The 72,089-nt window shown below is 38.6% G+C and overlaps 1 pseudogene; it reads right to left on the bottom strand.

Annotated features, from left to right (window-relative positions):
* Window positions 1-52,394: 52,394 nt before the first annotated feature.
* Window positions 52,395-52,494, bottom strand: LOC122112313 (annotated as a pseudogene).
* Window positions 52,495-72,089: the final 19,595 nt, after the last annotated feature.

The raw sequence follows: 72,089 nt of genomic DNA, 5'->3' as shown, positions 1-72,089 counted from the left end.
AGACCAAAATAGGACATCCCACCATTACACTAAAATCCACATAGGATAAACTGAGACCAAGGAAAAGATCCCTAAAGCTGTCTAGGAGAAAAGATTCCTATAAAGGGAAATCAATTAAAATCACCTCAGATTTTTCAGCAGAAACAATCAAAGGAAGAAGAGCCTGGAATGATGAATGCCATTCCCTAAAAACAAACAACTATCAACCAAGAATACTGTACCCAGCTAAACTCTCCTTCATAACTGAAGACCAAATAAAAAACTTCCATAGCAAAGAAAAATTGAAACAATACATCTCCACCAAACCAGCCCTGCAAAATATTCTTAAAGATGTCCTACACATAGAAAACCAAGAAGACAACAATAAAGGCCAAGAAACTGCACCCAAACTGATAATCCAAAACCATAGGAAGAACGCTGTTTTTGCAGCCCCCAAGAAGGTGGATAACATGGCAGGAACTCCCAAATACCTCTCAGTCCTTTCTCTTAGCGTTAACAGAGAGAAATCTCCAATTAAGAGACATAGACTGTCTAGTTGGATTAAAAAACAAGACCCTTCTGTCTGCTGCCTTCAGGAGTCACATCTTGCCCGTAAAAACAAACACATTTTCAATGTTAAAGGCTGGAACAAAATCTACCAAGCAAACGGCCCCCATAAACAGGTGGGAGTTGCAAACCTAATATCAGATAAAATAGACTTAAAATTCGTGAAAAGAGATAAAGAAGGTCACTACAGGCTAATTAAGGGATCTCTCTTTCAGGAGGATATTACAATTCTAAATATCTACTTTCCAAACAATGGAGCACCCACATTTATCCAAGAAACACTACTTTCCCTCAAATCACATATAAATCCAAAGACATTAATTGTTGGGGATTTTAACACACCACTCTCCCCACTAGATAGATCAACTAGGCAAAAACTCAACAGAGAAAGCGCAGATATAAACAGCTGCATAGATCAACTAGATTTAACAGATATCTACCGAATATTTCACCCAGCAGCATCAGAATACACGTTTTTCTCAGCAGCACATGGAACATTTTCTAAAATAGACTACATTTTAGGCCACAAAGCAAACTTTTCCAAATTCAGAAACTATGAATTTATACCTTGCATTCTCTCTGACCACAAGGGAATAAAATTAGAACTCAACACCAAAAGCTACCAAAGAAAGTCCGGTATCACATGGAGGCTGAACAACACAGTGCTGAATCACTAGTGCGTCATGGAAGAGATTAGAAAGGAAATTCAAATGTTCATGCTTTTCAACAAAAATGAACACACAAATTACCAGCTGCTCTGGGACACAGCAAAAGCAGTACTCAGAGGCAAGTTTATAGCTTTGAGCTCCTACATCAACAAATGGAACAGGTCTGAAACCAACAATTTAATGACACATCTAAACCTCCTTGAAAAAGAGCAGCAAGATAAACCCCAGTCCAGGAGAGGGAAAGAAATAATTAAAATTAAATCAGAATTAAATGAATTAGAATCCAAAAAAAACTATAAAAAGAATCAACAAAACAAAGAGTTGGTTCTTCAAAAAATTAAAATTGACAGATCCTTAGCAAATCTTATCAGAAAAAGAAGAGAACACACCCAAATAAATAAACTCAGAGATGAGAATGGAAACATCACCAGAGAAACAACCAAGATCCAGAACATTTTAAGGGAATACTTCTCAAAACTTTATGCTAATAAGTTTGAGAACTTAGTAGATATTGACCTTTTCCTAGGAAATATTGACATGACAAAAGTAAACCAAGATGAGTTAAACCAGCTTAATGGCCCATATCAAGCATTGAAATAGACACAGGCCTCTTATTAGAGGCCTTCCAGCTAAGAAAAGTCCAGGACCAGATGGTTTTACAGCGGAATTCTAAAAGGCCTTCAAAGCAGAGCTCACACCAATACTCTTCCAACTCTTCAATGAAATTGAAAGAGAAAGTTCACTACTGAACACATTCTATGAAGCCATCATAACCCTCTTCCCAAAAGCATGCAGGGACTTGTCAAAGAAAGAGAACTATAGACCCATTTCTTTGATGAACATTGAAGCAAAACTTCTCAACAAAATTGTGGCCAACCAACTTCAACAATTCATCCAAAAAATCATACACCATGATCAAACAGGATTCATTTCAGGGATGCAAAGCTGGTTCAATATACGCAAATCAATTAATATTATTCATCAAATCAACAGGAGCAAGAATAAGAACCACATGGTTATCTCAACAGATGCAGAAAAATCATTCGACAAGATCCAACACCCTTTATGATGAAGGTTTTGGAAAAATTAGGAATCCATGGAACATTCCTCAATACAATAAATGCTGTATATGACAAACTTACAGCCAGCATTATACTTAATGGGGCAAAAAGTAAAGCCATTTCCTCTTAACTCAGGAACAAGACAAGGATGTCCACTCTCTCCACTCCTCTTCAATCTAGTATTAGAATACCTAGCTACGGCAATAAGACAAGATGCAGTAATAAAGGGGATCCAAATGGGGAAAGATGAAATAAAACTCTCTCTCTTTGCAGATGGCATGATCTTGTATTTAAAGAATCCCATAGACTCCACTCCCAAATTACTCAAGCTGATTCAAAACTTTGGCAAAGTATCAGGGTATAAAATTAATCCTCAAAATCAATGGCTTTTCTGTATGCCAGAAATGAGAAAAGTGTGGCTGAAATTAGGAAAGCAACTCCATTTGTAATAGCCCCACAAAAAATAGAATACCTAGGAATTAACTTAACCAAAGAAGTGAAGGACCTGTATGATGAAAATTTTAAAATCTTGAAAAAGGAAATCAACATAGAACTTAAAATATGGCAAAACCTCCCATGCTCCTGGATTGGAAAGATTAATATTGTGAAAATGGCAATACTTCCGAAGGCTATCTACAACACAATACCTATCAAAATTCCAACCTCATTCTTCAAGGAAATAGAAGAGGCAATCCAAAAATTCATATGGAACAACAAAAGACCCTGAATAGCATAAACGCACCTAAACGGAAAGAACACTGCTGGAGGAATATCAACACCAAATTTCAAACTCTACTATAAAGCCATAATAATCAAAACAGCTTGGTATTGGCATAAGAACAGACCTCAGGACCAATTTAATAGAATTGAAATCCCAGAAATGAACCTACACACCTACAGCCATCTAATCTTCGATAAGGGAGCTAAAACAATAGAATGGAAGAAAGACAGCCTATTCAGTAAATGCTGCAGGCAAAATTGGTTAACTACTTGTAGAAAAGTAAAGCTAGATCCTTATATATCACCCTGCCCAAGAATCAACTCCAAATAGATCAAAGACCTCGAAGTCAAAGCAGACACTCTGATAATACTGCAGGATGGAATAGGAGAAACCCTAGGTCTCCTTGGCTCAGGCCGAAATTTTCTGAATAGAGACCCAGAAACACAATAAATCAAAGAAAGGTTGGACAAATGGGATTGCATAAAGTTGAAGAGCTTCTGCATGGCAAAGGACATAGCTAGCAAGATCAATAGAAAGCCCACGGATTGGGAGAAGATCTTTACTAGCCATACAACGGACAAGGGTCTCATATCTAAAATATACTTGGAACTCAAAAAATTAAATCCCCCAACAACAAATCCTCAAAGAAACAACTGCCCAATAAATAAGTGGGCAAAAGACTTAAAGAGAAACTTCTCTGAATAAGAAAGAAGGATGGCCAATAGACACATGAAGAAATGCTCAACATCCGTAGCCATAAAAGAAATGCAAATCAAAACAACATTGGGATACCACCTCACTCCAGTTAGAATGGCAAAAATCAAGAATTCTAACAACAACAGATGCTGGAAGGGATGTGGACAGAAGGGAACCTTACTTCATTGTTGGTGGGAATGTAAACTTCTTCAACCACTTTGGAAAGCAGTATGGATGTTCCTCAAAAGAGTTCACATAGAGCTCCCGTATGACCCATCAGTCCCACTTTTGGGCATTTACCCAAATGTTTACAAACAAGACCACACTAAAGCTACCAGCACAACTATGTTTATTGCAGCATTATTTACCATAGCTAAGATCTGCAACCAACCCAGATGCCCCTCAGTTGATGAATGGATCAAGAAAATGTGGTATATGTACACATTGGAATTGTATGCCTCCATCAGAAAGAATGACATTGCCCCATTTGTTAGGAAATGGAAAAACTTGGGAAAAATTACATTAAGTCAAGTAAGCCAGGCCCAAAGAAACATAGGTCCCATGATTTCCCTTATTTGCAATATCTAGTATATGTATGAGTCAAGCAGAAAAGGTCAGATAACGTGTTGTTCGGAAAATGAACCCTTAGATATGTATTTTAATGTTTTTTTCATGCATGTGTTTCTAACGCATTTATAAGATTATCTCTTTGTTGCTTTGTATGTCCCTCCCCACAATATAACCCCTGCTTCACTATATTTGATTTCAGTGTAACTTGTGGAGGAGATGGGGAAAAACAAGTCATTTAAGGATACAGGTGGACCTGTTGCAACAATGAGAAGTACAAGTTGTCATGTCCAAAACGAGCTTTACAACATCGGTGCGGGGGGGGGGGGGCGGGTTGGAGGAGAAGGATTTGGATTGGGGTGTAGGAAGGAGGCTGGGAAGGGATGTGAAGGGTAAACAAAGGAGGAGGCTGAAATGCTTGGTAAGAAATATACGCATTATCCTGCCCATGTAATTGTAACCCCTCTGTACAGTATGTTCACAAATAAAATTAAATTAAATTAAAAAAAAACAAAAGAGAGAACTTATGAATGCAACAAATGTGGCATGTCTTTCTGGCTAAAGTCATACCTCACTTTGCATCAGATAATACATACAGGAGAAAAACTTTATGAATGTAACAAATGTAGATAATCTTTCACCAGAAGGCACTACTTACTGTCCATCAGAGAAGACACACAGGGGAGAAATCCTATGATTTTAACAGGTGTGGAGAGTCCTTTACCAAGAAGGCAGTCCTTACCGATCATCAGAGAAGACGCACAGGAGAAAGACCTTATGATTATATCAGGTATGTAAAGTCTTTCATCCAAAAGACAGACCTTCACATCCATCAGAGAATCCACACTGTAGAGACACCTTATGAATGTATCGAGTATGTAACGTCCTTCACCTGGAAGGAAGCTGTTACTAATCATCAGAAAAAAAACACAGGAGAGACATCTTATATATGTATCAAGGTTGCAACTTTTTTCACCTGGAAGGCAACTTTTACTGATCATCAGAAAAGACACACGTAAGAAAAACCTTATGAATGTTTCTCACCCAGAAGGCACACATTACACTCTATCAGAGAACACACAGGAGAAAAAGTTTATGAATATTAAAAATATGTAACGTCTGTCACCCAGATGGCACCACTTACTGTCCATCAGAGATGACACACTGGACAGAAAACTTATGATTGTATTGTGTGGAAATTCTTTCACTAAAAGGTACACCATAACAAACATCAGAGAACACATACAGGATAGAAACCATATGAACGTGTCCAGTGTGGAAAATCTTTCACCCATAAGGCAAACCTTACTTAACAAAAACAGAAGACACACAGGAGAGAAACCTTATGAATGTGTCCTGTGTGGAAAATCTTTTACTGTGAAGGCAGACCTTAACATCCATCAAAAACACACACACAGGAAAGAAAGCTTCTGAATGTATTAAGTGTGGAAAGTGTTTACCCGGAAGCAGAACTTACTGATCATCAGAGAAGACACACAGGAGAGAAATTTTGAATGTAACAGGTGTGAAATATCCTTCAACCAGAGTCCAGACCTCAGTAAGCATAAAGGAATTCACACAGGTGAGAAATTTTAGGAGTGTAATAAATGTGGAAAGTCTTTCACCTGGAAGAAAACTCAGTTTGCATCAGAGCAGCAACACAGGAGAGAAGTCTCATGAATGCAGCAACTTTACAGCCTTTTACTCAGAAGGCTCAGCTGAGCGTTCTTCACTGAACATTCAAATGAGGGAAATTCTATGAATGCAACAAATGTGTTTTTTTAAAAAAAATTCATCCCTCTGTTTGCATCAGAAATACACAGGAGAAAACACCTTCACATTAATTTATAGAACACAGACAGGAGAGAAACCTGATGAACTTTACCAGTTTGTAGAGACTTTCATCTGGGAGGCATACCTCATTGTTGATCAGAGAACTGACATATAGGAGAAACGAAATATAATGAATGGAACAAATGTTCAACGACATTTAATCTGAAGTCAGTCCTTAGTGAAATTGAGAAAATCCACGACAGAAACTGTAAATAGAACAAATATAGAAACACATCAGCAAAATTTATATCTCAACAGGTATCAAAGACTTGGACACACGACAGAATCTCCGTAAAAGTAAGCATTAGAGGAAGTCTATCAACTGGATGTCAACCTTCAGCAAGCATTGGAACATTAACACAGAAAAGAAACCCAATGTGGGAAAATTGTTGTCACAGATCTCCGTAATTTATAAAGAGAAATCCTTCATTGCAGAGGTAACCTAGGTGTAATGGGAAATCTTTCTTTACTCTTAAGCATTCACTGAACCAAGAATTCTTATCCTTTCATTGTTTTGAGTAGGATATATATACTTGAATATTATTCAAAGGATTTGGACACAACTGATGAGCATTAATACTTTCAGGCATGCAGAGTGATTAAAAGCATAAAGTTGTTGACTTGTGTCTCTATAATAAGCAATGACTTCTCATGTTAATTTTATAAACTCTTCTCAGAAATAAGAGTTCCAGCCCTTTGAGACTGGAGTCAGATGATCACCAAGTGCTTTGGGGAACAATAGATGTTAAAAGACTGTCCTGAGTTAAGCCCAGGACATGAGAGCAAAGATTTCTCCACTGCTCCCCTAAAGTCTCCACATTATGTGTGGTCCATTCCTTATAACACAGATGACACTTCTTCCAGTTCAGTTTTTGAATGGAAGATCTTGTTTATTACAAAATGTGCACGAGCTTAAAATCTGTCTGGACACCATTTATCCCTAGATCATTCATATAGCATTCAAAGAACATGGAAGGACAGATATTTGGGAACACTTTTCTTTGTGTGCGGACATAAATCTTACAATTTAAACTCAGAGTCTAGGAACTGCCCTTAAACATTTTTGCTTAAGGCTATTGCTCTACCACTTGAGCCATAGATCCACTTTGGGTTTCTTTGGATGGTGAATAAAAAGAAGAGAATTCTGCATTTGGTTATGGATGAGTAACAGCAAAATTATTTCAGTGCTTAATTAATCACTGGAGATGAGCCACTTGTAATTGACTCATTCTTTAACTTATTCTGCTGTTCTGTTGAGTGAGTTACAATAAAACATCAGTATGGATGATGGTAAGAGCCTGATTTTTCTCACTCTTCTGGAGGATGAAAGTGGAGTTGTTAGGAAGATGAGTATCTCTCTATCACCACTGCTGTCCCTTAATCTCACTCTCTTCCGTAACTTATCAAATCACTATTAAAAATAGTTTTGGTAAAAATTCTGATAGCAATGTAAAAATTAGAAACTTGGCAGAAGAGAAGCTTGTTAGATGATGGTTGCAAAAATCCAAGGGATGAGAGAGACATAGATAGAGGTAGGACTCTGCTAGATGTTTAGTAAGGTAAAATTCAATTAAAAAGTGATCCTCATCACTTTCTATTGCGTAGATAAGTACATACAGCAATTTGATACATTATTATATTCCATGTTTTCTTGATTCATTGATTTTCTATCTAACACCTGGAACACATATATTTATTGATTTATTTGCAGTCATTTGCAATCTCATGAAAGACCATGGAAGGTAGTCCATTTAGTGAAATAACCACGCAGAGAAAGACATTGAACAATCTCAACAAAAATGGAAACTGTCAAAAATAGAACCAATTTCCTAATGAAGTTGAGAGATGGAGTCATGGAGAGATTGGTCCATTTCTACTTGATTCTCTGTTCAAGATTTTGGTATTATTCATCTGTTGGTCAAACTGTCCCAAGTAAGACAGTGCTTTTGAAGGGTTTCCAGTGTGGTATGCACTTATATATCACAGAGGAGTTATGTGGTCAAATGCCTTCATTTGGAGAGTTCACATAGAAAGAACAGACCAGACAGAGAGAATGGTGACAGAAATCACAAGATTGCAGCCTGATATCTTTGATTTGAATTGAACATGGCATCTGCAATGTACTCTGTGCCAAAGATCCATGATAGACTGTGGAAATGTTACCCCTGTCTATGTTATTCACATTGGATAAACCTGGAAAAAGACAGGTGAACCTTAACTGTTCTTCCTTTATGTGGTTATGTAATTTGGAACTCATATATAATGTCTATGTTTTCCTATGCAACCTCTTTACAACTGTCAATAGTATTAATAATGCTGCAGTTATCCTGAATGTGCCTATATCTATTTAGGATCTATTTACATTCCTTGTTTCCTTACTTCTTTCCATTCCTCCTTCCTTCCTGTCTCTATGTATATCAGGAATTGGATTGCTAGATAATAAGTTAGTTATGCTTTTAATTTTTAGAGTGCTTTTCATACTGTTTCCCAAGGCAATTGCACTATTTTATATTTCTACCAGCAGCGAACAAAGGTCCCATTATTTTGTTGGTGATGGGGCTTGAACTCTGGGCCTGGGTGCTGTCCCTCATTTCTTTAGCTGAAAGCTAGTGCTCTACCACTTTAGCCATAGTGGCACTTCTGGTGTTTTGGTGGTTTATTGGAGATAAGAATTTTACAGGCTTTCCTGGCCAGGCTGGCTTTGCTCCATGATCAGACCTCAGCCTCCTGAGTAGCTAGGATTACAGGCAAAAGCCACCAGTGCCCAGCATCCAGCATCCTTTTTTTATTTTTATGGTAGGCATCCTAAGGAGTCATTGACATTTTACTTACATTTCCCTACTTCTTAGTAATATTGAGCATATTTTCATACATTTGTGAGCCACATACAAAGATTTATGTATCTTCTTTGTAAGAACGGTGAATTCGTGTTTTTCTCATTGTGTGTTCAACTTAGTCTGCCATAACAAAATAGTATACAGTGAGTTAATTAAATAAAAATTTATTTCTCTTAGTTCCGAAAGCTTGAAAGCTCAAACCAGTATGCTAGTGTGACTGGGTTCTGATGAAGGATCTATTTAGGTTTGTAGATGGCCTATATCTCATTGTGTATCTACATGAAATCTTGGTATGTTCATGACTGGGAAAGGAAGAACAGTTGAGATGGAAAGGATCATTCTTTTCTTTTTCTGTGAAAGTTAAATCCATCTGGGGCCTCACCTCCATGATGTCATCTTACCCTAATTACCTACCAAAGTCTCCATCTCCAAATAATATTTTGAGGATTGGGAATTAATCTTATAGTTTTGGAAGAATGAAATGCAATCCATAGTGCCCATTTTTAAGTTTATCAATATCATCATCATCATCGTCGTTATCGTCAGTCCTGACAGTTGCCTTGAGTGTTTCTCTGACCTCTTCAACTCAAGGTGAGCACTCTACCACTTGAACCACAGCACCACTTCCTATTTTCTGGTGCTTAATTGGAAATAAGAGTCTCACAAACTTACTTGCCCAGGTTGGCTTTCAGTTCTATTTGAGGTTTTATACTTTTCATTATAGAAGTCTTTTACTTCATTAGTTAAGCACAATCTTAAGCTAATTTTTTGAGACTATTGTGATTTTTCTGATTTCTTTTCCAGACTGTTCATTGTTGGCAGACAAGCTAATGATTTTTGCATGTTAATCATATATTCTGGCACATTTCCTATAGCATTTATAAGATCTAGAATTTTTCTGTGGAAATTTTTAGGATCTTTTAAATACAGGATCATGTTATCTGTGAACAAGCATAATTTAAATGTTTTCTTCCCTTTTGACCTATTTATTTCTTTCTCTTTGCTTATTTCTGTGGCTTGATTGCATTCAATATGGGAAAAATGTGAAAAAATAGACATTTGTGTCATTCCTGCTATTAGCAGAAATGATTTAATTTTTCACATATACCCATAATCCTATCGAGATATATACCCAGTATCACTAGTTTCTTCAAGGCTTTTATGATAAAAGAATGCTGACTTTAACTGGGCATTGGTGGCTCACACCTGTAATCTTGACTTCTCAGTAGGCTGAGCTCTGAGGATCACAGTTCAAAGCCAGCCCAGGCAGGAAAGTCCGTGAAGCTCTTATCTCCAATAAACGACCAGAAAACTGGAAGTAGTGCTGTGCCTCAATGATTGAATGCTTGCTTTGAACTGAAGAGATGAGGGATAGCATCCAGGCCCACAGGTCAAGCCCCACAACTGACCAAATAAAAAAAGAATGTTTACTTTTGTCAAAGGCTTTTTCTGCATCCAGAGAAATGACTGTGTGATTTTTGTCCTTGATCTGCTTACGTGCTGCATTGTGCTTAAAGATTTATGTGTGTTATACAATCCTTCATCACTGAAATGAAACTAAGTTGCCCATGTTGTATGCTATTTAACTAAATAATCTTTCCCTCTTGTGACTAATTTGCTTAGTGTTTCTTGTCACCAAATGCCAATTAAATTATAACAGATAGCTTATGAACACAGAGTGAAGCAAAGATGGTTTTTTTCTAGGGTTGAAGAAATTTAAGAAAAAATATAAGAACAAGCCTTAATGATAATTCAGAAAACATTTTCCTAAAATAGTCTTTTCTCTCTGGCTGAGATTTGCTATCAAAAATGAGAATCCACAGTTTGGAGATATATTGTAACCAAAATCCCGATTCCTCATCACTTTTAGTCAAACCTTCTTGGGTGACCTTCAGAACTGAACAGAGTAAGCGTCAGAAGATAAATGTCTCCCAAATTCTATTGATGAGTAAACTTTCTTCATGGTTCCAAGTAAGAGAAGAAGCCCTAGGAACATCTGCTTCCTTTTCCTGATCTCTTCTGTTCTTATCATATTCATTCTAAGATTCAATTCATATCCACAATAATCACTACCACTTATTTTATTTTCACAATATTTTAGACTTTATTTTAAATGTCCCATGAACAAATATATTTGAATATTAAACAACATAATGAGGCAAATAGTAAACTATAATCACTTACGTGATGAGAAAACTGAAACCTCAAAATGTATTGTGTCTGAGATAACACCTAGTGGTTGTGAAGTCTACCAACACATTTTCTCTAAAGGCACTTACAAGTTCATAAATACTTAAACAGCATTATAAAATCTTAGCTATCTTAGCCATACACCTTCACACCATTCACTGAATGATTGTTCCAATCTCTGTTCCAACCTCTCTTCATTTTGTTTTAGCAAACTGATAGATGCACCAATAATTCCAAACTATTTGTAAGTTTTAAGGAAAGTTTACTGACACCCAGAAAATTCCTTCTATTGAAAAAGGACGCTTCTGTTAAGAAGCAGCCCCCAGCCCTAAGGAGTTTCAAATTTGATGGCTTAGAAGTGACAACTAAAAAAAGTGACTTAATATTTCACATAGATACATATCCTTCTGAGGCTAATTTCAAATCTTAATTCTGTGAGGAAGAGGAGGATTGGTCCCCTCTTCTGAGCTTTAGTTAGCTGATCCTGGAATTTTCCATAGTTGTTTGTTTAGCTGTAGCCTTTACATGTGAGTCTTTTGAATGGTTGGACAATAACTGATCTTTCTTCAGATGTCTGAGGTCTCAACTGAACCCCCCTCAATATTTTCAGGATAAACAATAAGTTATAATCAATATATGAAATAATTAATCAGTTTTGAAATTTAAGTAAAAGTAACAGGCTCGAGAAATACTGAAGTTAACATCTTCAAATTCAATTTCAACTAATTTATTTCAACTAGAGATGTCACAGAAAGTAAATTTATATCAGAGCTCAAAAACAAATGATTAGGGGCTTGGAATGTAGCTTAATGGTTGCATGGTTGCATGAAGCCCTCAGTTTGATTCCTTAGTACCACATAAACAGGAAAAGCAAGCTGAAAATGGTGCTGTGGCTCAAGTGGTAAAGTGCTAGCCTCAAGCCAAAGATGCTCAGGGAAAGGGCCCAGGCCGTGGACTGAAAAAAAAAAAAGCAGAAAGAAATGCTTAGTCCCATTGATGCTGTAATTTAATACTTTACAAGATTCTTTGGTGAAATTTTTTTGGTGCTGGGCCTGAGACTTACAATCAGGACCTAATCACTGTTCCAGATCCTTCCTTTTGTGCTAGCAAGGCTAGCACTCAACAACTTGAACCACAATACCACTCCTGGCTTTCATAGTGGTTAAGTGGATGTGAGTCTTACTACTGCTTGGGCTGGCTTCCAACCTTAATCCTCAGATCTCAGCCTACTGAATAGCTAGGATTACAATCACAAATCACTATAGTCTGCCTGATGAACATTTTCTTTTTTTACCATATCACATTTTTTTTACCTTATCACCTCAAAAACAGACATGTATACCAATTTATACAATTATTAGATGGTACATACTTTTTCAGGCAAAATTACATAGAAAAAGTCAAACTAATTTCAAAGTCATCTGTTATACCTAGTTGGAATTTGAATGTACTTAATTGTCCATATAGATTTCTGCCAATAATTTCTTCCTATTCTCACTGCTCTGTCATATCTTTTTCCAGCCAAGTTTTGTAATTCTCCACTTTCCCCGTGTTCTCTTTCATTAAATGTCTCCATTAGACATATCTTCTTCCAAGCTTCATTTCCTTCATTCACAGACCTTGTTTGCTCTTCGGTTTGTATTCTCAAGTGCTCTCCCTCCCTCAGTCTAACTTATATGGATTTGAGAGAAAACTGATAGGAGATGAAAGCCTTAGGAAATAGATTCTAATTCTATATGTGACTTTCATTGAAGGGAATGCCCAAGACAACCTTAGGTAAGGAACCTAGATTGAAGAAGTTCTCAGGAATTATAAATTTCTCAAAGTCAAGTGTGTTAGAAGAGGCCCAGAAACCAGTGCTCCCTCCTGGAGAAGCAAATACATAAGGACAATACTGCAAACAAAAATTGGGTAAGAGAAAATAACTTGGGAAATTTACTAATTTTGGAAATTCTAGCAAGGTTGATGAGGGTAATCTGACTATGTGAGGTAGACTTTGGAAAGTTCAAACATAGGCTGAACTAAGCTGTGGAACTAGTAATTAGGTTTCCAATGAGCAGCACATAAGAATTTGACAATGAAGTTACACACTTGGGTTATTATCCACATGGAGGCACTTAGGCCATGACACATTTTACAATCTCCCTGAACTTCTGAATATTAATCTGAAGAACATGGATAAAGATGCACAGACTGCATTGGGAATGTGGCTTGTTGTAGCATATGTGTCTTGTATGAATGAAGCCCTTGGTTCTATTCCTTAGAACCACATGAACAGAAAAGGCCAGAGGTGGCAATGTGGCTCAAGTTGTTGAGTGCTAGCCTTGAGCAAAAGAAGCACAGGGACAGTGTCCAGGCCATGAGTTTAAGCCCCATGACTGGCAAGAAAAATGTGTACAGCCTGCATGTTGTCTGAAAACGATAAGTAAAAAGGTAAAATAACAGATACCCGCAAAGTGTCTAATAAATCTGTTACCACACATTTACAATCCTGTATGTCCAGGTCTTTGCTCAATACTTAACATATCCTCAACAAATATTCTGAATGAATAAATTAATCAATGACCACTTTATAAGAAATTTAATGAAGTAGAAATTAAACCTGAAAATGGGAATGGCCAAAACTTAAAATTGAATTAGAAACCTGTAGTTAGTGTTAAAGTGAAGTCTTAGTATCTCTGAGTCAAAGGTTAATGGGGGACCAGAGTATGTGAGAAGAATAGATGATAATTTGGTAGTAAGAGATTTTACTTTTCTGAAGAAATAGGGACAAACATTGTTGATCCCCAACTTAACTAACCATTGATTTTCAACATGGACATAGGAAAAAGGAGGTAAAAATGAGCATATGCAGCCTACAGGAAAGAAAGAGTTATGCTTATGGAGATATCCGTAAACCCCAGGAGGATGATTACCTGTGTAAGTAACCCTCTGTGCTTGTTCAAACAGAAGGCAAATGTGCTTTTATAATAATTCATCAGTCATTTGGCCCCCAATTACTGGTTTACTCTAGTAACTTCACATGAAGAATTAAGTGACAATGATATGCATTCTGTGCTCTTTCTCATGATTGTTAAATCTGAGAATGTACATATTTCTTTAATTTTTTTGGGTCCGGTCATGGGGCCTGAACTCTGGGCCTGGGCACTGTCCCTCAGCTCTTCAGCTCAAGGCTAGTGCTCTACCACTTGAGCCACAGCTCCACTTCCAGCTTTTTTCTTTTTTCTTATGTGATACTGAGGAATCAAACCCAGGGCCTCTGGCATGCAAGGCATGCGCTCTACCACTGAGCCACCTTCCCAGCCCCCGAATGTACATATTTCTTTACTAATTTTTGCTGCTCTTGCCTCAGATTGTGAGCAGTGTCAGAACTTCTTCATCAACAGCTACACTGTTCATGGGCCACCTATATTTGTAAGAGACAATGTGGTTGACAAGGGGCATTATGACCATTCAGTCCTCAGTCTGCCCACTGGGCTGAGAATTCGTCAGTACAGTATTCCTGATGCTGGGCTTAGAGTATGGAATGAGGAATCTGATCTTCCATTGGGTTTGCACTTTAGCCCCTATGAGGGCTTGATCATAGAAAATGAAGATGCAGACAATAGGTACTCCTGGATGGTAAGAAATGCCCTCCCTTTCCCCCCTTTCTCTAACTCCATGTGTCCCCCTGTGCCTCCAATGAAACATTGCTAGGACATGGACAAAATAGTTGTATGTGTTTGTGGAATCTGCATAAACATGGACATTCTGATTTAGGATCAAAGTATAGTGCATATAAACAGAGTGTGTTAGAGGCAAAGTGCATCCACGCTTAAGGAGCCTCTGTTAGGACTATGACAAATCCCCTCAGATGTGTAGATGGCATCCTATGTGTTCACAACGGCTGAATCCATGCAAGCTCAAAGAGCATCACTGGACTCAAGAAATGTGATTTTGCCGATTATTACTCAAAAGATTTTAGCTTGTCTTTCTGAAACTCAGATCACAAAAAGGAGAAACTGCTATGTGTAGAAGCAAAAGATAAATCCCCGGCCATCTGGAGTGAGTCCAGCAGTCATTTTCATGGTTCCTAAGAAGATATTCTCTTCACAAGACTTGCACCGTGATCATCACACCTTTCTCAATGGATTCCCATATCTCCATTTTTCTTTTGCTGTACTTGGTGCTTTCAAAATTATGAATATTTGAGGGAAAAGAAATAAAAATATAAATAGTATAGCTGGGTTCCATAGCTCAACCTTTAATTTGGACTTTTGAGATAGAGATGATGAGATCTCAGTCTGATGCCAGTCCTAGTATAAAAGGTTATAAGACCCCAATTACTACCAATGGTTGAGCACGTTGGTGCACATTTGTTATCCCAGCTACAGTGGAAGTAAAATGGCTGGATAAAGTGAAGTATCTCCAGCAACCCAGGCAAGCACAAGCAGGATGGCAACCCAGGAGAGCAGGGGAAATAATACCTCAAAAATAAACTGTGCATTGGTAGCTCAAACCTGTAAGTAGCTACTCAGAAAGCTCAGATATGAGTATCATGGTTCAAATCCAGTCCATGGATGAAAGGCTGTGAAACTCTTATCTCCAATAATCCACCAGAAAATCAAAAGCGGCGCTGTGGCTCAAGTGGTAGAGCGCTTGCCTTGAGTTGAAGAGCTGAAGGACAACATTCAGGCACAGAGTTTAAGCCCCTGGATGGACAAAAAATATCTCAAAAATAAACAACACAAAAAGGTCTAGTGGTTCAAGTTGTAGAGTACTTGTATTGCAAGAGTTAAGTTTGGTTACTGAGTTCAATCATTAGCTCTGCTATGTATGTATGTATGTATGTATGTATGTATGCATATATATTTGTACTGTATCAAAATAAAAATTTCCATGAGAGACAAAATTAAGACATCAGAAGAAAAACCAAAGGGCCTAACTTCATTCATAGATCCTGCATCTATAAAACACATACTGTATACGAGTCAAAGAATTACCCTCAGTAGTTGAATAAATCATATTCCCTGAGTAATTGCAAAACACATGTGGAGACAGAAATGACAATTTCATTGTAGGAGTATTTAACTATAATTTTTCTTCCTAGTTTTTGCAAAGTACATAGTGCCCTAACAACCTACAAGAAAGGACTTTTCTATTAGGGTACACTCAAACACGTAGAAGCAGAGTTGGAGCAGTGGTGAAGTTCAGAAAGCAGTGGGTCTGTGATATGTCCTGCAACCCTGTTCCATGGGGAACCATTGTCTTATCATGAAATGACATCATGAATAAACAAATTTCCCTCTATTGTCTTTATAAGACAAAGAGTTCTCTGAATTTCTATGGGAACATAGTGGAGATAGGTGCATGAGTGAATCCAATCTAAGGAAATTACTTGGGCCAAATGTCAAATGATGTGTGCTAATCTAGAAACAGAGTACATGTCCCCACCCAAATCTATGACATTAACTTTAACTCAATTTAGAGAATCTGGAAATCAATCTATTTTTGACAAATAAGGATTAAGAGAAGTCTGGAACTGGGCTTTGAAAACAGTGCACTTAGAGTTCTAGAGTGGATGAGTATTAGGAGTAGATCCAAAGGTAGCAGAAACTTACCTTCTTATGTTTCCTTCCTGTGCCTGCTTCAACTTTAGGTATATGAACTGTGGCAGGTAAGCTGAGAATCAGAATCCGAGTGCCTTTCAGTACGACGGGTAGATCTTCTACCAAACCTGTCATGTCATCAAGGCAGGATGTGAGCTGCTTGTCTCGTATGGGGATGAGTATTGACAGCAACTGTGCAGTAAGTGGAAGAAAGAGCTCACAGCAGAAACAGGTGGACCTCACTATGGTTCCTTAAAAAGGAAGAAAAGAAAAAAAATTCTCTTTAGGAATTTTCGAATATCAACTCTTCGGTAGAACAAAAGGCAATTTAACGTGAGAAAAATTTCAAGTTAAGTACCTCTGAATATAAAGATGCAGTTTGTGATACTTTATTAGGAAAATTTCCTTATTTTTAACTATTTGTCCTGATTTTACATTTTAAGAACTTCATATGTTTGAATGCAAGACAAAATACTGTGCTAAAAGGCTTAGAGGCCAAACATAGAACCTACCAGCTCTCTTTCAAAGAACCAGTAACTTCTGGCCATTGCAGTTTTTTCTTAATTCCCTCCATATTCGCAAATATTATGCATATGTCATTGTTCATTCATTACATAGTCTACATATTCTGTGAATATATTACTAGGAAGAAAATCAGTTAGAATGAGAGTTCCCATAGAGACTTGTGTCTTTGACAAAAATGAATCCATCTTTTCTCAGGGCGTTTTGCTCCAGCCATGGCCCTCAATTCTTTGTTCCATGGCTGAAACTAGGCCTTACTTTTCTTCCTCACTAGAAACAACTAAAAAGTTTTTAGTAAGGATGTTCTTTCAGTAGAAATGCCTGAGATTGAGAGAGGAAACAGCCCTGTGAATACCGCCGAGATGGCCTGTCATCGGCGTGGAGAAGTTGACTCCTGTAGTTGGACGTGTCAGTGAGAGGACAAATAAGTTGGCAGTGATTTCAGAAACTCTAAGGAAAATATCTGTTATCTGCTACTGGAAAAAGAGTGTCAGTTCATGTTCTAAGAAAATGTAACAGTAAAAATAACTAAGAAATCAGACAGCCCTGATCTGTCCAGGAATCTCAGACTGCCTTGACCGATTATCTCCCAACTCTATCAGGAAGCAATTTAGGTTGGGAAATAATCCAGGAATAGCGCCCTCAGCATTCCTGTGATTGGCCCCACCTACCCCAACTTATAATATGCTTGCTATGTATGATTTAACCTATCCTGTAACTGCTGAGCTAGAAAGTCCCTGCCCTTACTGGAAATGATCATTCCCCAACCAATAAACTTAAGACTAGATTTACTCTGAACCACCGACCTATCACAAAATCAGTGTTGTAATGATCCTTCCACCTGCTTCATACACAATAAAAAAACCTTGCTGAACAAGAGATTGGGACTCACAATTTCTGACCTGCTGTGTCAGGGAAGATTTGTGAGTCCAGCTCGAGCTGTAATAAACGACCCTCCTGCATTTACATTGGCAACGGCTCTCTGCTGGCCTTTGGGGGGGGTCTGTGGCCTGGTACATCAGCAGGAAGCAAGAGGACAGCGAGAGTCCAGAAGACAGAAGAGGCACAGGAGTGAATGCACCTTTCTGTGGAGATGCCTGGGCCATGCTTATGAAGTTCCCAACATGCACGTGTTGACCACCACACAAGTCCCTGGAAGTCCCACTGGTCTGGGGCACACTGCCTGTTCTAGATCTACAGTCTGAACTTCCCCGGTGGCTCTGGACCTGGCTGGGCTGGAGCTGCACCCACCAGCCATGCTTCCTCTACCCTGTTGCGCATAACCTCCCAGCCACTGCCTGGTCTTCAGCATCTATGCCCGACTGGCTCTCTGGGGCATGCTGAGGCTGAGGTGACCATTCCGGGTGCCCATTGAAGTCGAGTGAGGCCAAAGCTGTGGTGGAGCCAGTCCTCACACAGTTCCAGGTATGTCCAGAAAGGATTGAATGCCACTGGCCCAGTGCTGCCATCCTCTCCATCCCCAGAGTTTACCTCCATGTCCCCACCTTTATTGTTGAAATTGTTCCGCCACTGTGATCTTAATTTTCATTGTCCTCCTTTGCAGTACTTGAGACTCCTTCCTCTTCTCACCAGGACACCAGGCCCCATGGGATCCGCCCCAACAACCCCACCTCACAGACACTCTCCAGAACCAGGCAGCCTTTGGGCACGCTGCTTTCTGAGCCCCTGGCTTCCTGCCTCTTGCCTCGCTTCACCAGCTTCTGCCAAGGCCTCCTCTCCCCTCCACACTTCCCCAAACCCCAATCCCAGTGTGGCCTCCCATGTGGCCAAACTCATCTCTCTACCTCGCCCAATCCAACCCCAGTGTGGCCACTGCACTGGAGAAGACAACTATGGTCCAGCAGCAGCAAAGATGCCACAGTGTACAGCTGGCTGAGAACTGGAGGCAGCATAGGTCTCTCTGATCATCTTTCTCTTCACTTACTCAGGTATTAATTGAATTTAGTATTTAATTTTTGGTACACAAAATCTCATAAGTATCTTCTTATTAAGCTTTTGCAGAATAGCTGGTAGAAATGCAGTCCCAAAATTCGGATTGTGTGTTGTTTAATTTTTTTTGAGATTCAGAGATGTTTTAAGTAGTTATAATCATCATGAATTCTCACTTTCATAGCAGAGCACTATTCAGAAAATAATTATTTATGCATCTATTATCAATTATTTACATGACTTGAAACTTAAAGTTTCAAATATTACAGGAAGATCTTTGATTCATGTTGAGTGGATGTGAGTAGGTTGAGCTGTTGCATACATTCATTGTGTGTGTGTGTGTGTGTGTGTGTGTGTGTGTGTGTGTGTGTGTGTGTGTGTGTGTGTAGGGGATGTATATGTATTATTGAAATCAGGGATAAGGATGAGCACTGGTCTGAACTTGTTTCCTTTTTCTGAGATATATGGTATTTCTGTGTTCGTGGTAGGCTCTGACTGCTTGCCTTTACCTGATGTGCACTTTGCAGTCTTTTTTTCAAATAAGCTTCTTATTTCATATGGAGCAGATAGGGCTCTGATATTGCTTTGCCTTTAATCTGCCATATAGGATCTTATTTTCTTCTTTAAAAATTAACATACAATGTAAATTTTATCCCCTGTCTGATTTTCCCTTTAATTTGCATTTTGAAATAAGTAGTATAAGAAGTTTGAGCTCTGTATTCATGAAGTTTGAATTCTCTGTTTAATGTAATAACTGGACACATTTGTTAGCACAAAGATCTTAAATTTCTTTTGTAGTTTTAGTTTAAAATACCCTCGTCCATGTTTTTATCATGGGAAGACAAACAATTCCTAGTAAAAGTGATAACAATTTATCCTTTAACTATCAGATAATTCATAATTAATATCTAGTGGCAAATGAATAAATTTGCTGAATAGATTTCCTTGATAGACCCGTGCACAAAAATACCCCTCATAGGTGCTGAGAAGGTAGATCAGTGGTAGACAGATTACCTTGCATGCATGAGGCCCTGGGTTTGATTCCTCCTCACCACGTAAGCAGAAAAAGCCAGAAGTGGTACTGTGGCTCGAGTGGTAGAGCAATAGCCTTGAGCTGAAGCGCTGAGGGCAGCGATCAGGCCCAGAGTTCACCACCAGCAACAAAAATAAATAAATAAACAAATAAATATATAAATGAATAAAGAAATAAAACAAACTCGTACACAAGTAAATTAATTTCAAAGGTTGATTACTATTTTAGTTAGGGGCAGGGTGCCAAGATATAGCAGACCTCTGTCCCAAAGCTTCAAGAAGGATTTCAACAATTGACAAATATTGAAAACAAAAAGTAAAAAACATAGCTCTTCCAATAAGATAGAATCTCCATTCAAACAGAACGAAGTACTATGTTTGAAATACTTTTTATAACATTTGTTTAGAGATTTTGGCTCTATATTAATTATCATATCAATTGATCTTCGAAAACTCTATAGGTGGGCCTGAGTCTCAAGGGCCTCTAACTAAAACTGGAGGAGAGAATCATCAACCTGGACTTTTAAAAATTTTTATTGTTAATGTAGTGGACATACGGGTCACCATTTTGTAATTTAGATAATGAGTTCATTTCATGTTCGAAAATCTCATCACTTCTTTGCTCTCTCTCTGCTTTTCCTTCCTTTCCCTGCCCACAAGTGGTATAGTTGATTGTCAACATAATATCTACAGAGTATCACTGCTGCATTTGTTTCCTTATTCTTCTTGAATTTCTGTGGCTCCCTCACTCCCCAGAAATGGATAAACAAAAAAAGAAAAATCCATCGTTTCCAATTCCTTTAATTCATTTCAATATAAACATCAGTAGTTTTATGACATTGTCAGGCTCTGTCTGCACATCCGAACACTTATACTTCTTATACCCAGTCATAACTCCCACAAGATTCTAAGATCCACAAAATAATTCTGTTCACTTTCCACACAAGAAGAAGCTGAGATTCAGAAAGATTAAGTAACTTCCTGGAAATACTGGGCTGAGCATAGTGGCTCACTCTTATAGCCTTACCTACTCCAGAGAGTGAGATCTGAAGATCATAATTTGAAACCAACCAAGGTTGACATATACCTTACATGTTTATCTTGTTAACCAACAGAAGTCAAGAATTGTGTGATTCAAGTGGTACAGCTAGAATGCCACCTGACTTGAATGGGAAACCTAAAGATAGTGCCAATAGGATAATTTTTAAGGACCAATGCTGCCCCATACAAAATATCAGACACCACACACACACCTTTAAAAAGATGTTAGTACTGAAACCCAAATTGTTTTTTTAATTTTTATGTTTAGTTATTACCTTTATTGAGGTATGACTTGATAGTCTTTGCTGATGAGCCACAATTTAGAACTTTGTTGTAATTATATCCATGTCTGTGCCAGAGAAACATTCTCCTCGTTGTCTTCTCCCGTTTCTAGCAATGATAAGTTGTCTCGTCTTGGCCCAGTTTCAAGTTCATTGTTCTAGTAGATCACAACCATCCTAATAACAAGGGTTATAGGTGGTAACTACTGTACTGGACAATACCTGCCTTGGGAAAATTGTTCAAATTTTTTCATTCAGTGGAGGTTGATAGGATACACCCATGATCACTTTGTGCTCGGAATTGGGAACTTTTTAGGTCCAGGAATTCAGGGCAAGCACTGTGTGCTATTTCATACTTGTTAACTTTAATTTCAGCTTCCTATTATCTACTTTAAGCATTGTGTGAAGAGAAAAATTGCCCCTAGGAGACAGAAACACAGTACTAACTGTTGTTCTCAAAACACAGGAGGAGGGAAAGAAGTTCTGAAAGAGGCATATAGCTTAGACAATGAGTTCTTAGAAACTTGGGCTGCCTGTTAATCTTAACTTCAACATAGAAAGTCAGAGCCTGCAGTGGCTTGTAAGCTCCATTTATATCCCTTCCCCTCAGCCCTTCTGATCCTTTACATCAGGGTTTCTTAGTGTGTCTTAATGTGTTCCTGTTAGTTCAGTGCACAGGTTAAAAAATTAAGCATGCCCAACCATGGGTTTCCATTGCCCTAGTAGACGTTTTGCATTTTAGGACATTCCTTCCAGGGAACTCTCTTCTTGGGCCCTCATGTGCATATGATCACAGAAGCGAATGTCTCACAAACCATGGAACGCAGTTGTTCAATGATGTTAACTCACACAGAAGCTCAGACAGGTTGGGTTAGGAGCCTTTGTGAGAGGCCTTGGACTAGGCACTGTGGCAACATTGACAGTAATTCCTCAGAGCAATACCACTGATTAGAGGCTATGGAGAGGTAAAAGGAGAGTGAATTTAACCAAGTTCTTACCTCAGAGAGAGAGAAATAGATTAGACAGAATGATAGGAGAGTGATTTAAAAGAAAAGAAGAAAAATGGAAATAAAAATTTAAATTTAAACAGTGAAACACTTAAAAATTATGTAAGTTTAAAGAAGTGGTATTGAGAGAAGGATAGAATGAGAGGAAGTGAGGGATAGGAGACATGAAAAACTAAAAAATAAAAGTGCTTAAAATTAGTTATAAAAAATTAGGGCTGGGAAAGTGGCTCAGTGGTAGAGTGCTTGCCTTACATGCATGAGGCTCTGGGTTCGATTCCTCAGCACCACATAAGCAGAAAAAGCTGGAAGTAGCGCTGTGGCTCAAAGTGGTAGAGCACTAGTCTTGAGCTGAAGAGCTGAGGGACAGTGCCCAGGCCCAGAGTTCAGGCCCCATGACCAACAAAAAACAAACAGACAAACAGGAAATTATATAGGTATAAAGATATAATATTGCTACTAAAGAATTTAAGTCTAAAGCTTATTAATTGAGTAATAAATTTCTGGATTAAGTGTATATACCATGGGGTATAAGGTCTAATAATTGACGACGGGTATATATATGGGGATGAGCAGAATATCAATTAAGTCACTCAAAAAAGAAAGAAAGAGAAAAAACAGAAAATAAAAAAGTACCAAAAGATCAGAAGATACAAAAAATGCACACACACACACACACACACACACACACACACACACACACACACACACACACACACACCTAAAATAAAAATTATGAGAGGAAAAGAAAGATTAATAGAAAACAATATTTAAAAAAGGTACAAAAATAGTTCTTTTTTGGAGAGGGGATGGGAAGATCCTTTATCTCCACTGTGTCCATAACCAGTCTCTTGGTGCAGTCTCAGGTCTGCTTGTGGTGTTTGGTTTTCCTGTGGCTTGATTGGATTCTTAAGTCAGTTTGTTTGAGCAGGCAGAAAAATGCTGTGATTTACCCAGGATTTTGTGATCCTCTTTCCAGGCTAGTTCAATGGGAGGGAGATCGGCTTTGAGTATCACAAAACAGGGAGATGGCTGTTTCCTCTAGTTTCGAGATGCTGTGATGAGGATAGGTTCTGGGTAGGGTTGAGGCTTTTCAGCAAACTAGCTTTTCCATCAGGGGCTAGCTCCAGAGACACTCAGAGAGCCCAGCCTGGATCCATTCTCAGGGTTTTTGTTTACTGAATTTTACTTGATTTTCTAGGCTGCTGTAGGGAGGGGCAGCCTCTGGTTCTGTTTACACAGTGAAGAAAGTCTCTCCTAAGGTGGGAGGCGGATCTTCCTCTGTCTGGGCTGGGTGATTTTCCCCTTGGTGGAGCTGAGCCTGGCAGGTTAGGTCAGGTTCTTGTGACCTGCTAAATGACTCTTTTCTTTTTAGCCAAGGCCTGAGTTGTAGCTAGTTGCTCACAGGGGCCTTTGTCATTATGGAAGATGGAGATCTCTGGTGGTTGGGGAGGGATGGCTTTCCCTCTGCTCCCTGAGAAGGAGTGAGGATGTCAGGCTTCTACTCATTCCAGAGTGTTGGTTACTGAGTTGTCTCTGGTGTGTGATATGCAGGATGAAGATATCTGCTCTTTGTCAGTTCTTGCTGGTGATGAGTAGAATCTGTTCACCCACTGTGTCTGGTGCTGTTTATCTCTGTTATAGGTATGGCCACTACGGCCACTGTCACTGCCGCAGCATCCGTTGAAACCTTGGCTACCGGCAAGTGCTCCGTTTTGCCTCCTTGTGTGGATTTTCCCTCTCTGGCCAAACTCTCTGTACCTGATGTCACACTTGGGGTGATTCTGTAGCCTAGGACTGCTGTTCACTAAACAGTGTTTTGGAACACTAAAACTGCTTTCTATGCTGGAGCTTGTTTAGCCTCCAGCTTCTCCTTTGCCATCTGCCTCTGAACATCTCTAATGAGATTCTTATCTCCAATTAGCAATCAGAAAACTAGAAGTGGACTCTGGTGGAGCACTTGACTTCAGTTGAAGAGATCAGGGACAGCACCCAGAGTTCAAGTCCCACGACTGATAAAAAATAGAAAGAAAGAAAACAAGTGAGTGCCCAGAGCCAGTGGCTCATACCTGTAAGTCTAGCTAGTCAGAAGGCTGAGATCTAAGGATCAAGGTTCAACACCAGCTTCGTCAGGAAATTCTATGAGATTCTTATTTTCATTTAACCACTGAAACCCATAAGTGACCATGTAACTCAAAGCGGTAGAGCACTAGCTTTGAGCACAAAAGTTCAGGGGCAAGATCCAGGACCTGAGTTCAAGCCCCACAACTGACAGAAAAAAAAGAAAAAGGAATGAGAAGCCACCTTAATGAAATAACTAGACAAGGACAATACACAGAATAACTCCTCCCTTCCTTCTTTTGTTCCTTCCATATGTTCACATCCTTCCCTCGGTTTTATCCTAGAACTTAAACTCAGGGCCTCATGTACTTTAGGTAGGTGCTCTACCAGTTCAGCCATACACCTGCTTTTTTTGCATTAGTCATTTTTGTTTTTGTTGGTCATGTGTCTTAAACTCTGTGCCTGGGTGCTGTCCCTGAGCTCTTCAGCTCAAGGCGAATGCTTTACTGCTTGAGCCACAGCACCACTTCTGGTTTTCTAATTGTTTAGTGGAGATGAGTCTCACGGACTTTCCTGCCTTGGATGGCTTTGAACTGTGATCTACAGATCTCAGCCTCCTGAGTAGCTAAGACTACAGGCATGAGTCACCTGCACCCAGCTCTGCTTGAGACATTTTGGTGGTATGGTTTTATGTTTATGACCAGGCCATCATGGACCACAATCCTTCTTTTTACCCTTTCTGAGTAGATGAAATAAAAAGCACAATGCATTGGTTTCAGATATTGATTGAGATCCAATATTGTGAATGTTTTGCCTGGGCTAGCATCAAATCATAGTCCTCTCTGCATTAGTAAACACACAGCAGATAGCATTACAAGTGTGAGCTCCCATGCGTGGCTCAAATTTCTGAAGACTAAAACATATGAATAAAGTTTTAATAATTTCAAATGATGAATTTGGGGACAATGGGTGCTCTTACTTGCCTAGTTTCAAATTTCACCAAAAGTCCCAAATATTAACTTTTGATTTCCTCGAGTAAATTAAATAAGAAGTTAAACTTTTATTTTATTTTATTTTTTATTTTGTTGGGTCCGGTCGTGGGGCCTGAACTCTGGGCCTGGGTGCTGTTCCTCAGCTCTTCAGCTCAAGGCTAGCTCTCTCTACCACTTGAGCCACAGCACCACTTCTGTAATTTTTCTTTTTGCTTATGTGGTGCTGAGGAATTGAACCCAGGGCCTCAGGCATGCAAGGCAAGCACTCTACCACTGAGCTACCTTTCCAGCCCAAACTTTTAAAAGCAATTAACTAAAAAAAAAAGTTAAACAGAAAACATCCTTACCATAGCAACTTTGGATTTAACACGTTGTCAAACATTGCTTATATCATAGTTGTTTTTTTCTGGGCAGTATATTCCATACACGAATCATGCCACCACTAAAGTCGAGGGCTAAACAGCCTATAGGCTGTAGATAAACATACAAGGGAAGGCATGGTCCAGCAGCACTGTAGGTGGTAATGTCCCAAAATAGGACTTGAAGGGTTAGGGCAGCTTAAATAGAGCATTTTCCTTAGGAATAATACTCTATTAAGCCATACCTCTTTTTCTGGGTTTATCATTGATTAATTGGAGACAAGTCTCATGGACATTCCTGCTTGGCTGGCCTGAAATCATGCTTCTCAGATCTCAGCCTCCTAAGCTGTGAGGATTATAGGCATGAGCCACCAATGTCTAAATCAATTATTCCTTTAACAAAAATCAAAATGGCTACAGTATTGTTTAACAGAGAGTTTGAATCCTTATCAGTTTTGCTCCTGACCTGCTATTCTAATAGGACCCCAAAAAATTCACATTCAATTCTCCACTGAAGTAGAGGGTATCCATTGCACGCTCTGCAGCATCATAAATCACTTGCTGGTGAGGAAAAATACCTCTTTTCTATAGGAAATGTTCAATAAATTCTGATTATTGAATAATCATAAACCTAGGAGATGGAAAATACCACTATCCAATCACATTTTTTTGTTGTTCATTGTGGTACTTGAACTCAGGGTCTGGGTACAGTCCCTGATCCATTTTCTAGCACTCTACCACTTGAGCCACAACCCCACTTCTGTGTTGATTTTTTGTTGTTGTTGTTGTTCATGGGGCCTGATATCTGGGTCTGGGCGCTGTGTCTCAGCTCTTCAGCTTATAGCTAGCACTCTACCAATTGAGCCTGAGCACCACTTCCAACTTTTTCTGCTTATGTGGTGCTGAGGAATTGAACTCAGTGCCTCATGCTTGCTAAGCAAGCACTCTACCACTGAGCCAACTTCTTAGCCCCCCACTTCCGGTTTTTGAGTGATTCACTGGACCTAAGTATCTCATAGGGACTTTTCTGCCCGGGCTGGGTTTAAAACATAATCTTTAATATCTCAACTTCCTGAGTAAAATTATAGGCATGAGCCATCTGTCCATGGCTCCATCCACATTTTTATACAAGTGAATAAAGCTCAGTGATAAAGTGTCTTCCTCTTTAACCAAAAGCAGGTAAATAACCAAAATTGAATTTGAAATTCAGTTGAATCTGAGTCTATATTCTTAACAACTGGGTTGTAAGTTATTTGATCTTTGCACAATTTTGTTAGTAGATACAGCACAAATGTCATGAATTTTCTATTTCAAATGGCCCATGACACATAGTTGGGTGTGGTATGGTAAGCCTGTAATTCCATCACTTGGGAGGCTTAAGCAGAAGCCTGGTAAGTTCAAGACTATTTTGGCTATGTAGTAAGATGCCATCTCAGAAGGGCAGAAAGTAAATGGCTCCTGAATATATAAGCCTTGGCAGTTACTTTCCCATCTTCTGTGCCTACAATGAGAAGCTTAAGACTCTCTAAGGCCAAACAGAAAGCATGACCCAAAAGACTAACCCAAAACACCTGGATACCAGTTGTGTCGACTCATTCTTGGGTCGATATAGTGTCACCCAAAGGCACTATTGAATAGTTGGGTCCATGTCCCCTCTTCTCCTCTCCAGAAGGGCCATTTCGAAATCATCATTCCTAGAAATGAGAAGACAGCAGTGATAGTAAAATTTTCATTCCAGCATATTTACAAGTCAGTGAGCACTTAGACATTGGCAACCATAATATTAAGTGACTAGCAAGTGGCGCACAGTACCTGAAGAAACTCATAGTTCATAGTATATGTTCTGTGAATTAGAACTAATTAACTTTGCTACATAGCTGCAGCAGGTGCAGTACCAGTTTGGGGATGGCAGCAGCATCCTTAGCTCCAGCCCCTTGACCTCTGGAGTGCATCATGAAACCCAGCCACCCTTCACAAAGGCCGAGAGAGAAGGGGGCCACCATAGAATGCTAGGCTCTTATGGTGTGTCATGAGACTATCACCTCACTTCTGTTTCCTGGCTGGATAAGTTGGGGCTGCGTGCCTGTGTCACTTCACTCCTGATTCTGGTCTGGATGGGTAGGTGCCGTGTGCCTGTACCACCTCACTCTCGCTTCTAGTCTGGCTGCTTGGGGGCCCGTGCCCGTGTCACCTCACTCCTACTTCCAGTCTAGGTGGGGGGATGGGGGGGTTGTGTGCTTGTGTCACCACACTCCTGCTTCTGGTGTGCATGAGTAGGGGAGTAGGGGTCATGGTGCCTGTGTCACCTCAGTGCTGATTCTGGTCTGGGTGGGTAGGAGCCATGTGCCTGCACCACCTCACTACTGCTTCCTGTCTGGATAAGTCTGGGCTAATGCCCTTTTCACCTCACTCCCGCTTCATTTCTGGGTGAGTGGGGGCCATGTACCTATGTTTCCTCACTCCTGCTTCAGGTCTGGGTGAGTGGGAGTTGCATGCCTGTGTCACCATACTCCTGCTTTTGGTCTGGGTGAATAGGGGAGTAGGGGCCATGTGTCTGCACCACCTCACTCGTACTTCCAGTCTGGGTCGATCCGATTGGCTCTGAGGTAATTACTCTCTCTAGATGCTGTTTAACATCATGGACTGCAGCTCATGCCTGAGGTTAGACTTTTCCAATTCTCATAGCAAAGCATGACATTAAGGGATTAAGATGGCACCTTGCTAGGTTGAAGAACTATGTTATAAAATTGTGCATATGTGTGTGCATTTGCACTGGTCTTAGGCCTTGAACTCAGGGTCTGAAGTGAATTTGAGATATTTGATTAAGGTAGAGCTCTACTGCTTGAGCCACAGCCCAACATATTGCATTTTCGTGGTTAATTGGGACTGAAATTCTCCCAGATTTTCCTGTCTGGACTGGCTTTGAACACTATCCTCGGATCTCAGACTTTTCAGAAGCTAGGATTTACAGGTGTGAACTATGGGTGCCTCTGTATTTGCTTGATTCCCATCCAGAGAGAATTGTGCTTGGTAAGTGTTCTGGAGTAAAAAGATTTGAACTCTTAAAATGAACAGTGGTGAAAATACTCAGGTTCTAGCCTGGCATTGGTGGATCAGGCCTCTAATTCTACGGATTCAGGAATGTGAAATCTGAGAATTGCAGTTTGAAATCAGTGTGTGGAGGACAGAGTCCTTGAGACTCTTTATCTCCAACGAACTACCACAAACCTGGAAAGTGGCACTGTAACTAAGTGGTAGAGCACCAACCTTGAACAAAAACGCTCAGGGACAGCACTTAGGCCGTGAGTTCAAGTCCAATGAGCACAAAAACAAAACAAATCAAGAAAAAAAACCTGAGTTCTTCAGTAGGAGTTTATGATTATAAATATCACTTTCCCATTATATTAAGCTCTGTCATAGGTACATGAATTTTAGGGTATTAAGAAACTTAGCTAAAAATATAGGCAGCAGTGTGTGTGTGTGTGTGTGTGTGTTTGCCAGTCCTGAGGCTTGAAGCTGGGACCTTAATCTCTTGATTGGATTTTTTCCATTAAGGCTGGTACTCTGCCACTTGGTCCACAGCTCTACTCCCAGATCTTTTTAATTCTTATTTGGAGATAACAGTTTTACACACTTTTCTGCCTGTGGAGGCCGATTCTGGAATGTGATTATTTGAATCCTGCTATAAAATATGTGTGTGCAGATAGCCCTACTATAAGGCTGACCTACATTTCTTCAGGTGTATATGGAGGATTAATAGGCATTCTGCTTAGGCAGACATGAAATATCAACATAGATTTGATTTGCATTTCCTTGATTATTAAAGATATTGAATATTTTCATTTATTCCTTAGACATCTATATCTGTTTTGGGGCATGATCTAGTCAATTCATTGCCTATTTATTGATAAGATTGTTCTTATGTTGTTTCATTTTTTTTAGTCTATACATCTAGATATTAGGATTTCTTCTGTTACTCAAAAGGCAGGAGTTTAGGCTTATTTTACTTAATCTTAGCAAAAGATGACTTGTGAGCTTCAAATTATTTAATAGATGATTGATTAAACATGATCAGAAGGATGTGGCTCGCACAGGAGAGTGCCTGCCAACAACTACAAGTTCTGAACTCAGACTTCAGTGTCTATAAAAAAAGAGATATATTTTATTATTTTAAAACAATAAAATTTAATCAGTTATATACTCTCAAAATATGTAATTCTAAATATTTCACTATTATTCATGGTAAAACTATTGCAAATTTTAGCATAAGCTAACAATTTTATTTTCTATTTTTTCCTTGGTAATCATTCCAGCCAACAAAACTGATATAATACAGCTTTGGCCAGGTGCTGGTGGCTCATGTCTGTATTTCTAGCTACCCAGGAGGCTGACATCTGAGGATTGCAGTTTAAAGTCAGCCTGAGCAGCAAACTCTGTGAGGCTCATCTCTAAATAACCACAAGAAAAATAGAAGTAGTGCTGTGGCTCAAGTGGTAGAGTGCTTTCCTTGAGCTGAATAGCTGAGGGACTTCCCCCAGACCCCAAGATCAAGCCCCATGACCAAGCAAAAACAAAAAAAATACAAAACAAAAATCCAACTTTATATAAAGAGGAAGAATCTCCAAGTTTTTATTCAAGATTTTTAATGCTGTGGCAAATGATTCATCCGGTAGAAAGTAGACAGCTTATATCTGTCATTGTGATAAACTTGTTACTATGTGGTTGATTTTCTCCCATTTATAATTTCATTCATCTAACATTGTTGAAGATGAAAAATCCATCAAGGACATGACATACTATTTGGCAAAACTGGTAAGTTGAAATGACTATTTTTTTTCAAGTTTGGCAAAGAAACTGTGGTTTTCCTTCCCTCCCCAGGATTTGAACAATGAAAAAATTTTCCCAAAAGTGAGGAAGACAGCTCATATTCAAATAATTAGAAGATAATGAAAAGAATGTTTAAGACACACAATATATTTAATTTTGAACCTTCCTCTCAAGAAACTTCCAACAAACTTAGCAAAAATTGGTTATAGGTATTTATATCAAAGAGCTCACTGCAGGTGCCTCATACTTATAATTTGTTACTCAGAAGGATGAGATCTGGGATTGAGATTGGAGCCAGCATGGAAAAGCAATAATTGCATGGATGATGTCCCCTGCTGTTAGATCATATGTGCCTTCCTCCCACCCTCAATGTGAAGCTGTCTCCCCACATTACCATCCTTCTGAAATATTGACATTATCATTGTAATTTCTGGTTTTCTCCTTCAGCATGAAAGGTTCATGGAGCAGGCCACTTGCAGCTGTATTCACATCTGTTTCTCCAGTTGCCTACAACATTGCCTGGTCCTTAGTGCTTAGTAGCCTTGTGTAGATGAAACTGCCCTGCTCATGTAATCTCAGAATTCAGTCAGGAAAGCTCATCAAGCTGTGATCTTGTGGTTAATAGTTAATTCTTCTAATTATTTTTTTCTTCTTTGTGTATCTAAAGTCCATGTAAGGGTGAGATCAGTGGCTGACACCTATCTGTTGTAATGGCAAAGTTGACTGTGACATCTTAGAAGTTTATTGTGAAGCTGCATGAAGACTCATCCACCAAAGCACTGCAAATCGTAGCCTCCCACCTCCAGGAATAGATTTAACAGCTCTGCAATCAAACCATAATTCGCTCTCTGCTGGATTCAGACTCAGAGTTTCCCTTTCCTATTTAAAATAAAGAAAAATTCAAGACATGTTTTTTATGTCATTGAATTATGGAAATGTCCCTCCAAACAAAAAAAATAAGAATGCCATTAGTGGAATGTAAATACAAGGCAAGGAATAAAACAAGCACAAAATTTCCTAGGGAAAAATTCAAAAGTTGCATCTGCTACAAAAGTTGGTCATTAAAACTAAGACTGGATTCTGACACCAGTAATCCTAATATAATATAAGGTAATGAAAGTTTTATTTTTGTGCCAGTCCAGGGGTATGAACTTGCACTCAGAGCTCTGAGTTCTCTTGCTCAAGGCCAACAATTTACTACTTGAGTCATAGCTCCACTTCTTGTATATTGGGTAGTGTAGTGGAAATAAGAATTTCCCAGACTTTTCTGCCTGTGCTGGCTTCAAACTGTGATCCTCGATGTCAGCCTCCTGAGGAGGATGACAGGCATGAGCCACCCGTACCAAGCTAAAAGTTACTTTTGTGAAATATAAGAATAAGATATATAAAGCAACATAAACAAACGAAACATTAGAACAACAAAACTGAAACAAGTTATATAAAACATATAAAAAGACAAACACGAAGACCCCGACTTCAAGCTTCAGGAACAGCACAAAAGAAATAAAGAAGTGTAGAAGAAGAGAAGAAATAGTCAGTGACAGGCTTTTAAATTAATCAATCACAAAATTTTGCAAAGTAGCAGGGTATAAAATTAACCCTCAAAAATCAATGGCTTTTCTGTATGCCAACAATGAGAAAAGTGTGGCTGAAATTAGGAAAGCAACTCCATTTGTAATAGCCCCACAAAAAATAAAATACCTAGGAATTAACTTAACCAAAGAAGTGAAGGACCTCTATGATGAAAACTTTAAAATCTTGAAAATGGAAATCAAAAGAGAACTTAGAAAATAGCAAAACCTCCCATGCTCCTGGACTGGAAAGATTAACATCGTGAAAATGGCAATACTTCCCAAGGCTATCTACAAATTCAACGCGATACCTATCAAAATCCCAACGTCATTCTTCAAGGAAATAGAAGAGGCAATCCAAAAATTCATATGGAACAATAAAAGACCCCGAATAGCAAAAATGCTCCTCAATGGAAAGAACACTGCTGGAGGAATATCAATACCAAATTTCAAACTCTACTATAAAGCCATAGTAATCAAAACAGCTTGGTACTGGCATAAGAACAGACCTCAGGACCAATGGAATAGATTTGAAAACCCAGAAATGAAGCTACAGACCTATAGCCAACTAATCTTCGATAAGGGAGCTAAAATAATAGAATGGAAGAAAGACAGCCTCTTCAGTAAATGAGGCTGGCAAAATTGGTTAACTGCTTGTAGAAACCTAAAGCTAGATCCTTATATATCACCCTGCACCAGAATCAACTCCAAATGGATCAAAGACCTCGGAGTCAAACAGACACTCTGAAAACATTACAGGATGGAATAGAAGAAACCCTAGATCTCCTTAGCTCAGGCCGAAATTTTCTGAATAGAGACCCGGAAACAAAACAAATCAAAGCAAGGTTGGACAAATGGGATTGCATGAAGTTGCAGAGCTTCTGCATGGCAAAGGACATAGCTAGCAAGATCAATAGAAAGCCTACGGATTGGGAGAAGATCTTCACTAGCCATACAACGGACAAGGGTTTCATATCTAAAATATACCTGGAACTCAAAAAATTAAATCTCCCAAAAACAAATCCTCAAAGAAACAACTGCCCAATAAATAAGTGGGCTAAAGACTTAAACAGAAACTTCTCTGAAGAAGAAAGAAGGATGGCCAATAGACATATGAAGAAATGCTCAACCTCCCTAGCCATAAATGAAATGCAAATCAAAACAACATTGAGAAACCACCTCACCCCAGTTAGAATGGCTATAATCAAGAACTCTAACAACAACAGATGCTGGAGGGGATGTAGACAGAAGGGAACCTTACTTCATTGTTGGTGGGTGTTTATACTTGTTCAACCACTTTGGAAAGCAGTATGGATGTTCCTCAAAAGACTTCACATAGAGCTCCCGTATGACCTAGCAATCTCACTTTTGGGCCTTTACCCAAATGTTTACAAACAAGACCACACTAAAGCTACCAGCACAACTATGTTTATTCCAGCATTATTTATCATAGCTAAGACATGGAACCAATCCAGATGCCCCTCAGTAGATGAATGGATCCAGAAAATTTGGAATATACACACAATGGAATTCTATGCCTCCATCAGAAAGAATGACATTGTTCCATTTGTTAGGAAATGGAAAGGCTTGGAAAAAATTATATTAAGTGAAGTAAACCAAGCCCAAAGAAACATAGGTCCCATGATTTCCCTTATTTGCAATATCTAGTATATGTATGAGTCAAGCAGAAAAGGTCAGATAATGTGATGTTATGAAAATGAACCCTTAGATATGTATTTTAATGTTTTTTTTCATGCATTTGTTTCTAATGCATTTATAAGATTATTTCTTTGTTGCTTTGTATGTCCCCCACAGTATAACTGCTGCCTTCACTATATTTGATGTCGGTGTAATTTGTGGAGGAGATGGGGAAAAACAAGTCGTTTAAGGATACAAGTGGACCCGTTGCAACTATGAGAAATACAAGTTGTCATGTCAAAAACGAACTTTACAACTTCAGTGAGAGGAGTAGGGGGTATTGGTTGGGGTGGCTCGGGGAGGCCGGGAAGGGATGTGAAGGGTAAACAAAGGAGGATGCTGCAATGCTTGACATCTTGCCAATGTAATTGTAACCCCTCTGTACAATATGTTCACAAAAATTTAAATTAAAATTAAAAAAATAAATTAATCAATCATTGGTTGCTTACACATGTTGTATTAATTACATAGGAGGATAAAGTCAGAAAATAACATTTAAATGTAAGCCCAAACAGGACATTCCATTGGCCATTTTTCTGTGTGTGCTAGTCATGGGAGTTGAATTTGTTCTACTTTACTCTAGGCAGGAGTTTTATCAATCTCATTAGTGGAATCACTACCAGCTAATTGGAGATAAAGCATATCATGGAATTTCCTATGCAGGCTGGCTTCAAACTTTGATCCTCAGATTTCAGCTCCCTGAATCATTCTGTAATTTCCATTAGACTGTTATATCCAATGATCCCCCCAAAAGAAGAAGAAAAAAAATAAAACAGCTGGAGCTTGACGTTTGGCTCCAATGGCAGAAATGAGACAATGATGTCGGGAACATTACCAACACCTTTAGATCAATCTCCAGGAACAGTATTCACAAGAATAAAATAAATAAATGAAAAGAAAGGTGGAAGAAGAAAAGAGAGAGCCAATTTCAGAGGTTAAAATGAGCAAAACTGAAATAGGTTACACTTGTTCTTGTAGTTACTCAAGGGTCTCACATCCGAGGATCAGTGTTCAAGGCCAGCCAAGGCAGGGGAGTCCATGGACTCAACTCTAATTAGGCAAATATGGTTTAAAACAAAGCCCCAAATGGAGCTGTGGCTCACATATTAGAGGTCTAGCATTAAAAATATAGTGGGACTGAACTGGGAAGCTGACTCAGTGGTCGAGTGCTTGCCTTGCATGCATGATGCCCTGGGTTCAATCCCTCAGCAACACATAAGCAGAAAAATCCAGAAGTGGCACTGTAGCACAAATGGTAGGGCTCTAGCCTCAAGCTGAAGAGCTGAAGGACAGTGCCCAGGACCAGAGTTCAGGCCCCATGATGGGCAAAAAAAATAGGGATACAGGTGGACCCATTGCATCAATGAGATGTACAAGATGATATGTTGAAAAAAAATTTACAACAATGGCTCAGGAGGGTGGTTGTCAGGGCGATGGGGGTGTCGTGGGAAGATGGCTAGGGATGGGAAGGAGAAAGAAAGGGGGAGGCAACAATGCTTGATAAGAAATGTACTCATTACCTTGCTCATGTAATTGTAAACCCTCTGTATGGCATTTTCACAATAAAAAGTAAAATAAATAAATGAAAAAATAGATGAGAAAAAAAATTACTGGGACAATACATAGGCTCTGATTTATAGCCCAAAGCCCAGCATACATGTGGAAATAAAAAAGATAGAAATTAAAATATGTGTTGGAAAATCCAACTAAATTTTCAAAATGAGCATGAGTTTTTGTTTCATGTGTGTAATCCTAGATACACAGATAGATAAAATCTGAGGGTTATGTTGTCTCATCATCAAATCACCAGCAAAACAAATAAACAAGAAAACAGAAGTGAAGCTCTGATTGGAGTTGTAAAGCACGTCTTGAGTGAGAAAGCTATGAAACAGTGCCCTGGCGCAGAGACCCAGCCTCAGGATCACAAAAATAGTCATAAGAAGAGAACCTGGTGCTGGTGACTCATGGCTGTAATTCTAAAACCTCAGGAGGCAGAAATATGGTAATCCAGTATAAAGGCCAATCCAAGCAGGATAGTCCAGAAGACAGTTGTTTGTGGGCCATCCTGGGGCTAGTACTGTACTTCTCCCAGGTTTTTGGAAGTTAATTGGAGGTAAGGATCTTAGACTTTCCTTCTCAACATGGCTTTGAAGCATGAAGGTCCGACCACAGCCTCCTGAAACAGTCCAGGAATTGCATGAGTTCCTGCTCCAGGAGCAGCACACCCAAAACAATGAAATTAATAAATGTAAAGAAGGATAGAAGGAAAGAACCAATAACCGAGGCTTCAATGAGCCAATCAGCCAATCATTGATGGCTCATAATAACTCTAATTCTAGTTACAAAGGAAGCTAAAATCTGAGGATAATATTTAAAGGCCAGACCAAGTAGGCAAGTTCATAAAACGTGTGTGTGTGTGTGTGTGTGTGTGTGTGTGTGTGTGTGTTTATGTCTGTGTATGTCTGTGTGTGAGACCTCTTGCTTGAACTTGTGCTATTTTGCTTAAGGCTCTACTAATCTCAGCTTTTTAGTGGTTATAATTGGAGATATCATGGACTTTCCTACCCATGCTGGTACAAAATTTGATCCTCAGATTGCATCCTCATGAATCAGGTCTGGCTCTAAATGATAATCATTTCCAATTAACCTTCAAAACAGAAAAAAAATAAAACAGGAATTGAGCTGTAGTTCTCCTGGCAAAACTGGGAAAATATTTCCGGGACAGCACCCAAACCCTGAGTTCAAGCCACAGAACAAACACAGAAGAAATAAAAGGAGAACAGAAGTACAAAAGGAAGAGTCAGTAAGAGTAATTGAAATGAATCAAACATTTGTTGTTCACACATGTTATACGAGGTAGTCAGGAGGATGAAATCTAAGGATCACCGTTCATGACCAGCCCAGGCAGGAAAGTCCATGAGACTCATAAATCTAATTTGCACCAAAAATAAGTTACAAGCTGTTCATTGGGTTGAGTGGTAGTCTTAAACAGAAAGCTTGGAAGAGCACCTAATCCCTAAGTTGAAATCCTAGCACTTCAAAACAAAAACAGAAACAAAAAAGCAGAAACTAAAAATGATGGGTAAAGAGAAACATAAAGTTTCAAAATGATCATGGGTTTTGGTTCATGTTTATTCCTAGTTATTCACTTTCAAAAAGACACTTACAAAAAGAAAGAAAAAAGACCACAAATTATAAAATATGGGAGAAAGTGAAAATTATATTTTCAAAATCAGCCATGGGTTTTTTTGTTTATGTGTGTATTCCTAGCTACTAAGAATGTTGAAATTGAGGATCATAGCTCAAAGCCAGCCTGGGCAGGGCAGTGACTGAAATTTTTATCTCTAAGTACCCAGTAAAAGCTGGAAATGAAGGTGTGATAATAGTTGTAAAGTACTGAAATTCCATGAAAAACCTGGGAAACAATTCCCAATTCAGCCCTAAGTCGACCAAAAACAAAACTGAAAGAAGAGAAGAAATTACCATTTGAGATTTAAGCCTGGGACTGGTGGTTCTTGCTTATTATTTTAGCTATTCAGGAGGCTGAAGTCTGAAGATACCAGTTAAAAGCCAGTCCAAACAGGAAAGTCTATGGGGCTTTTAATCTGTGTGTGCCAACCTTGTGCTTGAATTAATGTAGGAGCACTACCGCTCCCAACGTCTTGGTATTTAGTTGATGAAAATAGCCTCATGGACTTTCCTGCCAAGGATGGCTTCAACTACAATCCTCAGATTTCAGCCTCCTATGTCTTGCTGGGCTTTACATGAGACTCTTATTTCCAATTAACCACCAAAAGGAAGAAAAATAAAACTTGGTGATTGAACTGTGGCTCCAATGGCCGAAATGAGAAAGTATTTTCTGGGACAGCATCCAGACCTTGATATACACCAACACACACACACAAAGTATAAAATAAATAAATGTAGAGAAGGTAAGATAAGAAAAAGACAATTTCAGAGATTAAAATGTGCTAAGCATAGGTGACACACACCTCTGATGGTAGCCACTTGGGAGATTAAAATCTGAGGATCACATTTGAAAGCCAGCCCTGGTAGAATTCATGGACTCAAATCTAAGTAGCTACTTAAAAGAGAACAAAAAGTAATAGCCACAAGTTATGTGGTGGTTCGTGTCTTAGTGTTCTAATCTTGAATAAAAACTTCTGGGCCTGCACTTGATTTTTAGCCCCAGGACCAGCATACACAAGGAAAAATAAATACAAATAAATAGGTATAAGAATGGCGGGGAATGTGGCTTAGTAACAGAGTGCATGCCTACCATGTTTGAATCCCTGGGTTTGTTTCCTCAGTACCTCATAAATAAAAAAGACTGAAAGTGGCACTGTGGCCCAAGTAGTAGAGTTCTCACCTTGAGTAACAGAAGTTCAGGGACAGTGCTCAAACCCTGAATTCAAGCCTCAGGATTATGAAAAAGAGTAAAAATGTTGTGAGAAAATCCAGTTAAAGTTTCAAAATGAGCAATGGATGAAATTTTGGTCAATATGTGTAATCCTAGTGAGTCAGAAGGCTGAAATTTGAAGGTTGCTGTTCATAGCCAGCCTGGACAGGGAAGTGCATAAGTCTGCAACTAACCAGCAAAAAAACACCGGAAATAAAACTGTGGTTGTAGTTGTGAAGCAACAGCCTTGAATGAAAAGCCAATTGAAACAATGCCCTGGCTCAGAGATCCAGCCTCAGCATCACAATAAGAAAATTAAATGGTTGGAAGTAGAGAACCCAGGACTCTTGGTTCATGTCTGTAATTCTAGAAATGCAGGAGGCTGAAATATAAGATCTTATGTAAAGGCACACCCAATCAAGAAATTCCAGGAGACTGTTTTGTGTGTGGTGGCCACACTGGGGATAGGTTTTTGTTGATTTATTGGAGATAAGAATTTCATGGATTTTCCTGTCCAGGCTGCTTTCAAACCATGATGGCCAAATTTCAGCCTCCTGAGTCAGGCCAATACTGGCATGAGTTTGAGCTCCAGGCCCAACACAAACAAAAAGAATGAAATAAATGAAAAGAAGGGTGGAAGAAGACAAGAAAAACCAAGTAACAGAAGTTTCATTGGGGACTCATATTTGTAATTCTAGCTACTTAGGCTAAAATTTGAGGATACTGTTTAAAGCTCAGCTCAAGTATAGGTGTTCATAAGATGTGTGTGTGTGTGTGTGTGTGTGTGTGTGTGTGTGTGTATGTGTGTGTGTGTGGTGTGTGTGTGTGTGTGTGTGTGTGTGTTTGTGTTTGGCAGTCCTGGTGCTTGAACTTGCACTATTTTGCTCAATAATCTCCAACTCTCAGATTTTAGTGGTTCATTGGAGAAAAGAGTGTCATGGACTCTCCTCAATTTTCAGCCTCCTGAATCTGGCTTAGCTATACATGATTATTTTCTCTCCAATTAACCTCCCCACAAAAACCAAATGTTATGGTTGGTCCCATGGATGCCCTGAGACAACATCTGAGCTTCAATTTCCACTCCCAGGAAAAGTAAAAAAGAAAAAAAAAAAGAAAAATGTGGAAGCAAGCACATATTAATGTTTTAAAATGACCCAAATGTTGATGGTTATATGTGTAATCCTTTTTACACAAGAGGCTGACAACTGACAATTGCAGAGTCAAGTCAGTCTAGGAAGGAACATGCTTGAGATTCTTATCCCCAGCTACACAGCACAAAGCCTTGAGCTGTGGCTGAGGTGGTAAAGCACCAATCTTGAGTGTAAAAGCTAAGATATAGGCCCCAGTGACAGATGTCAAGCCACAGGATCCATAAAATTTTCAAAGGAGAGAGGATGAAGATAGGCTGAAATCTGAGAATCATTGTTCAAAGCTACCCCATGCAAGAAAGTCCATGAGGCTTTCTCTGTGTATGCATCTGTGTGCTATGTTTGGCTTGAATTTATGCTGTTTTTTTCAAGGATAGATCATTACCACTACGAGTTTTTCAGTGATTAACTGGAGCTAAGAGTCTCATGGGATTTCCTGCTTTGGTTGGCTTTGAACCGTGATCCTCATATTTCAGCCAACTGATTCATGCTGGGCTTTGCATAAAACTCATCTCCTATTAACTACCAAGAGTTAAAAAAAAACCTGTAGTTGAGCTGTGGCCCAAGATGCAAACTGGGCAGTCACATTCTAGTACAGCACCCAGGGTTTTAGTTCAAGCACAAAGACAAAACAAATATTGCCACAAGCTATACTTTGGCTCATGTGCAAAGCCACTACTTTTGAAGAAAAAGCTCTGGCATTGCATCCGATCGCTGATATATAGCCCCAGGACAAAAACATATACAAAAGTAAAAAAAAAAAAAACAAGGAAAATTTTAACAAGATAAAGTGGAAAAAAACATATTAATATTTTTAAATGACCAATGGGTTTGTGGTTCATGTGTGTAATCAGAGCACTTCAGGAAGCTGAAATATGAGGATCACGGTTTGAAGCCAGACTACCCAGAAAAGTACATTAGAAACTTATGTCAAATAAACAAAAAAACCTAGAAGTGAAGCTGTGGTTGAATTTGTAAAACATCGTCCTTAAGTCAAAAAGCTAAGAAACAGAAGGGCACTGCTGGCTCTACAATGTAATCTCAGGAGGCTGAGATATGAAGACCATGGTTCAAATCCAGCCTTGTCAGGAAAGTTCATGAGACTCTTGTACTCCAATTAACCACCAGATAACCTGAAGTGGCTCTGTTGGTCAACTGGTAGAGCATTTGCCTTAAGTTGAAAACCACAAAGACAGCACCCATACCGAGTGTTCAACCCCTACCCCCCTTCAAAATAACTAAGGAACAGCAATGTGGCCCAAAGATCAGGTCTACTGGACAAAATAAAATGTACTGAGGTAGAAGGCAAGAAAGAGCTGGTTAAAAATATTAAAAATAAGCCGGGCACCAGTGGCTCATGCCTGTAATCCTAGCTACTCAGGAGGCTGAGATCTGAGGATCAGAATTCCAAGCTAGCCCAGGCAGGAAATTCTGTGAAACTCTTATCTTTAATAAAGCACCAGAAAACTGGAAGTGGTTCTATGGCTCAAGTGGTAGACTGTTTGCCTTGAGCTGAAGAGCACAGAGACAGCAACTAACCCAGAATTTAAGCCCCACGAATGACCAAAAAAAAAAAAAAAATTAAAATGTCTGCGGTTGATTTCCCATGCCTTTAAATCCTAACTACCCAGGAGGCTGAAATTTAAGGGTTGTAGTTCAAATCCAACCCAAGCAAGAAAGTCCATGAGACTTGTTAATGTAATTACAATACTAGGGCTTGAACTTGCCCTATTTTACACAAGGCTAGATACCTTTCTACTACCCGCAGCTTTTTGGTGATTAATTGGAGATAAGAATCTCATACTTTGCTGCTCAGACTGGCTTCAAATCAAGATCAGATTTCAGCCTCCTTAGTTGTGCTGGGCTTTGCCTGAGACTTTTCAAAAGAATGAAGCTGGAAGTTTATCTGTGGCTCAATTGGCAGAACTGAGAAAAATCTCCGAGACAGTGGCCAATCCTTACATGCAGAAAAAAACATAAAAATTTTCTTTTTTTAATTTTTATTTTTTATTGTGAACATACTGTACCGAGTGGTTACAATTACATGGGCAAGATAATGAGTACATTTCTTATCAAGCATTGTAGTCTCCTCCTTTGTTTCCCCTTCCTATCCTTTCCCATCCTCTCTCACTCCCCCACCCAATCCTCCCCGCTACCCCCCCTTCCCCGCACCAAAGTTGTAAAGTTCATTTTTCGATATAACGACTTGTACATCTCATTGTTGCAATGGGTCCACCTATATCCCTATTTAAACGATTTGTTTTTCCCCTTCCTCTCCACAAATTATACCGATATCAAATACAGTGAAAGCAGGAGTTATACTGTGGGGAAGGGACATACAAATCAACAAAGAAATAATCTTATAAATGTGTTAGAAACAATTGCATGAAAAAAACATTTGAATACATATCTTCGTGTTCATTTCCCTAACATTTTCAAAAGTAAATAATAGTAGTTGTATAATATAGAAAAAAATCAAAAACCATGTTTAATATAATACAAAGGAAAACTATGTTTCTTTTTAAATGTAGCAAATGAGAACATAGTATAAAGTTTCAAAATGACATGCTGAGAGAAAGGGAAAAAGGAAAAATTTTAAAATTCATGTAAATATTAAATACAAGCTGACATGACCAAAATATAATGTGATCAAAAACTTATCTCTCAGTTATCTATCACTTGCAATTACTTACAAATAATTGTCCCTCCATTTTCAGCAGCAACCATGGGAATTTAGACATGACCTCTCTATGCAGCCTAGACTGTGTAAGGGTCTTCCTGTTTTAGCCTCTTGAATTAGATCTGCAGGCATTGCCCTCATTTTAATATATGAGGTTTCCTTTAAAATTTAAAATTAATATTAAAATAATGGATTCTCTATAAAGCATGACTAAACATCAGAGATCCACCAGAGATCCTCTGAGGGATACAATCAAAACATTAGAAAGGTAACAGAAAGATTTAGCATTTTTTGGATGTGCTGGGGATGAACGCAGGGCCTCATGCTTGCTAAGCACGTATAAATTTCAGTGACATTAATTATATCCACACCATTACCTCTATTTGTGAACTATCTTGTTGATACTGATGGAATCCACACAATCATTGAGTAATAATCACCCCAATGACCTTCCCCAGAAATTTTGATCTTCCATTTTCTCTTATAAAATGGTTTAGTCAATGTTTCACATAAATAGTAGATTATTTTTTGTGTCCATCCGTGACAGATATATATTAATTGCAGCATTTTTGTGGATGTCATATTCCATTAATGCTTACCTCATATTTTGTAAACCTGTATATCTATAGACACTCCAGGTAATTCCAGCTTCTGACTATTGTGAACTTTGCTGTTATTATTGGCATATGAGCTATTAGTTTTTTCTTTTCAGTTCTTTTGGTTACGCAATGAGCAATGGAATTGCTGGGTAATGTGATAATGCTATGTTATGTTAGAAGAGTGTGTCATATTGTACCATAATTCCTATATCACTTTTCATCAGCACAGAAATATACAAAAGGTCAATAAAATGTATTTCAAATGTATTTCAAACCTTCTACAGATGTGCCCTAAAAAATCATTTTTTTTTACTTTTTACTTGCTTTTATTTAGGCCATGCAGGCCTGGAGCTATGTAGCATTGTCTGGAGCTGAAGTGAGAACAATTCCAAATGCCACTGACCTAGCCTCCAAAAACATTTAATCTTGTAGCCATTTTCTCTAGAGATAAAATTTAGTGATTATATGCATTTTTACTCTTCTAAAATAAGGTTTTCAACTTTAAAATGACTTATATAAATGTAACACCTCTGTGTACCTTCTTTTTATTAAGAAGAAAATTTATATTTATAAGAAATATAAAAGGACAAAAAAGCTTCTCAGCAGGAAAATACATTACAATCACAGTCTGATTCTGACCCAAGCACATAAAATACAATACAAAAAATAATAAAATTAGAGCTCATCTAAAGCAAAATGAAGAGTAAGGCCAGGCGCAGAGGTCAAGTGGTAGAGCACTAGGTTGCCCAGCACCAGCCTCTGAATCAAAACCGCAGTATTGCCAAGGGATAAAATAAAGTATTGAAAGTTTAGGTAACATGCAGGTAAAATATGATGGACAACAAAGAGGGACACACCTGTAATCACAACACTTAGGAGACTAAGCAGTATAATTATGAAGTTAAGATCAGACTTGGCTACATAATGAGACTGCATCTTAAATAACATAGAATAAAATAAATCAAACAAAAATTGTAATGACTAGGGTGTAGTTTAAGTGTAATTAAAGTAGTTTTGTATGCACAAAAATTACATGCTTTGATAACTACAACTTTCAGTTTACACTGCAGTACAAGGTGCTCAGTGGCTGGAATCCCTCCAGAGGAACTCTATGGCAGTTGATGTACTTGTATTCTTGGCTGGACTGAGGGTTTTGCTAGGCAAACAGTGTTTTGATCTCAATTCGTGGATCCCAATTTCAACTCTTTTTTTTAGTACACCACCTACAAATCTCCCCCATCTCAATAACAGGGCCTTCTGGCTTTCAAGTGAAGTTATCTTTGATATCTCTTAGGGTTCTCCTCCCCTTTGTCTGGAACTGCTCTGTTCCTGGGCCCACATTCAGCAGCTTATTCTGAGAAGAGTTGTAACTATATGCTAGCCATCTCTATCCATTACCATCTCCACCTCAAATTAGTCTTTGGTATCAATATGAGTCTGGTCAGAGGATAGAGACAGCCTGGGCTGGCTTTGAACCATGATCCTCAGACCTCAGCCTCTTGAATAGCTAGGATCACAGGAGTGAGCGACTGGCACCTGGCCATCATTTCTTTCTTCCAGGAAAATTTAGGGGGGTGGAATAGCACAGCAGCACATACATTTGATAGCAACTGCCCCAGGGTGAACCAGATGCTCAGATAAAACCACTGACTTTGATATTGCCTTTGGTATCCAACAGGATATTGTTGGAATTAAGGTCTCAGTGTGTGATTCTGTTCTGGTGTGGGTAGTGAACAGCACTTACAATTGGTGTGAAGAGCCTCTTGGTTTCATCCTCTTATAGGCGGCAGGATTTTGAGATCCACCCCAGAAGGTATCCCCCTACTGGCCAGTTCCATTGATGAGATACATATACTCTTCCTTCTCCATCACCTGGTACAACCTGATGGTGTGTTTGTGCCATACCTTCTTAAAAATGTCCACTTCATTCTTTAACTGATGACTGGAGGACTCTCTCTGTTATGCCATGGTTGCAGGACCTCCTCCCTGCCCCGCAAGAAGACCACCGAGAGTCAGACTCTACAGCTGTTTTATTTAAACGGGCTGCAGCTTGGGCCTCTTCCTACACTCCGACACAGCGGAGCCTAGGAGGAGAGCCCTGAGCTAAGGATTTGCAGGTCTTATAAAGGCACACAATCAACCAAGTGTTTGGATTACCACCACGTGTTGCTTTGCTAGACAGAAACAAGCAACAAGTGGTCACTGTCTCAAACTTTAGCCTTTCAACCCCCGCCCCCCCCCCCCCACGCTTGATTTATGGTCCTGAGCCACAATCTTGTGGCTCTGGCCCAAAACTAAACTTCAACAGCTCTTGATCTTGAACGAGTATAGCAATAACAATCAGTCCATTTATCTTTTCTTGAGGCGTATGCCCAGTGGTTGGGTAGGATGCTTGGAGACTTCCCATGTTTCCTGATGGTCATCCAGGGCAAAGGGGTCAGCTGGTCTGGCATGGGAACAGTGGATCAAAGCAGCAACGCCATCCATCTTAAGGGCAGTGGGTGTAGCCAGTAGCACTATGTAAGGTCCCTTCAATCGTGTTTCCTGAGATTGCAAATTGTGCCTTCGAACAAACACCCAGTCCCCTGGTTTAAACAAATGTGGGATAGGAATAGAAGCAGAATCATATAATGCTCTAAGTTGGGGCCACATACTCTTATGCACCAGCTGTAAATAGTCAAGCTTACACAGAAATTCAGTATCATCCAAATCAGCAAGCAAGTAAGGACAAGCCGATAGGGTGAATTTCTTGTTCTAAACAAGGCAAAAGGAAGGAGTGATACCCAGTCTACACCAGTCTCCAAGGCCAATTTAGTTAAGGTCTCTTATAGAGTCTGATTCATACCTGCCCTGAACTCTGGGGTCTATAAGCACAGTGCAATTTCCAATCTGTCCCCAATGCAGGAGCTATTCCCTGACTTACTTTTGAGACAAAGGCTGGTCCATTGTCTGACCCATTGGGGGATGGGAAGCCATACCTGGGTAGAATTTCTTCCAGGATCTTCTTAGCCACGATATTTGTGGTCTCATGCTTTGTTGGGTAGGCTTCAACCCATACTGAAAATGTTTCTACATAAACTAGCAAATTTTTATATCCAAATTTTCCAGTTTTAATTTCTGTGAAGTCTATTTCCCAATACACACCTGGCCTATCTCCATGGAGGCGAGCTCCTTTTGTAACCGGCTGATTGGGGGCATTGGTGAGTTGACAGGCTTTACAATTTTTAACAATGTCCTCAAGAGTTGATTCCCTTGCCTTTTTTACTTGAGTGTCAGAGCAAGTTCTGCATTCTTCAGGTTCCCATGTGAGAGACCCGATGGATTCTCTTAAGAATCCCCTTGCCCAATCTTTGTGGCAAGGTAAGTTTCCCCTCACCAGTTTTCCACCAGTCCTTGTTTCCTTCTCTGCCAGGGGGTTTATAGGCCTTGGGAATTTTCTTTATCCACTCGAAGTCTTCTTGGAATTCTGAGGCTCAGGAGGCAAAGCTCATGGCCCTGGGTCTACTAGAGTCAGTACTTATGCTCCGGGCTGGAGGGCCGCCTCCTTAGTTGCCTGATCAGCCAAGTTATTTCCTTTGGTTAATGAATCAGTTCCCTTTTGATAGCCAGGGCAGTGCATGATGGCAATATTTGCTTTTTCCCATAAGGCCTGGATGAGGCTTAAAATTTCTTGTTTGTTTTTAATAGTCTTTCTCTCAGCTGTCAGCATCCTCCTCTCTTGGTAAATGGCTCCATGGACATGCACGGTGGCAAAAGCATACCGACTGTCTATGTAAATGTTTAGTCTCTTCCCTTTTCCAATTTGTAGGGCTTTTGTTAGTGCCACTAGCTCTGCTCTTTGTGCAGATGTTCTCTGGTGGAGTGCTTCTACCCACACTATCACAGTGTCCATTGTGACTGCTGGGCCCATGTACCTTTTTCCATCTCGAATGAAACTGCTGCCATCTGTGAACCAGGTATGCTCAGCATGAGATAGTGGTGAGTCCAACAAATCTGGCCTCTTTTCCTTGGCCCGGTTTCTCTTTTCATGGTCCATTTTACATTCTCTGTCCTTGCTTTCCTGTCTTTGCTCCTCTATCTCTCTTATTGTAAACCTTTCCTGCCGTAGCTACTAGATCCCTAATTATAGACTTTTCACCAAGGCTGTCTAGAGCCTGCAACTTTATGTCTGGTGCAGCTTGATTTATATAGGCAAACATAATCATCTGAGCCAACTCCTGGGTCTCAAGATCATATGGAGTATATTGACTAAAAGCTTCCAAGAGCCGCTCAAGGTATGCTGCTGCACTTTCACTTACTCCCTGTCTTACATCATAAACCTTGGCCATATTAGTAGGTCGGCAGGCCGCCGCCTTGAGACCTGCCAACAGAGCCTGGCGGTACATGAGGAGATGCTCCCTACCTTCAACTGTCTTGTAGTCCCATGTTGGTCAGATCTCAGGAAAATAGGCAGCGATCAGAGCAGGATCCGTGACGGGCACTCCTGTGGGCCACGGATATGTTTCTGGTCTGCCTCTCAGATATGGTCTCTCTCTTCAGTGGTAAAAAGAACTTGTAAAAGCTGACTGCAATTATCCCAAGTGGGCTGATGAGTAAAGTGAATAGTTTCAAGCAAATGAATTAAATCCTGGGGTTTCTCAGAAAAGGGGGCGTTTTGTATGCACCAATTGTATAGAGCACTGGTAGAAAATGGACACTATTGGGTTGCTGTTGACCATCCACATCCACAGTGTCTATGGCACGTAGGGATAAAAACAGCTGCATTAGATGGGGGGTTGATCCCACTGCAGCGTTGAGTGACTGGCCCCTCAGAAACTTGAAGGGCAGGTGCCAAGTGTTCTATAGCTCCCTCCTCCTCTTGATCATTCTCAGGTTCTGCAAAAGGAACCTGGGAAGGGGAGTATGGGGGAGGACACATTTCTTCTTCCAAGTTATCTCCCTGAAAAACCCGGGGGTACACTTTCTTTTCCTCTTTCTTAGTTTCTTTTTGTAAGTCTAGGGAGCTAGATGGAGTGTTGCACATGGTTTCCAGTCCTGTCAGTCATACAGTCCAAAAACAATACAAACAAAACACATGCAGGCCTGACAGTTATTTAAAAAAAATGCTTACAAAGTGGAGATCCCCCAAATTGGTCCACTGACTCCTGTCATGGCGGGGTTCCATACCCATGCCCCACAGCAGAAGGAGCAGACCCACAGTGGGCGAGTTGGGCTTCGGTTAGAAGGCTCTCTTGGTCAGTTCTGGCCCAACACCAAACCAACCCTCGCCCCACAATTCACACGGTGGGGTTCCAAGGACCTCCCCCCCCCCCCCGCCCCACACAGCAGGGTTCCAAGGACCCCTGCCCCACACGGCAGGATTCCAAGTACCCCCGCCCCCAAACGGAGGGGTTCCAAGGACCCCGCTCCATATGGTGGGGTTCCAAGAACCCCTGCTCCACACAGCAGGGTTATCCCCTCCCCACAAGAGGATATGGAACATCTCCCAGTTCCTCCAGTGTTGTCATGCAAGCAGGTCCACTTTGACAACCCTTTACGAATTGGAGGGGCCATCCTCACAAGGGAAAATGAAAGTAAAACAGACAAACAAGAAGACAAGACAAATGAACAAAGACAGCGCTGTTTTACCTTTGGAGTCTGAGGTCTCCGGGATCTTTGGGGCATATCCCGAACCAGCCCCCACTAATATGTTATGCCATGGTTGCAGGAACCCCCCCCCCCTGCAAAAAGACCACCGAAAGTCAGACTCTATAGCTGTTTTATTTAAACGTGCTGCTGCTTGGGCCTCGTCCTACACTTCGGTACAGCGGAGCCTAGGAGGAGAGCCCTTAGCTAAAGATTTGCAGGTCTTATAAAGGCACACAATCAACCAGGTGTTTGGATTACCACCACGTGTTGCTTTGCTAGACAGAAACAAGCAACAAGTGGTCACTGCCTCAAACTTTATCATTTCATCCCTTCAGGAGTATTTTAACTGCCACTTCCATGTGTGTGAGGTGTGGATTGTCAGCTTCACTTGTCCATTGGTACCATGGTCAATGAGCTCTTTCATCTGGTATTGATTGATGATCTCTTCATTGAAGGATATGGAGGATGATTCTTTGTATTCTTCCATCCTTCTGCTATGATGGCAGGTAGCAAGTCTACCTAAAATAAACTAAATAAAATAATGGAAACACAGAAAAAAATAAAAAGAAATACCAAAACCAAACGACAACTCACACGCCCCCCCCAAATCAGAAAAATCATGAATTTGATTTGAGTCAGTCCATCGTGTCACCAATCAAGAGCTCCTAGAGGTGTTAACTGACATAGGTTGGAGCACAGTGTCTTCCTATATAGACTGCATGACCTCTCAAAATGGAGCTATCACAGCCCATCATAGTGACATCATAGAAGAAATGGACCAATCAGAGTCTGGGCCAGTGAAGTCAGAGAAAAAGTGGAACAATCATAGCTTGCCAGCATTGATACTCTAGCCCATAAGCTTCAAAGACTGTTGCTAAGGACTCCATGTGTGCTTGAGGTTGCTCTGGTCATTGTTATGCCATTCCTGAAACTACTAGGACAGTGGTCAAAGTCCTCTGATCTTGTAGAGGACTCCTGAATCTTATAAATTGCTTCTGTGGAGACACTGGCCAATAGCCTCCATGCTTGATGGCCACCTTAACCTATATTTGTTCCAGCAATGACATGGCAAGAAGACCTCTGTCCTTCTCAAGGACAGCTCTCCTACAATTTGCTTTTGAGGGGACAAGGCCCTAGCTGTCTTTGAGCCACAATCCTCACAATTCACCTTCCTGAGTAGTTAAGGTTATATGTCTGAGCCATTGTTAGGTACTTAGCTCATCTCTCCCATGGGAGAAGTTTATATATTTGTTAGAAAGGTTGGTATTAGATATGTCCTTTTAACACCTTAAATGTGTTGCCCTTGCTGTCTAATATTTAATCTAGTGTCTGATTAGAAATTTGTCATAATATGATTGAAGATCCCTTGTTCAGTATATTTTTAATTTCAATTTAAAATTTTATTGTAAAGGTAATGTACAGAGGGGTTACAGTTACATAAATAAGTACATTTCTTATGGAAGGAACATTGTTATTTCTTCCATCGATTTTTTTTGTATGCTCAAAAAAAGAACTACTGATGCTTTTGCTGGTGCTATTGATCAATGGGTACTTTTGCTTTCTTTGTTCATGCATTTTTATAAGAAAATTTATATGCAGAGGGTTTACAGTTACTTAAGTCATCTAAAGAGTACACTTCATTTAATTTTCTAAATTTCAAATTTTGAACTTAATTATTTTCTTCTGTTTCTTTAGGGTAATTCTTTCTTCAGAGTTGTAGGACTAGTTAATATAATTTTGCATGATTTTTACACATGTAAATTATTCAGACACATATATTTTGTTTTTAAAATATTTATAGTGTGAATATTTAAAGTTATTTTTTGAATTTTTTTCCTGAGGTAATCACAAGTCATATATATGTCTAGTAACTTTGAAAAATACTCTTACTGCTTTGCACCAGGGGCTTCCACCTCTACTCGTAACTACTGAGGAGGCTTAAAAATAGAACCAGGCCGAAAGTTTAGTGGACCTCCTTCTCAATCTATAGCTGGGTGCATTGAATCATTTCTACCACACTGCACTATCTACAGGCTAAGATTGGAAGGACTGCGGAATCCAGGCCAGCCAAGGTAGGAAGCTTGACAAGTTGGTCTGCAACTCTGATGCCATTGATGTTGGGAAGGCTAAAATGACAGATCAGGTGCATGTTCTTGTGGAAAGGGAACACCTATCCTAAAATTAACCACTGATATGACGCCAGCCTAGCAAGAGCAATAACTCAAGTCGAAATCCCCACTTTCCCACAACCAAAATAAGTATATACATTAATATGCAAAAACTTAGTAGAATCCGTTCTTTGCTCTAATATCAGCTTTATCTGATTATCATATGATGTCACAGAATAGGTTCTTTATTAAACTTAAGATATATTTTAAAAGACCTAGAAAACTCTTTCTCACTTATTAAGTGCAAATGTATGGCAAATTGTCTCATTTCTTACATATTTGACTATCACTATAAATTCAGCTTATGATTAGTATGAATAGTAACATGTTCTGATTAATTACTTTACTTTGTAACAGTTTTTAAACTTTTTGCTTCTCTACTGAAGTTTAATTATTAAACCAAAATCAACTACTGGGGAAATACATGGACACCTCATTCCGACTGGTACTCAAAGTCTCTGGTTAGGGAATTCTGATGAAGACAAGGAAGAAGATGAAAAAGTGAGGAATGGTATCATTTGCAAGAAAAAAATGGAGAAGGATCCAAGCAAATTTCTTCTTTGGCCTGCTGAAATTAATCGGCTTTCTACAGTGTGGTGAAAACTTTCGAAAAAGGCCACTCGTGTGAATACTAGGGATGACAATGAGTATACCGCTCTTCATCAGGAAACCTACAGTTGACACTGAGACATTTTCCATGAGTTGGTGGCTCGAGGCAGATATTCATGCAATAACTGTGAATGGCTGGACACACCTGCACAGTGCTTATACGTGGAATAATACCAGTGTGGCTTCATTCTTACTTCATCATGATGCACATACCAATGTCTAAATGAAAGGCCTCTTGACCCCCTTGCAACTTGCTGCTGGGAATAGAAAGAGCAAAGATACGTTTGATCTCCTTCTTTTGAACCATTATATTAAACCAGGTCTGAAGAACAACTTGGAAGAAACTGCATTTGATACTGCCAAAAGATAAGTATGTGTGACTACCTCTTTGAAGTTGTGAAAGGCTGTACAAATTGTTCTCCTATGTCTTAATGATTTGGATAAGTTACTTAAATTTCAAAAATGCCAGTCCATCCTTTGTCTCTGCACAAAATATTTTCACAATACAAAGCCACAGCAATAGCTTACTTTAAAATTCATGGATTCCATGGTATTCTTCCAAATGAATTGCCTGACTTTGATGTCAAAATATATTCAAGAGTTGTTTGTATACATATATAATGATTTCTGTAGAGCTTGTGATTTTTTAAATCAGAAATAATTTTACCGTATCTGTTGAAATGAGTAGTACAGAATCTGAAGATATTTCCGGTGCTTGTCTAAAGAAGGTATATTTTAACATATTCTGTATTCTGTTTGTAAAATGTCCATAATCTATTTCATTCTCTCCTAGATATAATACTTTGAATACTACATTGTTATATATTATATAAATTCATTAATAAATGTGTCCTTACAGATTGCATTCCATATAAAAACAGTTTAAGATTCTTTTTTCTCCTAGGTCCTTATAGTATTTTATTTCTTTGGGATAAAATTAAAATGTTATCTAATTTCAAAAGTTTTGTAAAGGTTATGCTACGTAAAGACATTTCTAAGGTGAAGATTTAATACACTGATATCAAACTATAATTATATGAATCACATATGTTGTTACACTTGTATTTTTGTAATCAACTTTTTAATAACTGCTTTTCATTTCTAGCAACTGAAGAATGAAAAATATGGAATAATTAGCATATTTTCATATCATCCTTGTCCAAGTGGCATGTTAATCTCTATATTGTTGTAATTTATGTATACGTGCTGCCGAAGCATGTAGTATCCTGTAAATTTAAGACGTTAATGATGCAATCTTTATACAGGCATTTTTCCTTGGTTGTCTATTTGTAACAAGGAAACCTTATTGTTACTAACAATGCTATTGATCTTATTTCTCTGAAATTCTGTGTATAGTGGAAAAAACATATTATTCGGTAGATTGCTCACACTTGCATTTTTTTGCCAATGACTATTTTAAGTCTTTTTCATTTTAAACTTGATCATACTTTGAAGCCTTTATAGCTAGGTTCAAAGAGATGGCTTTTCAAGTACTTATTTATCAACTGAGTTAGCTTTGTGGAGCTAATGGATTCAAAGTAAGCCTTGCTGAAGTGCTACTTCTAAACTTTTGCAGCTTAAAATTTCCCAAATGAGGTTTTAGTGGCACAAATGTCTACTGATCCTTTACCCTTCTTCCATATAGTAACAGACCAAACAGAATATCTTACCCTGACAGCAAAGATTATCTTAGTGGAACAAAACTAATCTTAGTTACAAGGGATCATAGAGAAATAAACAGTTCTGACTAGAAAGTATTTTATCAAAATGTAATTATTATACCTACCATTTCAAAAATAGCTAAAGCCAAGAAGGTGAAAAAAATTGTTCTTTTGCATGATTACCTAATGTCCTGACCTGTCTACCATCCAACCAGGCAGGAACATACACTACTGAATTTCTATCACCAAATATTTCCATAGATCCAGGAGAAGTCCATATTTTTCTCCTTGATATTAGGCCTTAAATTGGTAATGTTTTAATGACAGTGTTTCCTCTTGCCTCTAGGCTGTAAATCTACAAATGGTAAAGCTTTAGGTCTAACTCTACCAAACTCTGAGGTAGAGATAATGGAATAATACTGTAAAACAGAGTTGCCTTTGATACCCTAACCACATCAGAACAATGAAAAATATTTCCTTATATTACATATAGTTATATATTTTGCATGTATATGTGCTAATTTTATATTTCACACAATGAAACTTACTAGAATTAATCGATGATTTGACAAATAAATTGATATTTATTACAATAAATAGATTGGAATATAAATAATTAGGTTTAGAATATATATTAGAATATAAGAAGTATCAATGCAATGTCTTCGGTATAAATTTATGATACCTTCTAAGTGTTCTTAATCTACTGAATTCACAAGGTAAAAAAAAAAATGTTGTTTTCCTCTAATCTGCAAGGGATTTTACTCTGCTGCTCTGTATATTGTTTGAACTCGCTGGACCCAGAATGGTTTTCCCCATATTTCTGATCATACCCAAATATTGCTGATATGATGTGCAAAAGGTATTATTATTCTACAGGACCCACGCGTCCTAGGATCCCAGGTCCCAGTTATCTGCATCATCAGATAACAAGGGCAAGTCTTCTCACCTAAGCCCATGCAACATGCCAACAGAAAGTAATTGAAGACTCATCTTAACTTCTCATTTCCTATAATAATTTAGGGCCTCAATTACACAGGGTTTAGCAGTAAGCAATTGTGAAATGCAAGGCAACTTAAAATGAAAGATGAGATCACAAAATCTGAGCGAAACTACTGTAATTCACACTTTCAGTTTACAGAAGACCAGCCCATATGAGTGAACAAGATCACAAATGTCACAAGAATATCTTTAATACCCCTCTCCTAATGATTAATGAAAGATTTCAGTCCAGTATAAGTAGGCCAAAAAATAGTTCCTGGAAAGATAAGATCCATAATTTGTCTACCAAGGCTCAGAAAACTTGAATTAGAAGTCAAATAGAATTCAGAAAAACATTAATTGAGAAGATCCTTAGTGCTTCAAAACACTGGTACTTCAGTAAAACTTGGTTATATAGTATAAAAAGGTTGTCATTTTCAAATCAATGGTAACCTATATTTAATCTCCTGAAAATATATTCCTTTTAAAATAATTTTTTTAGGGGGTCCGGGCGTGGGGCCTGATCTCTTGGCCTAGGCGCTGTCCCTCTGCTCTTCAGCTTAAGGCTAGCACTCTACCACTAGGGCCACAGCACAACTTCAAGATTTTTTTCTTTTTGGTTTTTTCTTTTTGATTTTAAAAGATCAAGAATATTTGCCTTATCATGTTGTTTGATGTTTTCCTTAAGAAATATGACTTCAAGTCTTGAATATGGGTACTTATCAGAGATGTGACAAACATAAAATCTGTCTTCTATTTCTATCATATTCCTCCACAGTAATAAATTTTAGTTTTCTTCTTTTCCCAAAAGTTTTAGGTAGTAGAAAATATTATCCCATGTAAAATAAAATAATTACAAACCATTGTACGAAGACATTTATAAAAACTGCTAGTTAGCAAAACATTCTAAGCCATTTATAAACTTTCTTGTTGACTAAAGATTAATCTTACAGATGGATAAGAATAAAATCATGCCTAGGTCCTTCACGTCTCCAGTCTTTCAAATTGTTATTGCAGATGAATTAATTATGGAAATATAAGCTGATATCAGTTCAAGTATATGCAGGTTTTGAAATGCCATGGAATGTATATAAACCTGTCAAAGTATGAACAGACAGTTTAACAGAATGACTATCAAGAAGTTGAAACCAGAGAAGAATATTAGTAAAAACATAGAATGAATGAAAAATTAAAAAGTGGCAAGTACAACTAGAATACTCAATGTACACATGTGATAAAGGGAGTGGTAAATCTGAAATAAATCTTGGAGAAGGGGTTGGTTGAGAATGATAGAAGGAGTGACTCTGATCCAGAAGCACTGGACAATTACATGGATATATTTAATTGTAACACACTACCACAACCTTTTGAAATTCAGTTAAAAACACAACAAAAACCAAACACACAAATATCACAACCAAACAGCAATCTCTAGAGAGTATGAATATGACCTCTCAAAATTTTAAATAGTTAATCAAAGGTAGTATGGGAAAAGCAAACCAACTGTTCAAAGAGGGCAGTTTGGGGTAGGGGAGAATTTTGAACAGATTTAAATAGATTGTCTAAGATTATAAATCACTTACATCTGCAGCAAATATTTCCTAATGGGAGATCTCTTTGTCTGAACTGGATATTCCAGTCCTGAGATACACTTGATAGCTGGTGAATATAGAATGGAAGAAACAAGATCAAAACCCATTACTCCACTGGAGAGAAAACAGTCCTCTATGTTTTCTCTCATCCCTCTTTACTACTCTTTTTCATACTTTTCAGTCAAGTGATTTTGAATTATGTCTTTCCTTCTTTGTTCTGGCAAAGTAATCGGTCAATGTAATTCACTAAAGATTATTTGCCATTTTTTCTATTATGCTGTTTACTTGTCCAAGCGAGTCCATTAAACTTCCCTCTTGCCTTTGGTTGCCATGAAAACCCAACATCTATGATAATGAGGACAAACTCTTATGTAAAACATTGTCTCCAAAAAAACAATCGAAGAAGCTGTGATCAAAAATATTTAGCTATACTTTTTTGTTCTTTTACCTTGAAAGTCTTCTTGTGTCTAAAGTGCCAACAAAAATAAGTACTCCACCACTTTTTGGTTCAATTACTTCTAACTTTAAAGATCTAGTTTGCTAACAAGATGCTTAGAGGAAACCGAAGAATACTCCATTTTTATCTTCTCACTTAAGACTCTCGTTAGATACCATATCAGGAACAGTGAAGTTATTCTTTGCAAAATTACTTCAATAGATTATTTTTCTCTTGGTCTTGCATTTGCTTAACAAGATGTATGGAGGGGCTGGGAAGTTGGCTCAGTGGTAGAGTACTTGCCTTGCATGCTCGAGGCCATGGGTTCGATTCCTCAGCACCACATAAGAAAAAAAGCCGGAAGTGGCGCTGTGGCTCAAGTGGTAGAGTGCTAGCCTTGAGCTGAAGAGCTGAGGGGCAGCGCCCAGGCCCAGAGTTCAGGTCCCACGACCAGATGCCCCCAAAAAACAAAGAAACAAGATTTATGGAGAAGAATAGAGTTAAATCACCCATACCTTGGATGACAATGTCTGTTACAAAGGACAATACTTCTATGTCCTATTTCTATGTCCTCCTCTTAGCTCTTACCTGATTTCCAATTAAACACAGCTTCTTGGCTTAAAGTCTAGTGAAGTGGAAGGATTATAAGGCCTCCCCCACTGCTATGTCTTCATGGTTTCTCTTTTAAAACTGTTTTATTTGGATGTGGAATTTATTTTTATGTCTTCATTCGATCTAGTGTGCATTGAAGTGAGCCAAATAGGCTCTGTAAAACCACTTTAGGTAGCAAAAATATTAAGACAATCTATTTAAAAAAGTTTTGGTCTCCCTCCACTGCTGAAGCCAATACGCTTAGCTAGGGCTTCTAAGAACACTGTTTTCTTACTTTTTCCATTTGCTCTTCTTTTCTGATCCCAAAACTTTTTGCTTATGTAATAAGAGAAGTCTTCACTGTCTCATGTTAATAATGATATTATATTTTTGAGCCACTTAGAAATGTGAAATCATTGGTTTGAAGTATCCAATCAGATTTTTTTCTGTGTTTCAGTGCTTTATGTGCAAAGACATTGTAGAAAGTATTATAAACAGAAAAGTATAAACCCAATACCTTCTTTCATTGTGGAAGGCACTTTCTCCCTACATAGTTTGACCCCAATTATCTTTTTCAGAGAATTACTGTTTGGTAAGTAAAGGTCAAATCACAATTTTGATGTCTTTTTTTAAAGAACTTTGAATTTAAATTCCACTACAACCTTGTTTCACACAGTAAGAGTATATTTCTTGGGTAAGGACAATTCTCAAGGTTACCTACAGGATTTACAGCAAGGTTTGTGAGGTTTGTTTGTTTAGTGTGAAAAAGAGTCATCCTCAACCACATTGCCCCCTCTGAGCTAAGTCTCCATGGATTTCTTTGCATGAAAGCCTATTCTCCCAGGCAATTTAAAAAAATTTTTAATAGGATAACTTGTTAAAAAGTTTGAACAATTAAAATTTACCTGTTATAACTTTAAAACTCTTTTGAAATTCCTTTAACAGAATCCTAATTCCACCATTACCATCAAAAACAGTTAACATGTTGTTTTCATGATATCGTGTCCATGAAACTATTATTTTCCAGGGCCTTTGTTATGCTATATATATGACCATATATGCTGATGCTAAGCAAAATTAAATCCAAGATATGGAAACAGAGATTTATATTTGCGGTTGTTGTTTTTAATGCACTATGTGATTTTTATTTTCTTTTGGCATTTTAACCTATGGTTTATTCCCTGCTGTATTTGATTTTGATACCCTATGTATTGGTATACATTTACCTTAATTAGGGAAGGGAATAGGAACAACAAAATGGCGAGAAACAGGACAAAGGGCAAACCAATGCAATAGAAATGCTCACAAGACAATATGATGGAAATGTACGTTACAACTTGTGAGGGGTATTGTGGTGAAGGAAAACTGTGAGAAAAATGAGAAAGGGGATAACAAATTTGAAACATTATGTATTCACTACCTTACAATTTCTGTAACTCCACTGTACATAACTTTGACAAGAAAATTAAATTAAATAAATAAGCTACATGAAATAAAATTTCACTGTATTGGTATAGTAAATATTATTATTTTTTAGTAACTTTTAAAAATCAATACTATTTGGCATTAAATATGAATTAATTACCCCTTTTTAATCAGAGGGCCATCAACTTGAATGTTATCTAACTAGACAATATTTTCACAATATACTTGCCAATATTTTGAAAAAAGAATAAATTTAAACTTTCTCATAGTAAAACAGAAAAGTTTCATTCTATGGAAACCCATAACTTTTAAAAGTAAATAAGTTGTTAAGAGGACAGAATATATGTGTTCTTCAAGATTCCTATGTCTAATAACTACTCATTTTCAAATTCTGAACATTCCTACCTGAGAGCTTCAAAACAGTACCTGTTTGCATGTTATGTAATTCTGCAGTAGATTCATATTCCAATGGGTTGCTACAGATTGAGAAGTAAACTGAAAAATAGCCACATTCTGGTAAAGGATAAAACTATGAAGCATCTGTAATAACTAATTCTTCAAGAGTAAGCAATTGCTTATCAAAGTAAGCTATTATTTCTATGACCATTAATCCGAAGATTTATGCCATAAAGTCATCCTAGCCCAACAGTTTCCAAGGTGTAGGGTGCACGTCAAAATTCCCTTAACTTACATCACAAATAGCTTATCTCTATTGTGAAAAAATACTACACCTCTGCTAATGTGATGCCTTCCATTTTCTCGAAATAACATCACAATAAATTGGGTTGCATCATTTTCCCCCACTGGTATTGTTGAGATCAGAACATTTGCAAATATTATTCATATTTATACTTTTTTAAACTATCATAGATATTCAGGATGCTAAGTGCGCAATATTACAGTTCAAAGCACACCCAGGCAGGAAGGTTCCTTAGATGTTTATCTCCAATAAACTTCTCAGCAAAAGCCAGACAGAAGTGGCACTGAGATTGAAGTGGTAGGGCACATGCCTTGAGCATAAACAGGCTCAGAGACAGTGTTTAGGCCCAGAATTCAAGCACTAGGACAAACCAATAAAACAAAAACAAAAATGAAAACAAACCCCAAACCTAGCATTTTTCTCATTGTATACAGAGGAACATAATTAAGGAAATTGCTTCCTGTGTTACATTGGTGGAAGAAAGAAGATGTCACACAATTATTCTCCTCATACTATGTTATACCAAAGCCTCAAAAACCCAAACCTAGCATTTTTCTCATTGTATACAGAGGAACATAATTAAGGAAATTGCTTCCTGTGTTACATTGGTGGAAGAAAGAAGATGTCACACAATTATTCTCCTCATACTATGTTATACCAAAGCCTCAAAAAATTGCTTTTTCTAAATTTATAAATTAATATCATCCATTTCTTGGCAACTCTGTCTACATTATTCACATTATCATTTAATACATGAATGGTTGGAATTATCTATTAACTAATTTCTAATTATATCTTTCTTGAAAGAATAGTCTAGGCAAGTAGACTGCAAGAATCATTTGTGAATTTGTCAATTAAACCTTCTACTTAAAAATAATTTTGGGGCTGGGAAGGTGGCTTAGTGGTAGACTGCTTGCCTTACATGCATGAGTCCCTGGGTTCGATTCCTCGGCACTACATAAGCAAAAAAAAACCCGCAAGTGGTGCTGTGGCTCAATTGGTAGAGCACTAGCCTTGAGCTGAATAGCTGAGGGACAGTGTGCAGCCCCAGAGTTCAGGCCACATGACTGACAAAAAAAGAAAAGAATTTTGTAGTATCCAATAGAATATGAAATTACAAACAAAACCAAAATATTTATTTTAAATCTCAATTCTAATTTAGCAACATTTATAAAGTACTACATTAGACAAACTTTGCTATTTCTCCAGCTTAAGCTTTTGTAATCCTTCATCATTTCTTTGGAATCCAACAGAATGATGATTACTTAATTTCTCAAATTTTAGAAGGTATTCATGAGTCATTTTGCATCTAAGAATATTCTGTAATGGAGAGAGAATTTAAAACACAAGTGAGGATTATATATGAGTTGCATTTCAATAGGTAACTTGACTTCTCAAAAAATGACAAAATTAGCCCAACCTTCCAACTGTGTATTCCTTTCTTGTTTGGTTTGTTTTATTAGTACAAAATTATCCTACCTGGTCCAGGGAAGATATCACTATGTAATTCCACTCTCTAATCTGTTTTAGTCTGAGTGCTAGAATTCTAGGTTTATACCACATTGCCGTGCCATAGTTTCTTGTTTTATTTAATCTAGATACAGATGAACAATTCTGAATTTCTCCAGTGATATTACCCCTACACTGCTCAGACTGTTTCTGTACTATTTTCAAACATTATCTAACATTTGACACAGGATATGAACATTTTCACATGCACCTGCGGGGTCTCTGATTCATTCCTCAATGGATCTGATAACTTTAATAATGATTACTTGATTCTCTTACTATCTCTGGTCCCTACCTATTCTCAAACATTTTTGAAAAAAGTAATTTGAGGACTTTCTTATATTAAAAATTATCACATGATTCTAGTGTTACTCAGGACATATTTTCTATTGTTTTCTAACTTTTCTACATTTTATGAGAGTCGTTTCATTTGTGTATATGTGTGTGCACATATAAGTGCCTCAGTGTGTATGTGTATGTTTGTATGTATGTATGCAAAAGCCTCAAGCTCTTATTCATCAATTTTGCTCATGACTGGTATTCCATCACCTGAACCATTCTTCCAATCCAGGTTTTGGATCCTCAATTATAGGTACTGTTGCAAAGACTTTTCTTCCCTAGCTGGATGCAAAGGGAAATTCCCAGACTCCTTTACATTCTTAGGTTTTATTTCTCTAGGAGTATCAACTTTTAATTATAAACATTTTTGTGAGTGTAAGTCTATGCTGTAGCCCAGGTTTTTAACTCAAGAATTCATATAAAGATAGATGAATATACCCATTACATATCCTGAGTGTACACTGTTAGAAATGTGATAGTAAGCTGAGTGGTGGTGAGATCTGAGGATTGGGGTTCAAAGCCAGCCCGGGTAGGAAAGTTCCGGAGACACTTTTCTGCAATTAACTACACGAAAACTGGAAGTGGCACTGTGGATCAAGTGGTAGAGCATTAGCCTTGAGCTGAATAGCAGAGGAACATTGTCCAGGCCCAGAGTTCAAGTGCAAAGAACACCACCAACAACAATAAATATATAAGGAAAGAAAAAGAAATATCCTCTTAGCCAGCAGTTCATTGCTAGTATAAGCCCTGTTCTCTCAAGATGGATTTTTTTTTTTCAGTTAAGTCCATGCTCTTTTATCTGACTTGCATTGGAACCAGAATTATACTTTCCATTCTACTTTCTACAGAGTTGTGTGATTAGCAAGCGTGATTTAGGAAGGGAGTGGCCTCATACTTCGTGTTCCACCTAGGAGTAATGCTTTCTCTATATCACTCCCATACATCTACATACTGGACTTGGCTTTATTGTTACAATGTTGTCTTATTTGTAGAGTCTTCTATAGTGTATTGAACCCATATATTTTAACACAGAACTTCTCTTTCTCCTATTATTGCTATAGTTTCCCTTACTGTTAACTCATATACACTTGGGAAATAATGTGCTGTACATATACTCACAAAAAGAATGATCTGAGAACCTTCTTACCATTTAAAATTCACTTTAATTTACAGAGACCTTACAAAGTTTGAACTCAATATATGCATGAATAATATATTTATAAGCAATATAAATTTCATATTTTCTCTACTGTTTTCTCTGAAACACGTATTACCTCAGTTCCAAAGGTGTCCTTGTGTTATTTCAGTAAAGCCAGAAAACATTCATTACACCTCAAGCAGCACCATCAATTTTTACTTGAAGTAACGGTAACTGGATATTGAAACTGATCCCAGGAGAGGAATTGAACATAGAGGAATGACAAAGTTCAAGTTAACTTGTGCTTTCCTTTTTACTGTACAAGAAAAGAATCCCAAGGCTTGAAGGAAACTCTGTCCTGGACTTTTTTGAGTATGTTCTTTACTCATATAAAACTTTTCTGTAAAGTTATAGTTGAGAGTATTACAAAAAGAAATAATGTGCCATTTGAAAGCCATCATAGAACAAAAGGAAATAACGTTGTTTTAAAAGTGTTCTACTGCAAAGAAACAAAGACATGGAGGTTTTAAATTGCCTTATGGAAGGATATTTCACACCTGAGATGAATCTCTATTTGCAGGAGTCAGTTATCAATTTCTTTAGTCTGGTCCTGAGTTCTCCAGAGCAATAAGGATTCCAAAAAAGCAGGATCCAGTGAGTATGATCACCAAAAGTAGCCTCTTGTCAAATGAGTACTCCTTTAAGGAGGGTCCCAAAGAAATATCTGGGTTTTTTTGTTTGCTTGTTTGTTTAGTGTGTGCTGGTTCTGGGGCTTGAATCCAGATGCTGGACCCTGTCCCTGAACAGTTTTCTTTCCTGCCCATCTGCCCCCAAAGCTAGTACTCAACTGCTTGAGCCAAAACTCTACTTGTTCTTTTTTGGTGGTTCAATAGAAATGAGTTTGAAAGACTATCCTGCCTGGGTTAGCTTTGAACTAAGATAGTAAGAAAGCTAAGTGAGATCAACTAAATAGACTTCTCTTTTGAAACATCTAATATTTGATGAAGTTTGTAAAGCTAATATTTGACAATTTTTAAAAGTAGAGAATATGTCCAGCAAAGAAGCCATAAAGTAAATAATTCAGCAAAAGTAGGTGCAATGAATCATTTTGGAATTTATTTTTCTGCTTGGGAAGATTATTATTCTTGTCGTTCCTTTGGGGGAAACAAAGTCATATTTCACTTTATTTGTTGGTCGTGGGGCTTGAACTCTGATCCTGGGTGCTGTCCTTCAGCTCTTCAGGTCAAGTTGAGTGCTCTACTACTTTTGCTACAGCACCACTTCTGGGTTTCTGGTGTTTAATTGAAGATAAGGGTCTCATGGGCTTTCCCGACCAGGCTGGCTTTCAACCACAATCCTCTGGTCTCAACATCCTGATTAGCTAGTATAACAGGCGTGAACCACCAGCACCTGGCTCATATTTGTATTTATGTGCACTGAATGACACTATGTAACCAAACAATGGAAATTTGAACCAAATGATGCCATTGCAGCTTTTCAGAAAATTTGAGGTAGCAATAAATATGTCCTCCTTTTCCATTCTGTTACATTAATGCCTCATTAGCTATGGGACCCCTCCATTAGCATCCTCTACCATCTGTATAGGTGTATTTAGTATCAGGAAATGTTCATAGAGAAATATAGAAAGACAGATTTTTAGAAAGCAAAGGATATCGAGTATGAAAGAACAGCATAGAGAGAGATATATTTATCACACAGAGATTAAGAAATAGCCTAAGAGATTTACAATGCTAAAGGCAATGAGGAATAAGCCTAGTTGAAAACCAGTTCTTCAATAACCAAAATTGTTTTGTAGAACATTTTCTCGTATACCTTAGTTACTATCATTTATTCCTTCCATCTGGAGTTATTTTTTCTCTTGTGTCACAAATATTAATTAGCCTCTGCCTTTTTGTTGCGGTCACTGACCAAAAAGGTTTCCAAATGTCACTTAGATTACCCTTCTCTTTGTGATTAGTAGTGACCCCACAAAATCCTGGAATCTTTGAATTTCCAGAATTAATCTTCACCTGACATCTAAGCACATTCCTGGCATTAATTGCTGTGACCTAATGACCAAAACTTTTTTTAACACAGTATTATAAATAAAACACATGAATTAGGGACTATTGTTAGGTGTGAGTTTGTAAGGAGCAATTATATATTCAAAGTATGGATTCTTTATTTGCATTTACTAATTTTTTTCTTTTTATATTTTGAACATTCTATACAGAAGGGTTACAATTACATGGGCAAGATGAGTACATTTCTTATCAAGCATTGAATCCTCCTCCTTTGGTTCCCCTTCCCACCCTCTCCCATCCTCCATCTGCCCCCAGACCCAATCCTCATTCCTACCCCCCCCCCACCAAAGTTATAAAGTTCGTTTTTGGCATAACAACTTGCATATATCATTGTTGCAATGGGTACACCTGTATCCCTATTTAAATGATGTGATTTTTCCCTTCCCCTCCACAAATTATACCATTATCAAGTACAGTGAAAGCAAGGGTTATACTCTGGGTGAGGGACATACAAAACAACAAAGAAGAGTTCCGGGAAGATGGCGGAGGAGAAGCTGGAATCTGAACAAGCTCTTGCATAGAAAACATTTTCAGAGTTCCAGTGAACAGTCCCAAGCCAGAGAAAAACACCAAGTGTGCCATCACAGGACAGAGAGTTAGTCAAGAGAGGGGAAGCCAAGCAGACACATCTGAGCAGCTGCCGCTGTGGCGGCAGGGTCGCAGCGGCGACCACCGCCGCGGAGGCATACCTGAGACGCAGTCCGGGACGAAGGAGCCAGTCGCAGCAGACGAGCGGATTCTACTCAACACCAGCAAGAACCGACAAGGAGCGGACAACTTCATCCTGCACTTTGCAGACCAGAGACGACCCGGGATCCAAGACTCCGCATGAGTAGAAGCCCCACTTCCTCACTCCTTCTCTGGAAGCAGAGGAGGGAAGGCCACCCCTCCCCCCCCAGCACCAGTGATCTCCATCTTGGATACTGACAAAGCTCGGAGGAGCGGCTAGCTCCAGCTCAGGCCTTGGAATAAAACTAGTCATTTAGCAGGTCACAAGAACATAATGGCGAAGTGACCTCACAGACTCAGTTCCATCCAGGGAAAAGTCACCCAGCTCAGGCGCCAGCCATTGGAGTGGCTCTCCTCACTGGGTAACCAGAGCCAGAGGCTGCCCCGCCCTCTAGGTGCCACCACAATCAATTGAAAAACAGAAACCCTGAGAATGGCTCCAGGCTGGGTGCTGTGAGTTTTTTTCACAAAATAGCCCCAGGGAAAAGCTACTGTTCATTGTAAGGCCTCAACTCTACCCAGAACCTAGCCTCATCACTGCATCCCCCTCTTTTGTGATTCTCAAAGCAGATCACCCTCCCAGTAAACTAACCTGGGAGGGGGATCTCAAAATCTTGGGTAAAGCAGACCATTTTTCTGCCTTTTCCAACAAACTGACTTAAGAAACCAATCAAGCCACAGGACCTCAAGCTGACCAGAGACTCCAACCAGACTCTGATCACAGACAAAAGGGAGATACAGGACTCTTCCCACCCCTCCCAAAAAAAAAAAAAAATCAAAGAACTTTTTTTTTCTTGTTCTTCTTTTCTTTTTTTTCTTTTTCTTGTTTTGTTTTTTTTTCATTTTTTGTTACCTTATATATATATAAAATTTTTTTTTGCTTTTCTAAAACTTTTATTAATCTTTCATTTTTGCCTCTTCTGAAAAAATAATTGTTTTCCATTAACTTTTTTTTTTTTCTCCTCTTATAATTTTTATTTTAGGAATACGTGAATGTGTGTTTTCTTTTCTTTTCTTGTCTTCTTTCTCTTTTTCTTTCATTCTTAATTATCTTTTTGTTTTTTTTTCTAGCTCTACTGAACTTCTGATCTTTTCTTCTCACTTTCCTATCCTTTCCATCTTTTCCTCTTTGTTCATCTTTATGTGACTTAACTCTTGTCCTGCACATCCTCAGATAAACCCGTAGTTAACCAGTAGACCCTATCCCCCATTGTGTACACACTTAATCCACAAACTTATTACTCAATTCAAAACCTCTGAGACTTAAATTCATTAATAGCAGTACTACCTCTTTATACCTATATAATATTTTAAGCATTTTTTTAAAGTTTTTCTCATCTCCTCTATGTCCCTCCCTTTCTCTCAACATATTCATATTCCTCTATAAATAGATGGTCTTTTAATCTCTAAAATAACATTAATTTTTACGTTTCTATTTTATTTTCTGGTCTCTTTTCATTCCCCTTTCCCTTTCTTCTTTTTCTCTCTCTCTCTACTTACATCCTACCCAACCTATTTCCTGCATTGTGATTAGGACATAGTTGACTCTCCCTGTGCCTCCCCACACCAATCTATTCCTATTTTTTACCCACATCTCTCCCTAACCCTAATAATTTCTGGTTTTCCAAATTCTTCTCTGCGGTTCGAAGTCCTTTAACCTATAGTTGTTTGATGTCGAATAGATGTATCTGTTGAACTAGATTGTATCTGTAGACTATTGACTGTACAAATGCAAACTTTGGTTGATGGTTGCCTTAAGATAGTGTTCTAGCACAAAACTGGTGCTATCTTCATCTCAAATGGGCAGAGTAAGCCGGAAAAACACAAGAAAAATGGCAAATTCGGGTATCTCAATTCCCAATCCTGATAATCAGGGGTTAGAACAGATAATGAATAATCCAGAGGAGAGTTCCCAAACAGCTCTACAAACACTGGTGGCAAACATGATAAATGAAAAGTTTGACAACGTACAAAGGACTCTGTATGAGCGTGATAGGGAGAGAGAGGAGGCATCCCAGAAGTTTATACAGGAATATCATAAGCGTGAGGAAGCTACTCAAAAACTGATACAGGATTTGCGTGAACAACTTGAGAATACTCAAAGAGAAAGAGAGGAATGGCATGAGCAGGCTGAGAACACTCAAAGAGATCTGCAGGAATCCCACGAACTGGAGGAAGCTAATCAAAGAGTAATACAGGAATTGAGAGACCAGGTAGAGAACACACAAAGATCACTAAAGGCATTCATGGAATCCATTAACAAAGAGCTGAAGGAAGTCAGGGAGACCACAAAGGGAATGCTGAATGGAACCCAACAGAAGGAATGGGAGTCCAAAGAAATCATAACCAATCAACTAAGTGATTGGAGGACAAACACTGAACACCAAATTAAGGAAGTAAAGAAATTCATACAAGACCTAAAACAGAGCTTCAACAAAGAACTTGAAACCATCAAAGCTGACCAACTAGAAGGAAAAGAGATAAAAAACAAAGTAGAGAGTCTTGACAGCAGGTTAGACCATGCAGAAGATCGAATCTCAGGGATTGAAGACAGCCCAGATATTATAGAGAAAGAACATACAACCATCCAAGACAAGTCCAAGAAATATGATAGATCTATCCAACACCTGGAAGACACCATCAGAAGGCCTAATCTAAGGATAATGGGTGTAGAGGAGCACCTAGAAACAGAAGTTAATGGTCTAGGAAATCTGTTTAACAGGATCCTAGCAGAGAACTTCCCAAACATGCAAAAAGATAGGCCTGTCCAGATACAAGAAGCCTTTAGAACCCCAAATAGACCAGACCAGAATAGGACATACCACCGTCACATTATAATCCACACAGGATCAACTCAGACCAAGGAAAAGATCCTTAAAGCTGTCAGAGAGAAAAGGGTAATCACTTATAAAGGGAAACCAATTAGAATCACCTCAGATTTCTCAGCAGAGACAATCAAAGCAAGAAGAGCCTGGAATGATGTATGCCATGCCCTAAAAACAAACAACTATCAACCAAGAATAGTGTACCCAGCTAAACTCTCCTTCATAACTGAAGGCCAAATAAAAACCTTCCATAGCAAAGAAAAATTGAAACAATGCATCTCCACCAAACCAGCCCTACAAAAGATTCTTAAAGATGTCCTACACATAGAAAACCAACAAGACCGCAATAAAGGCCAAGAAACTGCACACAAACTGAGAATCCAAGAACCATAGGAAGAACCCAGTTTTCGCAGAGCCCAAGAAGGTAGATAACATGGCAGGAACTCCCAAATACCTCTCAGTCATATCTCTTAATGTTAACGGACTGAACTCTCCAATTAAGCGACATAGACTGTCTAGTTGGATTAAAAAACAAGACCCTTCTATCTGCTGCCTGCAGGAGTCACATCTTGCCCGTAAAAACAAACACATTTTCAATGTTAAAGGCTGGAACAAAATCTACCAAGCAAACGGCCCCCATAAACAGGCGGGAGTTGCAATCCTAATATCAGATAAAATAGACTTCAAATTAAAATTCGTGAAAAGAGATAAAGAAGGTCGCTACATACTAATTAAAGAATCTCTCCTTCAGGAGGATATTACAATTCTAAATATCTATTCGTCAAACAATGGAGCACCCAAATTTATCAAAGAAACACTACTTTCCCTCAAATCCCATATAGATCCAAAGACATTAATTGTTGGGGATTTTAACACACCACTCTCCCCACTAGATAGATCAACTCGGCAAAAACTCAACAGAGAAACCGCAGATCTAAACAGCTGCATAGATCAACTAGACTTAACAGACATTTACCGAACATTTCACCCAGCAGAATCAGAATACACGTTTTTCTCAGCAGCACATGGAACGTTTTCTAAAATAGACCACATTTTAGGCCACAAAGCAAACTTGTCTAAATTCAGAAACATTGAACTTATACCTTGCATTCTCTCTGACCACAAGGGAATAAAGTTAGAACTCAACACCAAAAGCCACCAAAGAAAGTCCGGTATCACATGGAGGCTGAACAACACACTGCTGAATCATGAGTGGGTCATGGAAGAGATTAGAAAGGAAATTCAAATGTTCATGCTATTCAACAAAAATGAACACACAAAATACCAGCTCCTCTGGGACACAGCAAAGGCAGTACTCAGAGGCAAGTTTATAGCTCTGAGCTCCTACATCAACAAATTGGAGAGATCTGAAACTAACAATTTAATGACACATCTAAACCTCCTTGAAAAAGAGCAGCAAGATAAACCCCAATCCAGTAGACGGAAAGAAATAATCAAAATTAAATCAGAATTAAATGAATTAGAATCCAAAAAAACTATAGAAAGAATCAACAAAACAAAGAGTTGGTTCTTCGAAAAACTTAACAAAATTGACAGACCCTTAGCAAATCTTATCAGAAAAAGAAGAGAACACACCCAAATTAATAAACTCAGAGATGAGAATGGAAACATCACCACGGAAACAACCAAGATTCAGAATATTATAAGGGAATACTTCTCAAAACTTTATGCTGATAAGTTTGAGAACTTGACAGAAATGGACCTCTTCCTAGCAAATATTGACATGCCAAAACTAAACCAAGATGAGGCAAACTATCTTAACAGGCCCATATCAAGCATTGAAATAGAAACAGCAATAAGAGACCTCCCAGCTAAGAAAAGTCCAGGACCAGATGGTTTCACAGCGGAATTTTACAAGGCCTTCAAAGCAGAGCTCACACCAATTCTCCTCCAACTCTTCAATGAAATTGAAAGAGAAAGCTCACTACCGAACACATTCTATGAAGCCATCATAACCCTCATCCCAAAACCAGGCAAGGACTCATCAAAGAAAGAGAACTATAGACCCATTTCTTTGATGAACATTGATGCAAAACTTCTCAACAAAATTTTGGCCAACCGACTTCAACAATTCATCCAAAATATCATACACCATGATCAAACAGGATTCATTTCAGGGATGCAAAGCTGGTTCAATATACGCAAATCAATTAATATTATTCATCACATCAACAGGAGCAAGAGTAAGAACCACATGGTTATCTCAATAGACGCAGAAAAAGCATTCGACAAGATCCAACACCCCTGTATGATGAAGGTTTTGGAAAAATTAGGAATCCATGGAACATTCCTCAATACAATAAAGGCTGTATATGACAAACCTACAGCCAGCATTATACTCAATGGTGAAAAACTAAAGCCATTTCCTCTTAACTCAGGAACAAGACAAGGATGCCCACTCTCTCCACTCCTCTTCAATCTAGTATTAGAATGCCTAGTTACAGCAATAAGACAAGATGCAGACATAAAGGGGATCCAAATAGGGAAAGAAGAAATAAAACTCTCCCTCATTGCAGATGACATGATCCTGTATTTAAAGAATCCCATAGACTCCACTCCCAAATTACTCAAGCTGATTCAAAACTTTGGCAAAGTAGCAGGTTATAAAATTAACCCCCAAAAATCAATGGCTTTTCTGTATGCCAACAATGAGAAAAGTGTGGCTGAAATTAGGAAAGCAACTCCATTTGTAATAGCCCCACAAAAAATAAAATACCTAGGAATTAACTTAACTAAAGAAGTGAAGGACCTCTATGATGAAAACTTTAAAATCTTGAAAAAGGAAATCAACACAGAACTTAAAAAATGGCAAAACCTCCCATGCTCCTGGATTGGAAAGATTAACATCGTGAAAATGGCAATACTTCCCAAGGCTATCTACAAATTCAACGCAATACCTATCAAAATTCCACCCTCATTCTTCAAGGAAATAGAAGAGGCAATCCAAAAATTCATATGGAACAATAAAAGACCCCGAATAGCAAAAACGCTCCTCAACGGAAAGAACACTGCTGGAGGAATATCAATACCAAATTTCAAACTCTACTCTAAAGCCATAGTAATCAAAACAGCTTGGTATTGGCATAAGAACAGACCTCAGGACCAATGGAATAGAATTGAAAACCCAGAAATGAACCTACAGACCTATAGCCATCTAATCTTCGATAAGGGAGCTAAAACAATAGAATGGAAGACAGACAGCCTCTTCAGTAAATGGTGCTGGCCAAACTGGTTAACTACATGTAGAAAACTAAAGCTAGATCCTTATATATCACCCTGCACCAGAATCAACTCCAAATGGATCAAAGACCTTGAAGTCAAAGCAGACACTCTGAAAACATTACAGGATGGAATAGGAGAAACCCTGGGTCTCCTTGGCTCAGGCCGAAATTTTCTGAATAGAGACCCGGAAACACAACAAATCAAAGAAAGGCTGGACAAATGGGATTGTATAAGGTTGCAGAGCTTCTGCAGGGCAAATGACATAGCTAGCAAGATCAATAGAAAGCCCACGGACTGGGAGAAGATCTTTACTAGCCATACAACGGACAAGGGCCTCATATCTTAAATATACTTGGAACTCAAAAAATTAAACCACCCAACAACAAATCCTCAAAGAAACAACTGCCCAATAAGTAAGTGGGCGAAAGACTTAAAGAGAAACTTCTCTGAAGAAGAAAGAAGGATGGCCAATAGACACATGAAGAAATGTTCAACATCCCTAGCCATAAAAGAAATGCAAATCAAAACAACATTGAGATATCACCTCACTCCAGTTAGAACAGCAAAAATCAAGAACTCTAACAACAACAGATGCTGGAGGGGATGTGGACAGAAAGGAACCTTACTTCATTGTTGGTGGGAATGTAAACTTGTTCAACCACTTTGGAAAGCAGTATGGAGGTTCCTCAAAAGACTCCACATAGAGCTCCCCAATGACCCAGCAATCCCACTTTTGGGCATTTACCCAAATGATCACAAACAAGGCCACACTAAAGCTACCAGCACAACTATGTTTATTGCAGCATTATTTACCATAGCTAAGACATGGAACCAACCCAGATGCCCCTCAGTAGATGAATGTATCAAGAAGATGTGGTATATATACACAATGGAATTCTATGCCTCCATCAGAAAGAATGACATTTCCCCATTTGTTAGGAAATGGAAAGGCTTGGAAAAAATTATATTAAGTGAAGTAAGCCAGGCCCAAAGAAACATAGGTCCCATGGTTTCCCTTATTTGCAATATCTAGTATAGGTATGAGTCAAGCGGAAAAAGTCAGATAATGTGATGTTAGGAAAACGAAACCTCAAATATGTATTTTAATGTTTTTGTTTCTTTCATGCATGTGTTTCTAACGCATTTATAAGATTATTTCTTTGTTGCTTTGTATGTCCCTCCCCCACAGTGTAACCCCCGCTTTCACTATATTTGATGTCAGTATAACATGTGGAGGAGATGGGGACAAAAAAGTCGTTTAAGGATTCAGGTGGACCTGTTGCAACAATGAGAAGTACAAAATGTCATGTCAAAACCAGCTTTACAATGTCGGTGGGGGTGGGGTGAGGGGGTATGATTGGGTGGGAGGGAGGGGGGAGGCTGGGAAGGGAGGTGAAGGGTAAACAAAGGAGGAGGCTGCAATGCTTGGTAAGAAATGTATGCATTATCCTGCCCATGTAATTGTAACCCCTCTGTACAGTATGTTCTCAAATAAAATATAATTAAATTTAAAAAAAAAAGGGAAAAAAAAACAACAAAGAAATAATTTTATTAATGTGT

Source organism: Dipodomys spectabilis, unplaced genomic scaffold, assembly GCF_019054845.1.
Source record: "Dipodomys spectabilis isolate Male_0828 unplaced genomic scaffold, ASM1905484v1 ptg000093l, whole genome shotgun sequence".
In the NCBI taxonomy this organism is placed as follows: domain Eukaryota; kingdom Metazoa; phylum Chordata; class Mammalia; order Rodentia; family Heteromyidae; genus Dipodomys; species Dipodomys spectabilis.
This window is presented reverse-complemented; position numbering and strand designations above follow the sequence as displayed.